General features: G+C 42.7%; 3 protein-coding genes across 3 annotated transcripts; 1 reads left to right on the top strand and 2 right to left on the bottom strand.

Annotated features, from left to right (window-relative positions):
* Positions 1 to 4,737: 4,737 nt before the first annotated feature.
* Positions 4,738 to 24,546, bottom strand: LOC137914968 (low density lipoprotein receptor adapter protein 1-like). Its single transcript, XM_068758449.1, has 9 exons — positions 24,462 to 24,546; positions 14,298 to 14,440; positions 12,884 to 12,996; positions 8,148 to 8,262; positions 7,753 to 7,825; positions 7,367 to 7,444; positions 6,770 to 6,897; positions 5,539 to 5,573; positions 4,738 to 4,828 (listed from the first exon to the last, which is right to left on the bottom strand). The coding sequence occupies exons 1-9, from the start codon at positions 24,544 to 24,546 to the stop codon at positions 4,738 to 4,740; spliced, it is 861 nt and encodes a 286-aa protein (XP_068614550.1).
* A 2,346-nt stretch (positions 24,547 to 26,892) lies between these two features.
* LOC137914966 (E3 ubiquitin-protein ligase RNF19B-like) lies at positions 26,893 to 37,277 on the bottom strand. The gene is made up of 10 exons (XM_068758448.1): positions 37,112 to 37,277; positions 35,989 to 36,463; positions 32,122 to 32,327; positions 31,854 to 32,001; positions 30,300 to 30,462; positions 29,800 to 29,914; positions 28,211 to 28,342; positions 27,370 to 27,640; positions 27,155 to 27,173; positions 26,893 to 27,018 (listed from the first exon to the last, which is right to left on the bottom strand). Exons 1-10 carry the CDS (start codon positions 37,275 to 37,277, stop codon positions 26,893 to 26,895), a joined length of 1,821 nt encoding a protein of 606 aa, XP_068614549.1.
* Positions 37,278 to 45,526: 8,249 nt separating this feature from the next.
* On the top strand, positions 45,527 to 51,738 carry LOC137914971 (zinc finger protein 513-like). The gene is made up of 4 exons (XM_068758453.1): positions 45,527 to 45,566; positions 47,359 to 47,493; positions 49,908 to 50,678; positions 50,789 to 51,738. The coding sequence occupies exons 1-4, from the start codon at positions 45,527 to 45,529 to the stop codon at positions 51,736 to 51,738; spliced, it is 1,896 nt and encodes a 631-aa protein (XP_068614554.1).
* Positions 51,739 to 53,733: the final 1,995 nt, after the last annotated feature.

Genomic DNA, 53,733 nt, shown 5'->3' with positions numbered 1-53,733 from the left:
TCATATGCCTGTAAGAATTGTATTTTGATGTGCATTCTAACAGATGCCAAAAATGAAGAAATAAACACGAGTGCAGAACGTGAAGCGACCGTTTCCTCCTGTCGCCTCTTTTCAGTAGCGAATGCCATCTTTTATCATCCAGTAGACGTTGCACAAGTTTATTTCCTGGCGATAGGGCAGTAGAATACTGCATGCATACACAGGAGCAATATGTGTGGAAGTTGTTTAAAGAGCAATGCGGTAAAGCAACGCTGAAAGGTGTTCAAATGTTTAAAAAAAATGCCAAACTGAATCAAAAGTAATGAGACAAACATGACTGACAAAAATATTACACAAATGTTTTTAAGACTATAGCTCATCTTAAATGGAGATTAACAACACCTATCTATGTTTCCGTCCTTATACTGTGGAGCTCCGATCGCTATTTCATTAATTGATTTATGGGCTGTGTGTCTGAGATAAACAATGGTTAGATCTCAGACGTGATTCAGAGATAAATAATTTAGCAACACCCAGTCTGGATCCATTACTGCAGCACTGGTTTCCCATGTGCAATGACATTAGCATCATATTCCTGCCAGGTTTATTTGAGCAGGTCTCTGTGGAGCGCCCTCACAATGCCGAAATTGCTGCAACAGAATGTAATAAAATACACTTTTTACAAATTCAGTGCGTAAGGGCCAATGTGCGCGCGCACACACCCAGCGCGCACACACGCCCAGCGCGCGCACACCCAGCGTGCGCACATTGGCCCTTACACAGTGTATTTATCCTGTGGCGATTGTATTCAAAAAATATATATAATGGAATGGATAAAAATATCCATTCCAAATATGCAACACAAGTCAGACGTTTCACAGCTATGTGCTCGATGGTCTTCAAGTGGAAATATTCACTGTCTTTGAAGGTTATTCTCCTTGATACGAGTATCTGACTTTCACAAGTCCGTCTCAATATCAAACAGTACAGCCGTTACCAACACAGCGTTAAGCCACCAGGGCTGCATGGAGCCCCTTATCAGAAACTAACCAACCATTTCAGATTGCATCCAACAGCCAGTTAGCAATTCATTATGAAATCAGGAACGCTGTAAGATCCCCAGACAGCATTAACAATTCAGATATCTGTGATGATCAATTAGGCCTGGGATCAAAAGGAAGACATTAGATTTAGCCCGGTGAATTGTCAGCCATGTAAATGTATTCTAAACACCGCTAGGAGAGGAATTGTTTCCCCTTGAAGAACTGTGCCATCCACCTTATACTTCACTAGAGCAGTGTTTCAGCCTACTCATTAGTCTAGTATGCTGCATGTACTCAATGCTGCATGTGATCAAAAACAACTACGAGTAAATATTATTAAAACCTTAAACTGTGAATTTGTGTTTCCTACAACAATGTGAAAACAGCGGTGGTTGCAGAAAGTAACAGCCCCTCTTTACATCACTTTTTGTCATCACCCACTTCTGGTTGTTAGTGTTTCTGCAAAATTGGAGGCGGATGCAGGCACTGATGCAGACATATCGCTTTTTCACTTCAACATTCTGAGTTCTCGCTTTTAAAATGTTTCCAAAATGAAATAGAAATACCCAGGCAGAAATGACACATAATGTTCCACCACTGTGCACAGATGGATCCAGATCCAGACCATAATCTGGATGATAATTCAGATCTGGAAGATTGAAAATCTGCATGTTGATAGGATTATAATTATGTATTAGGTTGCTGTGCTGTAACAACGAAGAGGACTTTTACATTCAGAGAGGTATTTGTGCAAGGTAATAAGTTACATCCAGGTTTCCCGGGGCAACCGGCAGCATGCTGGGATAAATATAGCAGCTCAGGATCATTATATTCACCATCTGGTGCGTAGATATGAAAATGTCTGGTATCAGAGGTTTTATTTTTTACATTTATTTCATACTGAGAAAACAGAGACATTGCTGCCTGAACCTGGTCGGCGTTCACTTAGATTCTCAATCAGAGAATATATCAATCAATGTCCTGTCAGACAGACAGAGAATGGCTTTGGATCAATCAGTCAGAAAGCAAACATTATGGATTCATATTTATTTTTTTACAGAAAAAATGTCCTGAAAAGACCACGATAATAAACCTTTCACTCAGGAATTTGTACATTTTTTTTGTCCATTTATTGCACAAGAACGCAAATATCAGGCTCAAACTGCTGTAAACTTTGATCAAAGATGCCTGAAAAAAATCCCAGGACTCCGCTAACCTTATAGAAAGTATTTTATTGTACATAAATATGAAACAAATTACAACAGTTCAATTCTATACATATTTGACAGTTCAGGACAATTGCTTGTGCTTTATACACAAATTGCTATGACGACATCACGACACTGTTGCAAATCCTCTAATTGCATAGATATAAAATAAGCACCTTCACTGTAAATCAGTTCTGTCAACTCAGTGGTTTCACAGCTTCAAATGTTTTCTGGCCTCACAGCCTGATTTGTATTGAGTGTGGCCCAGACTTATACACGGTACGCCCATAACATAGAAATACACCCCTTACCTTCATTTCATTTATACAGGGGTCGATCAAACAAAATTCCAGAGGGGTTCGGCTGCAAAATCAATCAATATCTAACTGCTGTTAGGACCAGTCTAACTAGGAAATGTACAGCTTTTGAGCGACAACTCCAAAGACGAATCTTTAGTTTAAAAAAAATATTTGACCAGTTCTTAGTGTGAGAGCTGCTGGACAATAGCCAACCTGCAAATATCAGTGGATCAGTGGAACTGAAGCATCCATACATGGATAAATCATGTGTGGATGATCAGTCAGTCGATTGCAGAGCGGAAAAGAATGTGAAAAAGTAGTAGAAATCATTTCTAAATGTCGACACTGCGCCGACTTTGATCGGCACTAAAATACAAACAGACACGCCGCAGGGTTTCCGTTTAGAGCTGTCATTTGACATGCAGGGGAGCTGGCATTTTCAGTCGGTCAGGAACCAAGCAATGCAATTAAACTTTGTGGCGTAACCCGACAAGCTATCCAATTATTCTGCACCGGTTGTCATGACAATGAGCCAGAGCCAGCCACCGTTTCCCTAACGTCACAGTGGTGATGAATGGGATGAGAGAAAGACCACTTCAGCAAAAACACAACATCCTTCTGCCAGTGAGCATCATCCAACGGGAAGGACGAGGACAGTCAGAGTCTGAGCGCAGACATATAACTGTGAACCAGTGCAACTGGTGAACAAACGCGGGCTACTGATGGATAGTTGTCAAAAATGTGATCACATGTGTACAAATCATCTCACCTAATGCAAAGCAAGCAGCCAGAGGAATTATCAAACAAAAGACACAAGCCTTGCACAAGCCTCACTGCTCATCCAACTTCATTTCTAATGCGAGAAAAGACAAATTACACAGCTTTGGAAACAGGTAGATTTACTAGATTTAGTTTGGCCTTGATACACACAGCCATCAATGCAACCTAACCAGCAGTAGCATGTTAAATGAGGAAGTAAAAGACTGCTAAGCCAACATAAAGAACATTGCATGGTTGTGTAACAGCATAAAGAACAATGGGAAGGCCGGTCTGTTCGCTGTTGTGTTTTTGCATTACAAAACCTGGATGGACTATTGATGTTACAGTTGCACGAAACAAGGCTCATTCATTTTATTGACTGATTCATTCCCATGTTTCTGACAACTGTAAGCTTGTCTTTTCATGGATACAAAAACGGAGATATAGATTTTTATTAGGAACTACTCGACCTATTTTACAGCTGGTGCAGTTAAGCTTTGATGAGAGGTGCTGCTGAGCCTGCGGAAACAGGTCAGAGAGATTCCAACGGCGCGTCACACCGGAAAACAGAACAAAAATCTCAGTTTTATTCTGGACTCTTACGGCCTCTCCAGCAGATTGAGTTGATCACAATGGATTATTTTGTTGTAGCACGATTTCCGCGTGAATTTTGATCCTGTGATAACAGAAAATAGGTCTTTAAAAACAATGAATTTCTGCTATTTCTTTAATAGCTCCATCTATTACATGACAAACGAGCCCTGAGCTACTCCATCCGCTGGGCAACAGAGATTGGATGACAGTTGTACACTGTAAAACGTTACGTCTGATTCTCACTTTTTCTCATCCAATTTATGTTTCAGTCAATAAAAACCGAACATGGATTCAGTGTTAGTCTGTTTACTGTATGCTGCATCATTGAAAAGAAACAGAATGACAAATTCATCTTTGCTTTTTTTAATGTAATATGTCATCCAGTATTGGAATGAAGACTGCTTTTCCACTTTCAGAGAGAGAGAGACAGCCTTCTACCGCTCATGATCTCTTCACCAGAATGTACACGAGGAAATCCAGATTTGATAGAATGTCCCTCTAATCTAGACTTTAAAAGCAGACGGTGTCCACCGTGTAATGCTGGAGCGTATTTTACAGAAGCGTGTTCAGTAGTTCTAGTTTGTCTTGGAGTGCAGCTTGCGCCGTGTCCCTGGCAGTTTTTAGGGATTTCAATACGGCAGGCGATCGCCGTTTACAGTGAGTGAAGTGTGTTGGGGCTGGCAGGCGTTAACACCTAATGGATATCAACCAGAGCCTCTCTGATTGGACTCGGCACCGATAGGCCTGCTTTCCTCCGCCCCCTCCGGTTAAAGTGATCTGGGCCTGTGGTTCGGTATCCGTCTTACATCTGTGGCGCTGCAAGGCTGAGCAGTTATTATCTGGGTGGACTTTTACTCAAAGTGAAAGTAGCAACAGGCTCCCCGTGACCTCCTGGGCACTCAGAGCTGCATTGCCACAGACGGATTCGAAGCTGGACTTGTCCAGTCTGAAAGACGGAGAGTAAAAGGAAATGTAAAACTGCAGAGGTCAGAGGCAGTAAATATTTATCATCAGGTTCCCTGGATGTGCAACTGCCTAAAGGTGAGAGGATAACAGGGGATCAGAGGGCAAACATGCAAAAACACAATTTAATGACAAAAAGAAAAACGAGCAAGCCATGAGGCAAACAAACAAGATTTTTTTTTAAAACTGCATATAAGTAAGTACTTACCGGTAAGTATTTCTCAAAGGAGTACAGAAGACTGTATCATTGTCTTTAAATCCATTGATGTCTGTTTCTATGTAAGAGCGAACCTTCTGATTGGAAGGCCTCGAGCGACCAGGAAGGACCAAACCGTGAACGACTCACCTGTTTTCCTCTCCTCTGCTTCCATGTTGCTGCATTCCAGGTAGAGGACAGAAGAAACCACAATATTACTTAACAATAAAGGGTAAGAGCTCAGAAAAAGGCACAGGGACTCTAACAAGTGGGCATCGCACATCGCATGTGCTTCATTATGCACAATGTAAAGACACACATTGAAAGGAAAAGAGCAACTCAAGCGCCTCAGGGGCGGGACAGCAGTCACATGGTCGTCATTCATTTACAAATGGTAAATTAAAGAAAACGTTTAGCTGCATCCTTTTTAAACGCAGCTGATGTTAGCTGCACGCACCTTCACTTTACTACTTGAGGCTGTCAGATGCAAAGGTTACCTTGAGAAGGTGTCATCGAGTCCATCTTCCACGTCCTGTTGGAACATAAACGATATGAATCAATAACACAAAATTACAATCCTGCTGCTCGTGTGCTTTCAAGCCCTGCTGTGTATCCACAGAGTCAGCCGTCACCATTTATTTTAAAGTCCGTCCTCATCACCTCCATCGCCGTGTGGTACGCTGGCGCCACCACCAGGGACAGACACAGCCTGCAGCACATCGTACGTGCTGCGGAGAAGCTGATCGGCTGTAAGATGACATCCCTCCAGGACCCGGAGGCGTGCAGGTCGGATCACAGCCGACCCTTCTCACCCTGGACACGGACTGTTTGACCCTCCCCTCTCAGTCGGGGGGCTCCGGTCCATCCGTGCCAGAACCTCCCGCCACAAAAACAGCTTCTTCCCCTCGGCTGTAAGACTAATGAACACTTAATAATTCTATCTCAGACTCATGGACACTTTACAGCCGGTAACTTGCACTGTTCTGTTTGCACTGCGTGATTATGTTAGTTTTTATTGCTGCTGCTGTTACACATCTGTGGATCCACTCGTGATGCTGCTGTTTTCGTGGTGGGTTCTGTATCCATACGGTTTTTTTTTTTTTTTTACTTAGTGTATTTTTTGGCATATCCTATAGCATTAGCTCTGTAGTTTGCATTTTATTATTGCCATTACCTTTAAAGTTTGTGGGTCACAGGAGTTGCTCCAGCCTATCCCAGCTTGATATGGGCGAGGGGTGGGGTACACCCCGAATGCCTCGCCAGTGCATCGCCGGGCCACACAGAGACAAACAACCATTCACGCACACACACACTATGGACAATTTGGAGTAATCAATTCACCAAATTTGCTTCTTTTTTTTGGGGGGGGGGGCAAAAACCCACACAAACAACATAGCACAGCACAGATAGGATTCGAATCCAGTACCTTCTTGCTGTGAGGCAACAGCACTAACCACTACACCACCGATCCACCCCTGGTAACATCCCAGGACTTAAATAAAGGAATTAACATACCATGCAGCCCTAATCTTCCTGCACTGGTGGGAAAGCAAGTCATCAAATGACGTTGCATTGTTTAAATTATGGGAAACTAAAAACTGTTTCCATTCATACGATGCTGATTAGCTCAACTTATACACGTGTCTCTACAAGAGCGTCGGTATTGTATATTTTCTCAAATGAAACCCATCCCTAATTAGCAGGTTGGAGGCGGATGACATGACCTACCCACGAGTCATGTTTGATCGGTCGCCGTCGAGTAGGGTTGCTCCGCGGTGACGGCAGCCTGAGTGAGGTGGAGAAGAAGGTCCTCTGGAGCTTCGATTCCATCCCAGCGGGCCTCTGAGCCGCTGGATCTGAGGGAGATGGTGGGCATGTTCGGGAGGTCAGCAGGAGGAGAGCAGAGAGGCAAAGATGGAAAAGGAAGAGGAAACCTTCATACTGTACTGTACTGTGAGTTCCCCCAGAGTCCCCGGAGGAACTCACATCACATTCTCACTCTGTCCAGGAGAGACAAGTCGGCTCTTACATAACACCAAACCGAATGTTTAAGTCTCATTTTGCAGACCTGAGCCGTCAAAAACATTTTGACCTATAAATGTTAAAACTTAAAGCCTACTTGTCTTCTCTGTACGCGATAGCAGTGGTCTGGGTCTGAAGACGTATTTTTTTCAACTGTGTAAAATATAATAATCGAGGGGACTTTAGCGCTTCTCAGAAAAGAAGGGCGCACCGGAGCAAAGTACAAGTGTGAATTCACTAATAAAGTGGCGTGCAAAAAGTGTGCAGGTGCTGAGGGATGAAGACAACATCAAAATGACTCACCCACGGGCGTGTCGGTTGTCTCCGTCTGGGCTTTGCTTGCAGCACAAGAGCAGCAGGTCCTGGCCTTCCTGCTTTTGTCTTCAGACAGAAAAAAAAAGAACTAAACTATAGATCCCATTGTTGTATGTATAACTATGTTAACATTTAGATGTGAATAATTCAGTTTAAGTCGCAACTTTACATGCGTTTCCAGTTGCAGTGTGTCATTCATGCTCGGGCAGTACAGGTTGTGAAAGTCCGAATGTGCACGTGCAGCGTCAAACTTAATTATTCAAACTCCTTAACTGTCCTACCAGGCTGATTTGAAAGGTAGAACTTTTCCCTACGTAGAAGAAGGAGAAAACTTTCCACTATTCTGCCTCCTCCCCTCGGTTCAGGAAGCTCACCTTCCTGAGCGACCTCCCAGAGATCGAGGGCTATTTTAAAGGCCTGGGCCACCGTTAACGTCACAGCCTCAGCCTGCAGGGAGAAGAAGACAGGAAGAATAACACCGGAATGAAATGAAGAGTGAAACCATAATGAGTAAAGTATACGGCTCTACCATATAGTGCCCGATCATTTATCATCTGTGATAAATATATTAATTCACAGTGAACCTCATTTAAGGCACTAGATCATTTCCATATTTACTTGATTTTTTCACCTCATGGGTTGGATTAACGTTAACAGATAAGAATGGCACATTTTAACTTCCACAAGATGGCGCCACGCACCATCTGTGTTCACATCCTGCAGCATAAATTCCATTCCAAGAGATATAACTGTACCGCTGCACACTCACAATCTTCTTCTTTTGACAGAGGAACGCGTGGCACTCCAGGGTCTCGTTGAACCGACTCTGGGAGACATAAGCGAACACCTTGTCCTGAGTTTTATCGGCTGTGCAGTAGGAAATTCTGCAAGGGAAGAAACAGATTTCTAATATGCATTTAACTTCAGTGCTTATGATGACAAATAAGCAATTGCAAAGACAGGGTTTCAATTTGGGACATGAATACTTCAAGCCTAACAGACGCAGGACAACATGAACCAACAGCTGTTGACTTGCAGAATGTCATAGTAAGCCTCATTGAGTACAACCCATATTATTTAAGATCAGTCTGGTTTCATAAATAGAATAACCACTACTGAAATATCTAAATATCTCTACTGTCTACGGGAAATAAAACTCCTAGGATTAGGAAATAATCTCCACTGTGACAATATTGCACTTGAGACCTTATCTCCAGCAGTCATGCTGAATCTCTTCTGGCTCTCATGTCGAGGTCTGGAGATGATGAGATCTGGCGCCGGGATTTTCAATGGTTATCTGAAGCCAATCTAGACAAAACCCAACAATCTATTTTCCTTCCCACAAAAGGTTGCATGGGTTCACCAGAGTGAAGCAAAGCAAAGCTAAAGTTTTAGTTTTTTTTGGCAGCATTTCTTGCAGGCTGTTAGAGGCTGCATTGACCTTGTACTTCTCTCTGAGGCTGTTACTGAACCGGCCATGCTCATCATGTTTGTTGCTCTGAACATGACGTGCAAATGAGCCTCAGTGAGCGATGCACTTTGATGTTAATTTAGACAACCTTTGATATAAGACATGGGAGGACAAGATTAGCTTTACTCTCATGTCAGGCACAGAACTCAAGAAGCCGAAGTTGTTGTTATCTCTTACTAGAACAGCATCTCATCCCAATTAGACTGCATGCAGCTCATCATCATAAATGAGAGCGCACACCATAAGACTCCAGACAGTGATGAGTGGGTCTCCACTTATTCTGCTGTTATTTCAGAGTGGCAGTTACTCGTCCATTTCCCACTTCATGAAAGTCATTAAAAATGAAGTTATTTTCCATATTAACCACGCAGCCTTCAGATTCTCCTCTTAGATTGCTTTCACTGCCGATGTCTGACCCACATTGCAATGCCCAGGACACCCAGCTCTGTACCCCCCCCCCCTCCCAAACTTATATTTGCATTTCATGTGCATAAAAATAAGGAATCAAAAAGTTGAACGCACCGACCTATTTACATTTAGAAAACAAGAGTGATGTAACTCCTCAATACAAACTTCAGTTTTCACCTTCTAAACATAATTTTATACACAACCTGTGCTTTGCTGAATTTCTGACTTTTAATTTATTTTTCAGTAATATTAATTATACTATTAACTATTGATAATTTAATTAATATCACCATGGATGCACAGATCTGATAAACACCATCATATTTGTGGATCCACAGACAGATCCATCAATTATTTAGTCTTCCTTTAACATTGCATTGCTATTCCATTGTTTTTTTTAGCAAAATAAACTCCTGGACAACTTTTCATTAAGTTAATTAGGTAAGTCAAAATGGGGATGATGTGAATCACTAACCAAAAACATATACAGGTAACATTTAATATTTTCGACAAGAATCCGGTCTTAAGTGTGATGAATATGTCGACGAAGGCCCATTAAAAACTCCTTGGTACAAAAGAACCGTGTGAATCGCTGCCACTGATGCACCACACAATGGATCATATTCACGAAATAGGCTTTCATCTTGTTACAACAGCAAAAAAATAATGAGATGACAGCATCAGAGAGTTTTCTGTTAGCTTGAGAACAGCAGCCGAGCCGTCACTCTGCATGACCACATCCTTTCATCTCCGCGCTGCGGAGTGCCGGCGCTTGTGAGACGGAATATCAATGGGAATATTGAAATATTTACAGCGTGAACTTCACACATCAAAGCTTCACCAGTTAGCAGGTTTGCTCTTTAACAAAACAATCAAGTGTATTTGTGCCACTTTTTAACTCGACATTTATGCGAGACTGAAAAACAGAATTTTACGGTTGAAGAGGGTTTGTTGGCTTGTATTTCCAGTGTTTTTACAGAAGATGCATCTCTGAGAACAATTGTCAAAAATAGAAATCAGTACCAGAGAGAAGCCGAACACCTCACAGTGAATGTTGCTGGCATTATTACAGTAGCTATACCTGGATGCATTTTTACATAACCTTACTGTTCCCGTAAAAGATGTGTTGAAACAAATAACGTAAAATGCACTTTATTTTGCATTTACATTGATTTCCTGTCAGTCAATTGACACATTTCTCTCGTTACTAACATACAAACATACTGAATGTCTGGGTTCCATTGGCCGCCTTACCACGGTTGCATTTTGACATACGATTTGATTAAAATAATAATTACATCCTTCTTTCTCTTCTTCTTGAATTCTTGACATGATCCCTGCTACTAGTTTGACCTCCAGCAGCAGCACAAGGCAGACGAAGCTCGTAACAATATGATTTGCTTCACTCTGCGGTTTTACTGTTGATAGAGGGCGAATGCATTGTTTCTTGTGTGGGTTTGAGTTTGTCTGTGGGTGGACAGGATGGGACGGTTACAGCTACAAGCACCCACTTCCACAGTGATGGAAAAATGTCTTCCCCTCTATTTCCTGCAACCGCAAGATTCTGCCTTCAGGGAAAATGCCTCACTTTGAGCCGATCTGAATGCACATTGAAGTCTACAACACATTAACACTGGACGGGGTGATTATTTAAATGCCCAACCATGTGTGTGCATACAGTATGTGCAGACACACACACACCATGTGCAATTATTTTCGCCTCCGTTTCTTTTGAATAATGCATTGACTGATTTGCTCCATTCTCTTACAGTCAATTTTTTTTCATATATAAATTAATGATCCGCAAATAAAAAAAAAGTCACATGAAGGGAGGAGCAAAAGATGAAGAGGCTGTAATAAGGGGGAGATGGGGGGTGGGTTCTCATAAAGGAGCGCATGCCTTCCTCAATCGACCTGAGCTCAGCGTGCGTCTCTCCTCCGTCATTAGGGAGTATCTGGGAAGACAGGATGGGTTTCAAAGTGGCCAATTATTGGTGGGAGATCTGTTCATGTTAATATGAGCAGCAAAGAAAGAAAGTTCTCCAGCCAGTCAGAAGGAAAGGGGGAAGGCAGAGAAGGAGAGAAGAGGAGGAGATCAAAGCTGAGGATGCGTCTCCTGGTCTGTTGCTGCTGATACAATTGATCAGGACACACACACACAAGGCATTTATATTTATAAAAACAGTTCCACTGTCCAACACGGTTTTCCTGTTGGCGTGTTGCAACAGAAATCATTTTAAGCAAGAAGGTCACAGGTTTGAATCAGACTTCTGGCCCTTCTGTGAAGAGTATGCATGTTCTCCCCATGTCTGTATGGGTTCTCTCTGGGTTCTCCGGCTTCCTCCCACCACCAAAAACATGCAAATTAGGTGCATGTTTACACTAAATTGAACTGGCGGCTTGTCCGGGATGTACTCCACCTCTCGCCCGTTGACTGCTGGGATAGTAACTAGGAATGTGAGGACAAATTGTAAAGCGGTTTGGGCACCGCGAAGGTGGAAAAGCTCGATATAAGTGCAGTCCATTTACCATTTACCTCTCAGGACCACGCGCTGACGGAGCGTTCTGGGTAGCTGCTCCCCTCCCTGTGGAGCACTTTAACCCCCCCCCCCACACACACACATACACACACTTGATTTGGAAGAATGAAACCTTCCATGCTGCTGAAAAAGCTCAGAGAGACAGGGACAGACACCCCCCCCCCGCCCAAGGCGACATACTGTAGCTCATGCCCTCCATTATTGGTTTCTTAGAGAACTGATTAAACATGAGACTCGACAGCTCTGAGCTGAAAACTGCTTGGTTTAATGCTGAAAAAAAAGAGGACAGAGTAAAGTGACCTACATAAAGCAAATCAGTTCTTCACCAATCAGATGAGGCCACCAGCATCGGATTGGTGATGAACCAATCATTATAGAGAAAGAAAAGGAATGGCAATTCAATATAATATTCCTCACTCCTTCAGAAAGTCAGACATTCATTTCTGGATTAACTATGAATATTTCAAACCTACAGTCCATACTGTTTTGCATGATGCTTTCAACAGATCACTGCTTCTTATGTGTTAATAATATGTCGTTAATAATATATCGTTATTATTTAAAATCATATAAGAATACATCCTGTTACTTCACTAAGAGACTTCCAATTGTCTAACTTACTGTACGGTTTTATTTAATCTTATTTTATTGCTGTTATGTAATTTTTCCTCTGAGTATCGTGTGTTTTTATATATATTTTTTAATATCAGAAATGTGTGCCTATGCATCTTATCTGTTTCACCGTAGGAGAGCGGGAAACGTCCTCTCGAATCCTTGTATGCTTTTGACATGTGAAGGAATTGACAAATAAATCTACTTTGACTTTGACGAAGAAAGCAGTTTTAATAAACAGTCACAAAAATGATTGGAGACCAAAAAAAATATTTTTACAATATTATCCAACAATCCAGCCAGCAGTTGTCCAAACTACAAATATCAACCTCCTGGTGGCGCGAGAGTAAACATCATGGGACAAATAAAATCAGTTTATTCCACCCACCGGGATGCATGAATGTCTGCACAGGTCTCAATCACCTGACATACAGCAAAGGTGTTAGAACCATTAATCCAGTACTTTTGAGTTACCTGTATATGGAGACATTTTCTATGAGGTCAGCAGTCTCTGTGTCCGTGATGATGATTCCTTTTGGCGACACAGTCAATGTGACTTTACGAAACTTCTTGGCACTTGCTCTGGCCTGCGGGCGTGAAAATGAAAGATACAAACTTTCACAAATATGTAAATATGGGACAATCTCACTTTTGATTTAAAGACAAAATAACACAAATGTGAGGCGAGTTAGGAAACTTAAAGACGGAAGTAATGTGGGCCATTTATGCAAGGTGACATTGCTCAGAACCAAAGGACTCATAAGCGACATTGTGCGCCGCTGCGTCCTACTGCAGCTGCTCATTTGTACAGGAAGCGCTAACATCTACATTTTCTTCCACCATGTTACTCTTATTATGCCACAAGGCGAAATCATTCTGTCAGCTCGAGATACGCCATGTTCAAGACATTCTCTACACAGGCAGTCCACTGTCTGGTCTTATCACGTCTGACTGAAAGCATGTGGAAAATGAAAATGTCGCAAATGTATTCAATAATCTCATTCCGGTTGATTGGTTTCCAAGGGAACAGATAGAGACAACCGAGTACGAATCAATTGAATTTTAATCGTGTCATTAGTTTTGGTTCGGTCTCTAATTGAGAAGTCGGGGGGGCTTTACGATAAGGCCGCCAGCGCCAGCCCAGCGTCTTCTTTTCCTGCAAGAGAAAACCCTTGCAAATGATTGCATATTCTAGTTGGTGAAAAGGCCTGCATGCAGACGCTGCATAAACATGAGAGGAGGAAATGTGAAAAAGATGTACAAGGTGAGTGCATTCAAAAGAGATCACTGGAGGTTTCGTCCCGGGGCTCACTGCAATCATTCAGCAATTCTGCTCGCAGTCTTTCATACCGACCAAACTCAGTATTGATGATGAAACCCCCTGCATGAGTCGCTGTTTAGCAACACGCAACACTGTTTGGCTGCTGCACATGTGGAGTCTTGATGATCCCTGATTGGCAGTTGTGTTTGAATGCTGCCATCCTACTGGCTATAAGCATGACCCAACCATATCAACACACCAGATACTTAAAGGAAGCACGTTTGATTTCAATGGGCTGTTGGTCCTGCGTGCTAACTTGAATATTGATTGATATTGAACACTGGATTTGGTAATTCGACAGAGTCCACACTGGGGTCTCTACATTTGCTGATCTGTGATGGATTAAATCATGGGCATGAAACACACTCATTTCAGCTTCTGTTGCCATCCTGAAGGTGTCCACCTTGTCTTGAGACACGTATGAAACATTTTTGCTTTTATTAGCACGATTGCATACGGAATGTACTGAATTTTACATTAGTTGCACAGTAAACAAGCTTCACAAAGCCGTGGTTGTAAAAACGTAAAGGACACACACACACACACACACACACACACGAGACTCACCATGGCAACAATTCTGCGTATTGCAGCCGAGGCCATGTCCTCTCCTTTGGGCTGGCCAACCAGAGTCATGCCCAGGAACTTCACGTTGAACACCATCCCCTCCAAAAGGGTCTCCTTGGTGTCAGTCCAGTTCTCTGGCAGCTCTGTTGTGACAAAGACAGGACAAAAAAAAAGAAACCTTCAAAATACATTTAAAAAGTTGAAAAAGACAGGGTATATAAAATCAGACTGTAATCATCAACACAGATATCTACAACCAACAACTCTTACTCCATGTATGGCATCAATCTAGAAAGAGTTTGAAATCACCTTGAAAGAAATGGATCATTACGAAGTGGAATATAAATGTAGAAGTCTGTCAGTGTTTCTTTTCAGAATTCAGATTTTGTACGTATGACAAAATTATCACGTAGAATTTTTAGTCTGAATGTTGCTGGGGTTTCCAACAAGAAGCACCAACCTGTCCTCCGACCTGGGACGGGAAGTAACGCATCACCCAGGAAGAGAAAATAGGAACGGTCAAGAGCAGCCATTTAAACTGAATCACGTTGACTGATCTGATTCCATACTTTAACTCGTGTTGCGACGCTCAACTCACATCTTTACATTAGTTTGCATTCAATCAGAACCGACGTACAAGCAAAGCAATAAATGTGATCTGTGCAAACATCAAACCAATGAGAGAATGTTGATTTCAGTAAACAAACAAATAAACAAAGTTAAATTGTCACCACCAACTTATCTGAAACGTGATCACATTTCTAAATAAAGGACACAAAACTGAGGATGAAGTTTGAAATGATTGTGACTTTAATTACCTCCAACAAGGAGGTTATGTTTTTGACGGTGTTTGTCTGTCAGTCTGTTTGTATGTTAGCAGGATTACGGAACAAACTGCTTGATGGATCTTGATGAAAAATAAATCTGAAGATTGAGATCCCATTAAATTTTGAGAGTGATCCGGATACCTGTCTGGATACAAAAGAATCCAGATTTTCCCATTTACTTATAATGGAGGCTTTTTCCAAAATGGTGAATGAGCTGCTTGGTGGAGGTCTGCGCTCTCCAGGTGCTTTTCACGTTCAAAGCCGTATCCTCAAGCCACATCCTCGACAGCCCTTGTTAAACATCGGGGATACAAATAACTTATACAACCAACTTACCATATTCTGTGTTACACCGTTAGAATGAAGCATGATCCACTTTTAAACAAAATGTCAATGCATTCTGTGAGCAAGGAACTTGTTCTAATAAAGACAACCACAAAGATAAGCACATGCAGAACTGACTAAACTGATAGAAATGAATTTGAAAGCGTGTGAACAGAAGAAGCGGACAGGGAGAGACACACACTGTCCCTGTCTGAGCTGTCTACTGGGCTACACTGGCACCAGATCCCCACATGGGCCGAGCCATCTGTCACTGGCAGCCCCGCATGCAGCTGTGAAGGCGAACAGACCACTGCCACTTACGCTGCTTCCATCAGCTCTGAATTATTAACTAATCTTCAGTCACACTATAGGGGCTGGCTAAAAAATTACAATAATAAAAAAAAGACAGCACATTTGACGTTATTAAATGAGACTGGGTTTTTTTTATTTTCATCCGGGACTGAAGTCAATTCTTATCTTGAAGACAGGTTTGTTCCGTTTTGCAAGCAAGTTGGGGAAGCGGAGGAAACCTTTCTCCGCCTTGAGAAGCTGCAGCATTTATTAAATGACACGCTGCAGTCTGTGCTTCATACGTACCGTAAACATGATCATTCCACTTTTTCTACATGGTGCACAGCGAGCAGAAAACACTCTGAGCTGGAGAATCATTTTCCGATCCAGCCTGCTGCTAAATTAAATATCCTGGAAAGGCATTTTACTATAGAGTACTATTAAAGTAATAAAAACCAAACTACTTGCACTGATAGGTGAAAATTGTCCAGGCCCATCCCTCAAAACAGTAAGGTTGGAAAACTGAAGGATTTTAATCTTCCCATAAGTATAAGGGATAGATTTCAAAAGGGGTTTGAACTAATTATCAAAGAAAATATAGCTAACAAGCCTTCAATCCACAGTTTACATACGAGTTCTGGTGGGATGTCTGCTATGTCCGACCACAATGTGGGTAGCTTGATTGTGCACTGCGGTCCATATTGTGCCTTCACCAGGCTACACACATGAATTATTAAAGAGCTGCATGTTGATGCTGCAGGGTTTCCAATATACTATCCCCTTAAAGGGAGGAGAGCTTAAATCTTTGATAAATCCTGTGAGTCTTCAGAGAAGAGTGACAAGAACATATGGAGTCTCATTGTATGAAAGAAAACACCGGGTTCAAATTTTGATTCTTACTTTTTAATGAATTGTGGGTTTGCCATCTGTGCCAGTGTGCGTGCGTGTTAAGGTGATGTGATTTAAAGGCACACAAAACATGATTAGGGATGGTGCGGCGTGATGCTGATGATGTTAGCACCTTGAAACTGAAACACCCGGGACTCTGCACCAAATGCTGTGACTGCATTAAATTCACACGAAAGCCACACAATAAAAATCGATGCGTTACTATCCAGGTGTGGCATAATGACGTTCTGCTGCACCGGGACTTTGCATTAGAAGTAACAAAAGCGTTGCCCTGAGATACCGAGCACAGCAAAATATTTGACACTGTTGAAGGAACTCGTGATAAGCGTAGCACTTCACAGTAGCTGATCTGATTGTTGTATAATGGCCGCCATGTGCGCCGCACGCCTTCGGCTACACGCAGCGTTCACCATCTGTCGCCTGTAGCTCTCTCTGCTCACAGTAATTTAATTTGCAGCGACGAGCCGTAATCGTACCCGGGTAAACGCCGCAACTGATCCCCAATTACAAACGCAAACAGGAGGGCAGACGGTATGCAAACAAGAAACATATAGGACATAAGGGAACGTGCAAAGGCATCCGGGGGGGTACCCACAAAATTTCCCCAAGATGCCATCATCAAAGTTAACGACTGGAATAAGTATGTGCTCCGGGATCAAATTAATGAGGCATTAATAAACAGGATATCTGTCTTCAGAGGCATCACATATTATCTTGGTCCAAAACCATAAGTGGAACAACAATACAGTATATGCATAAACATTCAGCCAGCTCTGTAGACCCAACTGGCAGCCCCCCCCCCCCACCCACCACCATCCTCCATCCTCCAAAGCCTTCTTGATCTAATCTATTTCCCTGTCTGTCTTACTCATCCAAGGAGAACTTTGAATCTAGGACACCACCTTGAAGGGAAAATAGGGCGCGTATTAAAGGAATATGGCAGGTTGGGACTGTGCGTGTGCGTGTGCGTGTGTCGGGGGGGGGGGGGGGGTTAACTGGAACCAAGAGATGCAAAGTCCTTCACTTTAAGCCATTTCTCTCCCGTCTTCTTAATTCAATTCTTCCGCTCACCTTCTCACCCCGTGGATCACCTGGCGGACGTCTGGCTCCGAGTCCACTCGAATGAAAGTAAAGCCCCCCCCCCCCCCCCTCACATATATTGATCAGAATCGCTTTTTAAAAGGGGCGAGGGTATAAGAAATTCCTCCCATTGACGGCAGTAGTACAAGCTGCTCCTCAAACGCTGACTGAAACAAAGTCACAGGATGAGGCATCCGTTGCCGGGCAACCATTGATTTACAAACAGCACAAAACTGCAACAAGGAGGTGACACATGCAATGTTTACGCAACTGAACACCTGGGCTAGGCACCTGAAGAAGGTGCACCGACTGGATCAAGTGCTCAGCTGTTATTACTCAAACACTGAAGCGCATGTCAAAACATTTCACAGATTTCATCATCTCTCTGTCCTCTCATCGACGCGCTGATGAATGAAGAGGAACGCTTCAGCCGGCAGATCAAGCATCACGTTCAAGCATCAAGGCGTGAACCGAGGCGAATGAAATAGAACGCAAAGCTCCCTTGGAGAAAAATGCAAGTGTGATTTGCCCTATTAATATCATTATCATGAACTCAAGTGCAGCTTCAGAACTAATATTTATACATATAATAGAGAATATATTCCACCACAGTGAAGGTATCTACCGAGACCCTCAAAAGGATGGCTCAACATCATTTCCTTTTCATCACAAGCCCTCATTAACGGCTTTCTTTCTTCGAGCAGCGTCTCTGCTGTAAATCATGATGATGTGAGCGATCTGCAGGCGCGATTGCGCAAACGGTTCAATCAAATGGGAGCCGCTGCAATGCTGCGATCATGTCGTTTTATATTCTTGCAGCAGAAATAGAGGAATAAGAGAATATTCGAACTGTGACCAAGCATGAAATAAATCTGCAGGTGCAACAAAATTCTAAGATGAAATAAAAATGTTTTATAAAATGGATTTTAACAATCTAACCCATTTCCAGTTTTGCTAACTGAATCTATACAGATGCAGGCTATGGGATGTTATTAAATGTGCATGGGGGATGAAGTAATTTAACACTCAGCAAACTGCCACAGTATTTCTCACAATGTCAGCAAAATGTGAAGGTAAAATGAAGTGGAAAGAAATGTGTCCATTTCAAAGGAAAAAAAGAGCATTAAAGCATCAGTGATTGGGAACAAGAAAAACAATGTATGTCTGAAACGCCAATCACAACTTCCTCCAAAGCCCTGATTGATCGTTTCCACAAACTGCAGCTATGATGCAACCGCTGAGCCTCCCATTAAAAGCCATCTCCCACTGCTTCAAATGATATTTGAAGAAGAGATGGATATCACCTCACCAGAACTTCTGCATGGAAGCAGGCTGAAAAGGAAGGTTTAATACCACATACACACACACACACATATATATATTCCAGCGCAGACAGGATGTTATCATTTTCAGAATAAGAGAAAAGATAAATAAGATCAATAATATTATGTTAGGAATATTTAATAAAAATAAATAAATCTCTAATTGATCAGTCAGCTTGTGAATGTATGCCAGCAGAATGACATAAATAATAAAAGCATGACCTGCGGCATTCTTTGATTAGAAGCGTCCTTACAGCAGTCGACTGTTGTCTGATATTAATCCTCAACAGTTCCTAATTCGGGTTCTAAAGGCCACTGTGGACAGGCAGGTCTGAAAGCGCTGACTGCGTAGCTGTTGGAGGAAATAAATTAAGTAAAGAATTAAATAATCATCAATCTACTTTTTTTATGTGCTAATACAACAAACGCAACACAGTGGGAGGAGAGGCGGTGCTTTACGCAGACTGTTTACAACCTCCTGACAGTTATGACTAAAGGCCATTAAATATGGAGGTGGCAATAAATAAATGTCTTTCAAAAGGGCCTTAAATCATCTTCATGAAGTGCTTCAGCGGCGACTGCTCGTCTTCGCCCCCACGTGTGTAGACAGCTGTCATCTGACAGATTAAGATTTATGTTCACAAAGGGTGAAATAATACAGATTATTCAAAACAATGGCCTGTTTGCATACCTCCTACTATCCTTACTTACACCCGTTAATCAAACACAGAAAAAGGAATTAAAGACAATGTAAACAGACTACAGAAAAAACCATATCCAAAACCAAACCAAAACCATATCCTTCCAGCTATTTATTCCTAAATTAAAATGGCTGAGCTCCGTGGAGGGATTTTTCTCTTTGTTGATACGCATCTTTTCTGCCTCGAGTATTCTAGCTTCCATTTCAACTTCTTCATTAACTATAAATACCTTTATATTATTATTATCATCATAGCTTTATATTTGCTTACCCCACATTATGGGAGAGAACGCAGTGGTTATGTAAAGGTTCCATGATAAAAGTATTCAGCTATAAATTCATTAAATACTTCAGACAAAGAGGTAACACAAATCACTAAATTTGCTGTACATGCTATAAATTCGCTCATTTTGCTGACTGACACAAAGCTTTTTTGCAGGGCTGTGATAAACAGACAAGTGGTTCCTAAATTCCCAGTGTTTCCCATCCCACATCTCAACATGAGTGTTGGGGAAAAATAACGCTTTGCTTGAGCCGCCGTTGGCATCCCCCATCCATTACCACGCCAAAGCAAACAAGTCACCTTTGAGAGCTGTTGATCTCATTTGAGGCAGCGCGGCTCTGCGTCCCCGGATGAGGGCTTCCCATAGGGAATCCCCTCTAATGGGAAAGGAGAGACCCTTCCGGCTCACTGATGGATGGCAGACGCAGCCGGGTACCTCAAGGTCTCTGGAGTATCTATCGGTGGGTATTAAAGGAGCAATCGCCGTGAAAGCCTGAGCCGTGCTCATTGAAAGTAGATTAACCTCAGCACGTCTCTGTCTGAGCTAAAAGGCTCTGAACTGAATGTAGGAATAAATCTTTACACGAGTGCAGGGGTTCTGGTTTGAACCTCAAAAGCTCTTCTCAATTTGTTTGACAACTGTCTGCTCCTGCTCTCTGTCTCTCTATCACTCTCTCTCCATCTCTTTGTTTTTGACTCTCCTCCTACCTGTCCCTGTCTCTGTCTCTCCCTCTCTATCATTGTCTCTCTGTCTTTCTACCTTTGTCTCTCTCTTTCTCAACCCAACCGGTCAAGACAGGCCGCCCACGATGAGTCTCAGGTTCTGTCCAAGGTGTCTGCCTGATAAAAGGACATTTTTCCTTGCCTCCGTCGCCAAAGTGCTTGAGTTGGGTTCTGTCTTCCCCTGCTACATCGTTAAAGTGCCTTGAGATCATTTTCTGTTATGATCTGGTGCTATAGAAATAAAATTGAATTGAATTGAAAAACCATTCTGGGCTGGTTTGAAAACCTAAAAGCATGATTACTGCGTTTCTGAACAGCACCGAGCTGCAGCAGTTTCCCATTTCCTGTTTTTCCAGGACAAATGTATTTTAAGGAGCGAGTTCCTCGGCTGCTGCTGCTGAGCTCAGATAGGAACACGATGTTTCAGAAAGCGTGCATGGAGTTTGAATTTGTCAAAGAAACAGAAGACAGAGATGGGATTTTGGTCTCTGATGGAGGAGCAGGCACAACTGCTATGCATGCACACGCACACGCACACACTGAACTAACTATACAGACAAATGAAAACATCCTCTCAAAGGTTTGTCACACTGGAGTGACAGCATATCCTATTTCACAGGAAGCCATCACTGACACCAAATACTAAAAACGATGTTGAATCTTCAACGTAGAAAAAGGAAGCTCAGCTGCGTGTGTTTCTGTTTCTGAGGCAGAATAAACGGGCGACTTTCCAAAGACGCAAAAATCCCTGTTTCCCGTGTTGCATAATTCACCTTACCTCAGGCCGGGGAACCTCGCTGGTGCCGCAACCCTCCAGAGATACTGAACACAACAGCCCCACAATGAGCTGTGAGTAAATGTGGATCCATTGGAACGCCAACTCCAACGCAAACAATGAGACAAAAAAAAAAAAAAAAAAAGAATATATATATATATATTCTATTCATTCAATAGATATGCTAAATATCTCACAGTAAGCAACAGCTATAAAAATAAAGATTGTTCTTGTGTTGTAAATGCAAGTCTCATCACTGTTTTCAATTTCAGTAGCCGAGATATTCTGGCATGTATTTAGTCTGTGCTTGGCTGTAGGAGTAAAATATGATTTTCTTTAGAATTGTCAGCAATTTTTAAGAAATAAAATCCAGTTTCGATAACCTCAAAGGCTTTAAAAGAACATATGAGATACCAAGCACATCCTTTTTATGTACTGTGTATATACTGTGAGCTTTACAGCCAAAACACACGTCCCAAAGGTCTCACAAAGAAAATCAATGTAGAATATGAGGTGGAACAGTTTTCCAAGAGATGAAGCAATGGCGAAGAAAATATGACTCCAGCTTCAAATGCAGCAGAAAGACGAAGGTACTTGAAGGAGAGAAAACCAATCTCCATTGATTCAGCATCTAAATATCGAGTTGAAATTGAGTCCTCAGAGGATCATTTTCACAGCACGGGACAAAATCAAGATTAAAAATAACGGTTGTTCCTGAAGGGACATCTCAGCAACGTTTATAGGATGCGTGTCAGCAAGCACCTTCGTCATGGTTGCTTTGAGGATTGTGGGGGCATTAATGGAAAAACAATAGCTGTGGGAATAAAAGGACAAAAATACTCCCACTCATCTTTGACTAACGACAGACCTACGACAGAGGGAGAACGAGATGGGATGTTTGAGTTGAGGACATTCATTGGCTGATTGTGATGTCATTCATGCACGTCTTCAAACAGCTATTGGCTAAACAGCTACACAATTCTACCAGCTGACAATGACCTTCAGACAGTGTAGCCGACTACCCATGGAGCTGTCCGGTGCTGATCCTGAGCGCCGTATGTAGCCGGGATCAACATTTCAGCACATGCTGGAAAAAACAAAAAAGTTCAAATAACTTTCAATAGTCACTGCCAGCAGATTATTAATTTCCTGACTGCAGCGTGTTGCGATTGTTATTTCCATGTTTCTGTTTGATCAGTTCACTACTTAAGTTAAAAAATATTGTGCACTACGATGTGGCTGAGAGGTCAAGTTTGAGCCAAAGTAATCTTGCTTGTTCGGCCCTAGAAACACAAAACCAAGTCACGATGCAGTGACGCAGTTCTGTCCCCTCCCAGTCTTATTTAAAATGCTGCAGCAGCACCGATATTTAACACACAATCAATACATTCTCACATACTGAACAATTATTTGCGTGCCGACAGCCAGCTAGGCTCTTCTGGACATCAAGCAGTCACCATCACTGTCTGCACAGCTTCCTCGTGCTATATGCTCACAGTTCTCCAGCCTCATTCCTCTGCCGGATCCCAGACACAAACCGCTTCTGTCATCAGGTGCTGAAATCCATCATGCATTCTCTCTTCTGGCGACATCATCAAATCCCACGACAGCAAGAGATGACAAGTACAACGAGGAAGCGCCCGCTTCCAATGTGAGACAGACCAGGTGGATGATTTGTTTCTCAGCTTCTGTCAGCATATAGAGTCGCCATGGTGATAATAGCGGATGTGATCATGTTAGTGATGGCCAATTGAGGGAAATGAATAAAGAGCCTCTTCAATCAAGTCAATGTCAGAAGCATCAGCCCACCAGCGATTTACAGACTAAAGTGTAGCCAATCAGAGACTCATTAAAGGATTAGTCCAATGATGAAAAACTTTGACACAGAGTTGGTACTCAATAATCAATAAAGTTACAGAACATTTCCTGAGAGAATTAAGAAACTAAGCGCACCTTCCTGGCTGCGAAATGATTCAGTCGTTAATGGAAGTTCACTATTCACTCGGCAGGAACCCATGAGGCAGTGAACTATGGCATTCATGTCAGTGGGGAGGCTGCAGGCAACACAACAGCCCGACGCAGATGGTGCGAAGGGTCGTTCACTCAACAGTCACAACCTCCTTGCCTCCTCCTTCTGCAGAAACGCCAAGAAAACCCCTTCACAATCAAACGAATGGCCCACTAAGAAATTAAAAGCAGATAATGCAGTATATTAACTTACTGCAAAAGGATGACTTGGGTTTTGCACAGCATCTATTTCAAGTCGTTCCAAGATGATCCTCTAACAAATGAACTTAAGAAAACCCTCACAGTTTTCATCCTTCACAATTGACCAACGTCAGAAGGCTGATGGAACATAATTGATTGATAAGTCCAGTTTGACAAAACTTAATTGTTTTTAATTCTCCCATTTGTCTCATTTCCAAGTGAAATAAAGGATTTTTTTTTAAATTCCTCATAGTTATTCATGCTATGTGGAGAAAACACCACGTGTATCAAACTTGAAATATGAATTGCACAAATAAAATACTGAAATATTCAGATGTCAATGTTTGTCCAATTCCATGAAGTCCTAATTCATATTAATCAAAAAGAGAAATGCGAATCACAATCACAGTCTTGATCTAAATGATCGCAAAAAAAAAGGCATTCAGATATATACATATTTGAGAAGCTGATCGATTAATCAAATAATCGTCGGTATCGGTAGATCGAGCTGGGTTTAGCTGAAGCGATACGTGTGTCTCAGTTAAACCGGTGAGAACAGCCAAGTTACTCAGAGGTAAAGAAGCGATCACAGCTGAAGCCGCAGCTTCTAATTTACGCGTTTTCACGCCTCAGCGCCCGAAACTCGGGTCCATTCGGCACCGGAACCGACAGAAGCTCCGTCCGAAAGGTGCGCATGCCACAGTCAGCATGATCAGACTCACTTTCGTGCTTAGAAGTTCCCCATGTGTGCCGCGGAACTCCGGGGCTCTTGATAATGGCTCTGCCGGCGGATTTGAGGGCGTCCATCCCGGGGCGAGGCGCGTCTGCTCCTACCGGCAGGTGGAGTTCCCCCCCCCCCCCGGTCACCGGAACCACAGGGTCGGAGAAGCGACAAGGCTCTGCTCTGACTCTCGTCTGCTTCCCCCCACCCGCAGAGACTGAGGACCAGCACGGGAACCGCCGCCGCCGTGGAGGGGCGTGTCCGTCCACCTGAAGCAGCCTCCGGCGTCCTGCACCGACGCGCCGGTTCGGTCACTGGAGATGACTCGAGTCGGACTCACGAGTCATCTTAAATCCGACGAGTCTGTCTGACTGACAAAAAGAGTCGAGGGCTCGTGCCTGTATTTGGACAGCAATTACTACATGATGTTATTGGTTCTAATACCTGTGCTGTATGTCAGGCGATTGAGACCTGAGCAGACATTCATGCGTCCCGGTGGCTGGAAATGAATCACTGAATTTATATTCAACTCAAATTCTAACTGAATTCAGATTCGCCTCTGCCCAAACACTAGTCCACCAGGACTTATTGCTATGGAGACGAGCTGGATAATGATGGATGGGGTTGAACTGGGCGGGCCCTCCTGGCAGATCGAGTCTCCGGTCCGGAGAGACTGGGACCCGGATTTTTCACTGGATTAATGCCATTCACATTTTTGTGTATTTTATTCTCAGCTTCTCTTACTGCTGACATATTTTGCGGGTGATAGTAAAATGCACTTCTTCGTTGTACAGAAATATAATAAAGCACTGTCCACTGGAAATAAAGAACTATTGGAGCATCTTCAATAAACTCTCTGCACATTTCTGAGCCACCGAAAGTAATATCTCCTGCTAAAAGTACGTGTAAATAAGTAATGCACCCATTAATCATCTCAGCCGATCATATTAAGAAAAACTCTTTACTTTCTTAAAGAAAACCAAGTGTATTTTAAAGGAATTTTTTTGTGTACCGTTAATAAATGCAGTAAATGTCTGCACTCTAAAGAGGGGAATTCAGATTGAGATTTTTGTGATGAATAACAGAATGATTTCATGCTTTATTTTAGGGTTTTATGGAAAGCGGGTCGCAGCAAGTGGAGCGAAGAGAACGTTCAGACTGCTCCAGAGTTCAGCGCGTCTCAGTACTTGTTTTACTGTTTTGTGTGTTGGCGCCATCTATCGAGAGCAACCAGTAATTACAGCGTTGCTGTTTCCACATTCACAGAATGATGCCGGTTTCAGACAGTGATTCCCAGCCTGAAAATTTCGGCACACAGTAAATAACAAAATAAATAAATAAATGAAAACATTTTAGTCTGTCAGACTTTTCTTAAATCATTGATTCTTTATGGATTATTTAGCCTCAGCATAATATTTAAACAGGGTGAATGTGTTGACGAGACATTTAGTCAGCATGAATACATTTTAAAAGGACACGAAGCAAGAAGGTCAGGAAGTTTCATGCCTGCATGTTTCCTGCTAAGCTATATATATATAAAAAAAAAACAGAAAGCCCAATTTGCTCACAATTAGTAAATCTCCACTTAATTTTATTTTCTGTTAAAAAAGTCCATTTGTTACAGAAACATAATATACGGTGTCCTTCATGGTGAAATCTTTATTTTCCTCCAAAATGCAGCACAGGATCTCCTGTCACATCTGAGTTCATATCACACAAATATTTCACACTCAGGATGATAAGCAGAGCATGTATAGAATGTATTTCTCATAAATCGCCTAGTAGGGGTAATTAGAGGTGAGCCTGAGGTGGCATGCTGATGTTGTAATTCCAATGCTCTGTGATCATATGAGAAGGTCTTTAGATTATATTTAATCGGCGGCACAGCAGTTAGATTCTTTCTCCTCCCAATAAACAAATCATGCTCGCAATCTCTTTATTTGGAAAGAGAGGGAGGCGAGGGTTTGCTAAAAATAAGAATGAGCGGACAGACGAAGAGCAGACTTCATGGAATAGATTCATCATCGAGGGGAGAACGTTTGTCTCCTTCAGGAAAGACAAGATCAAAAAAAAAAGACTGAACTAATCAGCTAACATGCTCTAATTGTCACTTCTGTTTGAGATTAACTGATGGATGCTATCTTGTCTGCATTGCAGTTTCACCCCCTCCTATTTTAGTAGTCGCATGCCGTTTGTCTCGAGCAAACGCTCTCACACAATTTTTTAATTTGCTCTCTCTGAACCTGCGTCTTTTTTCGAGGCTGTAGCAACAAGGCAACTGGTGGGAGGGCCAGGAGGTGGCCTTGGGCAACAGTTTTCAGGTCAGTCTGACGATGCGTCAACTCACGGGTTTCTCTATTCCATAAAACCTCACTACTCTTGAAGCAAGTAAAAAAAAAAGACAGCTTTACTTGAATGACTTCATACACTGTCTATTTCAAAGACTGGCCAAACTGTCTCTTCATATTCTTCTGTAACTCCTCCTGGTTTCTCTCTTCCTTCTTGCTCCTCTTCTTCTCTTTCTCCTTCTCCTCCCCCCTCTTGACTTTCTTCCAGTTCTGAGGCACACAGGTAGTCTTGGAATGGGAACTTGGAGTGTCCCACGGACTCCACTGACAAGCTTCGGCTTGAGCGGATGCTACTTAGGCTGGACTGTCGGGCATCTCTGGGATGGGTTTCAATTTCCACACGTACCTCAATATTGGTTCCTTCCCTGTGGTGACGGCAGAAAAGCAAAGATAAATCCACCGACGTTGTACATATTATGTGTCTTTTTAATTTATTGTTATTTTGCTGTAATGGTGCTGCTAGGTGAAAGGCTCATTAAAGTTAATACAAATCAGCCTGGGGGGGGGGTCACCTAAAAACCTGCAGGGTTATAAACAAGAAAGAGGACAAGTTGCATTCACCTCAAAGGAAGCGCTTGTGTGCCATCGAGCTTGAATTTAGGCACAATAAACACCTCACAGTCTGTTTGGCCGTCCTGCTGGGTGTAGACGTGCTGCTTTGTGGCTTCATCCAATTCCTCATAGCTATCTGGCTCCGGGGGTGTGGCATTCCCAGTGGGGGGGGTGCCCACTTCCTGTACGCTAACTCTAACTTCCTGGACGCTGGCGTCGCTGAGAGGTGGATTGGTCTGACCCGTCCAGTGGTCGCTGACTACATGAGAGAATAGAAGATCTATAAGAGAAGTTGAAATGCCATCAGAACAGCCGCGTCCTGAAGCAAAGATTACAACGCTCAAAGTACTTAATGACACTTACATCAGAGTCCTTAGCCTGATTTAAGCACGGGGTAAAATGATTAGCTTTGCATTTTAGCATATGTGCCTCATTCAATGAGCGGTGGCTGTTTGTTTTTTTTGCAAGATTTTGACCAAATTTTTTCTTAGGCTTGTATCTTGAGCCAGGGAATAGCTGATTTAAATTTGTTGCAAATGTGGGCTGCATCGCTTTTTTCACTTTGTTCAAAATTTGTGAGATTGAGAGCATTTTATTTTTTTTATTGATCAAATATCATGATAAAAAATAAGGAGGCAATTCAAAATAAAAGCACCGAAACAACTGAATAGAAATCCATAATCTGGATCTGGATGATTCGACTCGTGATTGAAAGGGAGGGGTGAAGTACGGTAAGGGACAGAAACATGGAATGGCATTCATGGATAATGAGCTATTGTAGTCTGGCGTTCACTTCTAAAACTTGGCAAGAAAGAAAATGAGTGACAATTTCTTTATATGTTCTACTCACAGCTCGCTAAATCCTCGAGTTGGATTTTGTGAGTTTCAGGGGGCTCGCTCTGCGGTCGACACCAGCCATTCCTACAGAGTGACATGGGGACCACCCCATACACATAAGTGAGCATCAACGGCACACCCACACCTGCGGGGAAACAGAAAAGTATGAGAAACAATTCCTCATTTATTCATTAGCCCTCATCTAGACCCAGATCCAAAGTATCATTTAAACATGTAATGCTTTAAAAGGAGCCAAACTAGTCTGACTTTCCACCCCATCTACAAGTTAGCCTCCAACATTACTGGATTCCACGTTTCCCATAATGCAACAGCGTAACATGTTTTTGGAAAGCTTGATCATTTTTGGCCTATTTCAAACTCCCAGTAGTAATATAGTCCACTAAAAAAACATCTATACGAATGTGAATAATTCACATTGTAAACACTTTATGTGTTTGATGATTTAATCTTTATGATCCGACACAGACATGAACTGTACACAGTATGCAAATACTTTCTAATGTTATACTATTGTGGATCTCTCTCTCTCTCTCGTTAGACCTTCTTTTAGGAACCTGTTTTACTTATCTTCATTTTAAACCAAGCTACCAATGAAACAGTAGGAATCCAGAAGCTTGATTTCTTCCCACTCTCCTCCTCCATGAGCACGCTGAATAAGTCCCTGAACTGGATGAGCAGCATTGTGTGTCCCGTGATTACGCAACCCGTGATTGCAATAGGAATTTGGGAAAAACAAAGCCGAGTGCCATCCAAACTCATTAGCAGAGTGGGAACACTGGGGCACTATTAGCTTGGCAACAGAGTGAAAGCAGGGCATGGGGATGAGCCTGCCAGCCAAAGGCTTGACAGAGAAAGAGGAGGATGCACAAGAGGCCGTGTGTGAGTGAAACACAGAGACATGGCAGGGAGTTATGGCTGACAAATAAGAAAGTAGGTGAGGAGAATATGAGCTGTTTGAATGCGATGACGGCACAAAACGGAAGAATTTAAATGAAGCAAAGACTGAAGGCAGTGTGGTTCAAATGAAACTCCATGCCACTGAGCTCAGCTGAGCTTTCATGGTTTTGCAAGCTAATGAGGACAGTCTGAGTCAATCTGACCCACATGGATCATCTTTATGAGGTGTCCCTAACCTAAGCTTAATTTAACACTTAATTAAAAAAACAAACTGTAAATACAGTAAAACCTCGACATACGAGGGCTTTAACATACGAGCGTTCTGAGACACGAGCGAGAACGCTTCCAGATTCTGACGCTAGATAGCCGAGCGATCCGAGAGCCCCGAGCACGCTACACTAGTTCAGTGATTGTCGCTGTATTTGTGTATTCTTTATAAGTGATGGATCCAAAGACAGTGAGTGGTAAGGATGGCAGGGAGAAGGGAAGAAAATGCATGATGATGGATTTTATATTACAGCAATATTGTATTTCACTTATTATATCATTACGTGTGTGTGTAGTGTGATTGTCTATTTAGCAATTTAAAATGTTTTTTTTTCCTATGAGAAATGGGAAAAACATATAAAAGTATTACTGTATTCACAGGGCCAGAAGGCAGCCACGTTGTTGCTTGTTCCTTACCCACAGCGACAGCTGCTATGACTGGCGACACAAACACTGACATCATCACCCCACTTGCAACAGTCAAGTAGTGCTTACTTCCTGAGATACTATTTTTCTTACAGCGGCCATGGACCTGGAACATAATACATAGAACATAAATGAGATGAATACAAAATTGTATTTGTTCCATGGATTTGTTGTCATTATTTGCAACAGTTGATTCCTGTCACTTATTCATGTGTCCCAGTCTCAGATGTCCAACACAAGATGGAAAGACATAATATAAGGATAATGAATGTTTAAAATACCATTGGGTGTATTCGTTTCCAATTAACCATGCATTTCACATCAGTTTATTATTACATGTAAAATTAAGGACATTTTTGATACCAACTTTAAAAAAATAAAAAAGCATTTTACGTATCTTGGGCTGCTTACTTTGCTGACAAATACACAACCAAACACCTAGAAAGAAAGTACATGCTTCCAAATCAAATGGTTTAATGTTTGTTCCATACCTTGCGGCCCATGTAGATTGGTATGCCGACAATAATTACTGGGATGGCAATGCCTGCTATAAGGGAAATGACCACCGGTGCTCCGAGCAACATGCCCACCTGCCACAGGACCTTACGCGTTTGAGACCATGGCTTCTTCCCCCAGAATGTGCATCCTGAGGGACTGAGACACAGGAGAAGATTTCTAATGGTTCATATTACAGCAATGAACATTTTAACCAGTTCAATCCCGACTTAAATGCCTTGCGTTGTGTTTACCTCCAACACTCTTATCCTGATCATCGGGTGACATTATGATTAAATACCCCAAAAAAATGCAATTCAATTCTCACGATCTAAAGATATGTTGGCCAGCTAAGAGCCTAAATTAAAATGATGTACCCGGAAAATGCCCTGTTTGAAAAGATTAAGGGAAGGCTTAGATCACATTGCAAATTGATGAACAATCTATTCGAGTTGAAAGCATTTACTGATGCACGTTGTATCATTTATTGAGAACAAAATGGCATAACAAGGATCAATGAAATCCAAAACCATTAAATTCACAATCACATCAAATATTAAAGTAAAGTGTCTGTGGCCACAAACTGCCAAACCATTCTCTTCTCGGATGTCGTCTTGCTTTTGCCTCTGCATTGCACCTGTTGTCACTTTCATTGGTCCCAAAAGCAGGAAAAATGGCTTGACAATCACCTGCGCTTCCTAAATGGACAGATTGATATCTCTGAAGATTAACTGCCTTGTTGTCCACCTGCAAGGCATTTAGCTCAGAGCACGGTACTATGACTACAGCTGGTTTCATTGCATCAGTGCAGATTTTGAGTCGATCGTTCATAGACACACTTCTGGTCACAGCAGTATCATTGTAATTCAGATGACGACCTCTCATGCATCTGACATAGACACATTCATAGAAGCCTTTTGCATAATTTTTCTGAATAAACATGATTTGACAACGTGGTAACATTAACGAGCGCTCGAACAACACAAGCAGTCATTTTAAGATGCAGCCGGGAGCATTTCTTTGTTTTTTCCAGCATGTGCTAACATGTTGATCCCGGCGACATATGGCGCTCAGGATCAGCACTGGACAGCTCCATAGGTAGTCGGCTACATATGGAGCTGTCCAGTGCTGATTCTGAAAGTGACGTCTTTTCCGCGGCATTGACTCGGGGAATGTTCTTTATCTTGCCCACTTCCATGGTTTGCGCACGTCCATGACAAGACAAGGTGGTGGCTTTTTGGTTTTGCTTTGAGTGTAGTGATTAGTGCATTTGAATGGAACTTTTCCACATTATTAGATGTGTTAATTTATTCCCATCACAAACTTCGGTTCATACTTATGATTTTTCTCATTTACAGTATGGCTTTATCTCTAACAATTTTTAAGTTACAACCTTTTAAAAAAGTGATATCAAAACTGAATATTTTATTGTACACATTTTTTACTGTGTAAACTGTTACTGTTACATTTGGCCTGTAGAGGGCAAACATAATGCTAATGTGACCCTTGGAGAACACGAGTTTGACACCCCTGCTTTACAGTACGAGTACCTGAGGTAGTGCACGTCGGTGATCTCTTGCATACACAGCCAGCAGAACTGGCAGGCACACACAGTGCAGTTCATACGGTTACAGCTGCCGTCATTGGTCTTCATGATGTAGGCGCCACAGCGAGGGCACGCTTTGATCTCCTCTGCATCTCCAGCAAGGGGAGTCAATGTGTTAGGCGCTTACCACATGTTTCGTAACATTCATTTAACACGTGTGATATAGGGATCCTAGCCTAGCACAGTGGAGTAACTGCAGCCGTCCGGCTCACCTCCTCCAGGTTCTTCATTGAAGACGTACAGGCCAGAGGCCTCGTTGCCGCCCGATGTGTGGCGGGCTCGCTGGCGCCGGGCCTGGTCACAGGTCTGGTTGGGGTGCCACAGCTGCCGACAGTGGTAGCAGAATTCTGTGTCACAACCCTCTCGGCCACAGCTCAGCTTGGGACACTCTGCGCAGCCATAAGCGATCACAGCATAGCTGAGGAGAAAAAGAAACTGCCGCTAAAACATGCCAAAGTGACACCATGAGCATGTCACATGATGTCTAAAGGGAAAGCCAGGAGAGTCCCCTATCAAATACTTCCTCTGGCTGATTGGCTGGAATGGCTGGAAAAAGCTACAGTAAAGATATCACCAATTGCCGGCTCTCCTTGTATCGATGATCTGATCGGCCTGGTTAATCACAGTGAATCACAAGTTGTGGGACGGCGTTCCAGGGTTCAACACCAAGCCATCAGCTCTTTGGCAGCCATTATAGTAACACGAAGCCTGATGCCTCTGGACCTCATGTCACTCCTTAGAGAGGGACATTACCATCAATTTCAATATTTAAATGGTCCTGTGATTATTGATCAAGATAACCATGCAGTGCTCTGCTGTTAAGTACTTGACAAGCTCCTGCAGGCTCTTCCTTTGGCAGCTTCCGCTTCGTGTGGCTCATATAGCTTTGTTAGAATGGCAGACGAATCAGATGACCCAGAGGACAGTACCACACACAGGTGGACAAAAAGACCGCTGCCTAGATTCAGCTTCGGCCTAAGATTTAAACTGATTTTGTCTGATGCTCAAATCAAACACTCTTGGCTGGGATCAGCTTATAGTTGGACACATTTCGAGATATCAGTGAATGTCTTATTAGCAAATCAACTATTTCCACTTCACCCTGTCTTTTGCATCGTCCTCCCCAACACCAGCCACTCTCATGTCCTCCCTCACTACGTCCATGTATCTTCTCCTGGGTCGACCTCTAGTCCTGCTCCCTGGCAGGTCCATCCTCAGCATCCTTCTACAGATATAGTCCCCGTCTCTCCTCTGGACATGTCCAAACCATCGAAGTCTGGTCTCTCTGATCTTATCTCCAAAACGTCTGACCTTCACTGTCCCTCTTACTGCCTCATTTCTAATCCTATCCAACCTGGTCACTCCCAAGGAGAACCTCAGCATCTTCATCTCCTCCACTTCTAGCTCCGCCTCCTGTCTTTTCCTCAGAGCCACTGTCTCTAAACCGTCCATCATGGCTGGCCTCATCACTGTCTTGTAGACCTTTCTCTTCATCCTCGCTGACACGTCCTGATACTTTCCTCCTCCCGTTCCAGCCTGCCTGCACACGATTCTTCACTTCCTTTCCACATTCTCTCCATCACTCTGCACTGTTGACCCGAGGTACTTGAAGTCCTCGACCTTCTTTACGTCTGTTCCCTGTAACTTCATTGTCCCCCCTGTGTCCTTCTCATTTACATACATTTACAACTTAGATTCAAAGTAAGCGCACATAAACTTTGGCTGTGTGGCAGAACCAAGAGCAGTCTAATGGTTAAATTCTGAAAAAGGTTTTGGCCTGAACTCGTCCCTTTTTTGATGTTGCAAATCTTATACACGCGATAGCCAAAATAATAATGATAATAATAATCCAGTCAGTCAGGTCCCACAAACACAGCAGTTGATCAGAAAAAGGAGAAAGTGGTGGTGGTTAGTGGTTTTAAATAGTCACAAAACAATGAAAATCTGTGCAGCCCTTTTGTAGAAATAGAGAGGAAAGGAGAGAAAAGATGATAAATAGGCCTAAAGGATACACACAATTAAGCAATTAAACACACAATCTTCTAGCAGAGAAATGTAATCTTATTTCACAAGGTACCTTCGGATTGGCAATTTTCAGAAATAGCAAAGACTGTGTGGTATCATTAGAAGAAGTTCAAATACAATATGCTCAGAGTCAGCACTTTTCCAGCACAGATTCTTCGGTGTGGAAACTAAGTTTGCATCATTGTTCAATAAGGCTGTGCTGGAAAGCATCACCAGCATCAGCTGATTCAGGATGCAGCAGCTCAAATCTCCTCTAATACCAGGAGGGTGGATTACATCACTGCTCTGCTCAGATCTTTAAACTGACTTCCTGTCTGTCCAAGGATCCAGCTGTTTTATGCCTCTGACCTGCTCTGCTATCAACCACACAGGCCCCTACGGATGTCTGCTGTCTGTTACTTAACGACGTAGAGAAGTTTTTAATGCTCCACACATATTTGGAGAAAACGCCAGAGCTTTCCTTTGTTGTGCAATCCATAAAGCAGAATGTACTAGGTACGTGTACTTCTGTTGCTTCATTTTTGCACAAGTCTTTATATATTTATGGCGGCAGCTGGGAAGCTGTGGCTCAGGACGCAGGGCAATTGTCCACTTATCTGTGGCTTGAGTCCAACGACCATCGGTTGCAAATTGCATCCCGTCGCGTCCATTTACCATTTATTTCCCAAGGCATACAGTATGCACACATATGAATCCGGTCGCCAGCAAGTGAGCATCATGTTAGGTGACGCTTCTTTTATGAGTGAATAGAAAAATCATTTCTCAAAAATCTATTGTCAAAAAGAATTTTGCGTAGAAGCGCACTGCTATTTCACCTCAACAGACACAGAAATATTTTCACATGAAACATCTTCTGCTGGGGAAGAATTGCCGGCAGCTTCTAATCTGAAACCACCTACTTGCAGAGTCATGATGAGCACGAGAAAACAGAACAAGATGTGCACACAGACACAAATGTGTGGACACATGCAGAGCCAACACGATCTCCAGTTAAGCCTCCGCCACTAAGACCTTGAGGATTTTGGGAATGTGTGCAAGTTCTTCCAGTTTCAAGGAGGCATTAAATCCAGTGTTTTGTTTGCAAGAGCTTCTTGGTTTCTTTTTCTCCAGCATTGCTCCTGTGCCGTCTGTACACACAGCGATGCGCTTATTCCATGACGTTTAGTGAAAATGTCCTCACCTGTGCACGCTGCCCTTCAGCGGGGCGCAAAACAGCATCTCTTCATTACGTTTTCCTTCAAAACCGTATCTGAGCAGAGTTTGATGCATCAGTGGATTCATTCAGATTTTTTCAGGCTTTTTTTTTTGCCTGCGCAATTAAACACGCCACCTCATACGAAGCCTTCTGAGGGATTGCTGTTTGTTTACTTAAGAGTGCCTTTTGTCCTCTTAACTCTCTCTCCGTTCTGCGGGAAATAAATCAACGAGTTTAGCCGCGAGGCTTGGTGTTCAGGTGTCTTAGTATTTTCACAGGCTGGTGCATGTGAATCCATGCTGGATAAATTCCTCTCTATAGCTGATGGCTATTCTGCTTTGGAAATTGGCGGGCTCCTGCCTTACCAGCGATGGATGGCTTTTCTAGCGGCTGTGCTTCTACGCTGTCCTCCGCTGGCCTGTCTGCCGGCTTCTCCGCTGGTTTCTCTGGTGTTCTGTCCTGATGAAAATGTGTTTTGCTACCTACACCTGAAGCTGTTGTTGGCTCGTTGCAAAAAAAATGTTCCTGTTGGTATGTGGTGCTCTTAAGTGATTGACCCGTCGCTCATCTCATCAGGGGTAACTTTCTAAATGCCTGTGTAATATTTTTTTATTTGCATGCTTTATTTTGAAATAACAGTTATGATGAAGATATAATATATATATATATTTAAAATTATCACAAAAAATATATATATATTTTAAACAACCCCCCTCCCTCAGGGTCTCGCGACCCCCACTTTGGGAACCCCTGGTGTATACAATTATTTATTAACAGGTTTTTCATATTCATGTTTTTGAAACTTTTTGTAAAATGAATATGTTTGGAAACAACGAAGATGTGCTGATCTGATTCTCACCTGCAGTCAGGTGCAGGGCACCAACGAGTGTCTGGGTCAGCAGCCAAGAACCGCCTCAGCTGGTACTCCTCAAACCGCTCCAGCAGCGCCCTGTCATCCAGGATGGCACGCACATCCAGCGGCGCCAGCGTCTCGGAGCACTGCGGGCAGGCGATGCTCACCCGGCTCTCCGATATCTCGATGCGTAGGTACTGGCGGAGACAGTCGGTGCACGTCCGGTGCGAACAGGAAGTGAGCCGGGGGAAGTGGCATCGCGGCTGACTGAGCAGGCACAGTGGGCACTCCTCCAGGTGTTCCTCCAAAAGCTGCTCCTGGCTGGAGGAGGAGAGGGACAAGACACAGGTGGAGCCGCTACTGACCCCGCCCACGCATTCAGCAGCGGCAGCGCCATCCGCCACCCCCTCAGCTACTCCTGGCGCTCCTCCTTTTTCTCCTCTTTCTCCTCCAAAAGCTCTTGATTCTCCAGCCTCTTCTGCTGCTAGGCTGAGGTCCTGTGAATAATTACACAAGCGGTGATTTAGCAAATCTAGTCCTGTGCCTTTACAATGTTCTCATACAGTCAAAAACCTTTTGTCGTTTCATTTTACAATCAAATGAAAGCAGTTCAGATCAGTTCAGGACAGGACAGCGTGCATGTAGGTGTTTACTGCTTATATTTAGTGTAGCTGGTTTCTTGGCAACCCAGTTTCTCTACAATCCCAATTAATTAAATAAACACTCTAATGGATTTGGGCTGTAACAGAATGGGAGAGGGAGGAAGCAACCAGAAGTGAATACAAGTTATTGATTTACAGACTCTCCTCAGACCGAACAGCTGGAATACTCTAATAAGCTCTCTAATGTTGATAACAAATACAACAGAAATATATATTTTATTATGTGTAGGGAAACTGATCTAGAATTCATCAGAAATCATACCAGCTCTTTAAAACTTCAACATAGTTATTTAAAAAAAAGAAATTATAGCAAATACGGAAAACCCTGACACATCCTTACATTTAAAGACTTTCATTTAATGAGTGAAATATATAAAAGCATATTCATGTTTTATGAAATGTCCTAAAATAAAGCAAGAAGCCAAAGGAGGAGAAACAAGACGATGCGGGAGTAATTCAGCAGCGACGTCTTCGTCTCACCTGCTCTGGGTTCTCGTTTGGGGTCAGGGTGATGGCCACCTCCTCTTTGGGCCGGGCTTCCAGGGGCCTCTCGGACTTCGGCTCCGATTTGGGTTTTCTGGTGAAGAAATTCAGGAAGCTCAGCGGCCCCGTCTGCTGCTTGGGTCTCTTCATGGTCTGGGACTGGAGCAGGAGCAGCAGCTGAGGAGGGCAGGCCAACGACCATGAGCAGTGTGTGTGTGGGTGGGGGGGGTGGGCAGTGAGCTCTCACAGCTCAGAGTCTGGGAGGAGCCTGGCGGCTGCTCTGCTGTATGTGGGAGGAAGAGCGGGAGTGATGGAGCGGTAGAAGATGGGGAGGAGGTAATCCCTGCTGCAGGGGAGCATCAGCAGTTAGGAGCTTTTCTGTGGCTTGGTCATGTGATTTGCTCCTTCTCTCCAGTCGTGTTTGGCTCCTCCTCTTCCTCCTCCACCTCAGCTGCTTCAGCCTGACCTAGACCTGAACTGGCCGGCTGTCCTTCATCGTGTCAGCCCTCCTCATCGGCCTGGAAACAAATGACGGATGTGTTCTGTAACCCTGGTCACAAAATACAAAGCAGCTGCTGCTGAATGCCTCAGATCAGTCATCAACCTAGATATATATCAAATATATATTATATTTGATTACGTGTTATGCTTGCACATATTTCTTATGTCCAAATAAAGAAAGAATTTACTTGAGAGTGAAAAATATTTTTGTCATAATCATGGCATTGCAGTTGAACACAATTTATTGTATTCAGCCACTTAGAAAACCTAATTTCATTACTAGTACTAATGTACTAATGCACTAGTACTAATGTAATCTTTACACAGTGATTATAAATCATTTTTGATCTCAATAAGAATATATTTGTAATTATTTGGGATTGTGTATCCACTAAATCTTGCGTAAGAATGACACAAGGCGTGTTTGTTCTTATCTTAAGTTAAACGTGATTTATTTGAACCATATTTTCCATCATTACATCCATGCAATATTCAGAATCGCATTGTATTAATTGAAAATAAAAAAAAATATGAATATACTGTTTTTTTCTAAAATCAAAATAATTTGCCTTTCCTACAGGTTCAGCAGCAGTTTGGTTCAATTCCTAATTTTCTGCAGTGTTCCCGTTTGAGCTTTCAGTCTCTTCCTGATATAGACGAACCTCTGTGTGAACCCGTGAGCATGAATATAATATGAGCTCCTTCTCCCCGGCTGCAGATTCAAAGTTCTGTTATACAAACCAACAGAAGCAAACAGAGGTATTTCAATCTGTTCTATGCTTTGTCTCATTTTCTTTTTAACCGCCACCATTAGAAACCTTTTAGAAATGAACAAAACTGCTCCACATTACCACAAGCTATAAAGTGTATTTAATAGTCTACCTTTTCTCCATATGCAGACATCAATATCAGTTACAAACATTTGGCACACAGTTAAACTTCACAGAATGGAAAATCTTATCCACTGCAGCGTTGATTAAAATTTCAGATTAAATCTCTCATGGAAACCTTTGAAATGAAAAAATAAAGCCGATTTCACCAAATGTGCACCTACTTCCTGGTAGCTGCATTGTGCACTGGATCTTCCCATCTCAACAGTTCTTAGGGACAGAAATCTCAGCCCAAGCAAAGGATCCAAAGCGCCGACCTCCGCAACAAACGTATCGCTGCGCTGCTGCTTATTTATAGAACCGATTCCCACGTTGAAAACATCAAAAGACGGCATCGCAGAAATCCCACAAACACGCTCAAATGCACGGACGCTTGTGCAAACCGGCACACAGAGGTTTTACATGGCAGTCCAGTGAGACTCCAGCCAGGCTTTAACCTCGCTGCCCTGACAGGACAGCAAAGCTGCACAATTAGGCTGCACAATTCACCGCCTCACAATGCAGAGCAGGTGTTGCAGTTCTTATTCTTTCTGTCCATTTTTTTAATGTTTCATGAGAAATAAAAGCTCAAACATTCCAAAAACATTGTCGCAGCATTATATGTTATATTTCATTAGCCATTTGTTGTGCTTTGGCTCCAACATCCGGCTCTGGTCCATACATGGGCTGCCAGATTGGATGGGGATTTATGCGATCGGACTGACTAAGAATCAGCTCCATTTAGCTGGAGCATCCTGGTTTTGGCTCCGGCGTGGTCCTCGGACTCATCCCATCGCAGACCTACTTATACCTAGAGATAGTTGCTATTGCGTAGGTTTATTCTCACTGTTTTGTGTTCAACATTCCCTGTTATTCCTTGCAAAAATGAGCTTTCCTTTTGTTTGTACTTCACTTGCTCTGTCTTCGTTTCTTCTCTCCTTTGAGACTGTCTGATTGTTATTGCCTCCACCTGTTGCCCGGCTCCTCTCCTTACCCCTGTGTATACTGCATGTACCCTGTGTTGTACTGCACCCAGTATTTGAGCTGTAACAAAACATTACTGCTGCTGCACCAAGGAGATGATGCTGTCATTCTTATATGATGGAGGATCTTTAAAGGGAAAATCGGAGCTCATTTGGTTAACTGTTATCTGTTGATTAACATATTGAAATGATTGTGCTACACAGACTTTATACCTTTAACTATACTAAACAACGATACAGTGGATAGAAAGATAAAGACGAGTTCCATTAAAAGGTTGTGGGGACGGCGCAGGTAACGGCATGAAGGATGGACACAGATGCTGCTCAGAGAGGGAGGGGGAGAGAGAGACCCTCAGTTTACAACTTAATGGTTTTATCGGTGTGTTTGTGTGCACGGGACACGGTACGATGCTCCTGTGGCCAAAGACAAGAAGATTTTTCCTGGCACTCTTTAGTCTCACTTGCTTTCCAGACAACTCAGCATAGATTGTATGTAAGAGAATTCGCATTCTAAAAGCATCTCAAGTGTCACAGAGAAATAAAGGAGAAACACTAAATATGTCTCAGAAAGTTCTATTCTGACACCAGATTCCTTCTCGACTTGTGCAGATGTAGCAGATGCAGAAACACAGACATATAGCAGCTTTATAGAAATAAAAATACAAATCTGTGTAGTAGTGGTTTGGAAAACAAATTTAAAAGCCTGTGGGAGAAATCGGAAAAATTGCAAAAAATAAAAACAAAAAAGAATTTGCAAAAATCTAGCGCTCCATCCTTTTCTAAACAAATCTGTAATGGATCTCACCTTCAAGGGAGCCTGGTGCCCTCTCCTGGTAGGTGTTCTGCAGGTGTTCTACTGTCATCTCTCTGTTGAACACCTTTAACAGGCAGCAAATCATGAACGGTGCAATGAAGGCCAGTAATGAGCCAAATCACCACCAAAATGTAATTTATTGTTGCGTTGCGCGACACACTATTTCTCTAAATCCAATAAAATCCAATGATAATCTTTTGAGTAATCCTGCTCAAAATAAAATAGACAGACAGACCAAATAATGATAGTTCAACAATGTAAATACCCTCAGAACATGTTTTTACTGCAGTCTCTCTTGAGTCTTATTTTACCTTCCTGCTTTCACAAAACCCACCTCTTTATGTTAAAAATCATGCCTTTGCTAGAACCTGCCTGGAGCATTCCTTCGATACAAGGAGGGGGGATGGGGGGGCAGCACTGTTATTTTTTGATGGGTTTTGGTACTCTGGATGAACTATTTGATCTAAATCGTACTATCTCCAGAAAACAAGTAGAGCAATGAGGCTCAGGCTGATGTTGAGTTCTGCCTTAGCCCGGGGAAACCTGATGATGTACGCTATTAAATATCTGTTCACTCGACACAACCCACATCAGCAATGCGGGTTTCAGAGGCATGAGAGTGACCTCAGCCTGCACCCAATACACACACAATGTATCCTCGCCTACACACCGGTATCCCTGACAAAAGCCTCCTGTGTCTGCACCATGTGCTGCTCAATACCGTAACCTGTGGCAGCCCGTAGGCTACTGATGGTATTAAATAACCACAACATGCGCTTGAAGGATTAGGTTTTTGCTTTATATCATGCTGTAGTAAAGTGTATTGTTGTGGAACGTCTGCAGCAGTGGCAATTGTCTTTTTTTGTGTAACAAAAGTCACTATTTTGACTCAAGGTATGCTAAATATGAGAAGTGTTATTAATAAACAGAACATCAAAATAAACCACAGCATATATATATATATGATGTGTGTCAGCAGGCATAAATGCTTTAAACTACAGATGTAATTAAAGTGACTTAATAATAAGCTGCACTGCATAATCTTCACGTCTATATAATAAAACATATTGTCATACTTCCATTTCTATCAGTTACATTTATCAGGGGCATCAATATGCTATTTCAGGGAGTGGCATGTTATATTGGCTCAGTAAACGCATTCACGTCCATATATCCTCCACAGACGCGAGGCACCGACACTACAAGCCGCGCAATTAAACGCGCGTTTGAAAGCCCGCAAATAAAACGCACAATAAATGAAATTACGTAAACCGTCTCTCTACCTCTGCACGGTAGAGGAGATTCAACAACTGGCTCCTCCCCTTGTGGACCAAAAAGGAATACATAAGTCACAAACACACACACACACACTTATGCTCAGAAAAAGAAAATAAAAACATCTGACCGTCAACGCTTGCAGACAGGGCGGGTCGGACAGCCACGTTCGGTCCGGCGCAGGAGGAGGGATGCGCGGCGAGGAGGAGATGCAGCATGAAGACTGACGGCTGGCCGTGCGGCGGCCTGAGGGGAGGCACACTGCGGTGACGTCATGAAGCATGACGCACGAACACAGAATCTCCTGCTCGTGCATGCGCGATCCCATTTCTCAAATATTATCAGTATTAAAAACAAGTAAATGATAATAATAATAATAATAATAATAATATATTCGATTTATAATGCACGTTATACTTGGCAACCAAGTCTCAAGGTGCAATACAAAAAAACAAGAAAGAGCAAAACATAAAATCCTAAGAATAACATGGTAGAATCAATAAAAAAAGGGGCACCAAACCATAATAAGTAATTTACTAAGAAAGAAAAGAAATCAGATAAAATCAGCCTGTAAACGCTTTTCTAAAAAGGAAGGTCTTCTACTGTCTGTGGAGCCCTGAGATGGTCAAATACAATGTCATTTTTGTGTAGATTTCTTTTCTTACCAAAAAGCTGTGTTTTACAACTCACATTTTGGAAACAATACAGATATTTTCCAATCTGTAGTTAATAAAGTAAAAATTGAGCACTCAAAAATACAGTACAAAAAAAAAAGCTACGGCACATCCTGACATGGTTAGATCTTTAAATATAATCTGTGGAATTTCTAAAGAGCACAACCCATGGATGCACCTTCTGCGAGTCGATCTGTGAAAAGCAAATCTATGCTGCATTATGTTGTCCAGAGAAAAGAAACTCAACAAAACAAATGTATTTTCTACATGTAATGTCCAGCTGTCATTATATAGAAAATGTTCTCATGATCATTAATTGGACTGTATTGTATTGTATTTGTGCAATCTGTGGAGAAAGTCTTCATGGAAAACTGCTCTCGTAATATTTGATATATTTCTGAAATAAAGATAATGAGCCACAGTGTCCGGAATCATGTGGAAAATGAATATTCAACATTTACATCTTGGTTATCAATGTTTACAGTGTCTAATTATGATTTTTCTAAATTCGATACTGTAAAATGCTGCGCAATATGAATCATCAGCTATTTGGATTCTCTTGTTCACCTTGTAGTTCAAGCTTTAAATTACGTTATGGCAAAGGGCTTTGTTTGTTTTTTACTTATTGCCATATAAATACTGTAACCCATAAAACTGTGACTGGACTAAGCACTCTCTCTTCCACTAGAATAGAGTGGGCTGAACTTTGTACAACTGAAAATTATATATTTAAAAAAGACGCACAGTTACAGAGCTGTGAAAGAAAAATCATAAAACATTGTAGGGTTTTACCAAACCCTCTTCCGGTTCTTGTTCTCCATAGTGGGTGCGTAATCAATGAGGAGAATGTGGGTTAAGATTAAGACATTTATATAATTAACAGATTCCCTACAAACATCTTCGAGGACGAGAATATTTCAACTATAATACGTACAAACTACAAATGCGATAATCCCGTGAGATAAAGAATCAGGAAATCGTTTTCGGAAAAGGAAATACGTCACAACGGAAGCGACGAGCATACAACGAAGTCAAGGTGCATCCCGTCAGCGTCATTAATATGTCCCGTCTCATCCCTCAGCTTTCAAAATAAAAACTAATGAAATAAATTAAAACAGGTTCAATTAAATTAAATTAAATTTGAATTGCTGAGAGAAAATTTATATATATATATATTATTGCCTCATTTTATAAAACTGTCCTTGGGTAAGACACTTCAACCACCTTGGATCCACTGTCTCACATTGGTGTAAGCATGTGAGTGAGTGAGTGAGTGAGTGAATGAATGAATGACTGAATGTCAGTTTGTCATTGTAAATATGAACTGGTTCTCAATTGGCCTACCTGGATAAATAAAAACAAAAGTTTGTTTTTGCTAATGCTAATATGTGGTTTTCGCCGAAGTGCGTCATTTTGCAGGATATAAGAGGTATTTTGCAGTTCGGGTGTGTGGTTTTGTGAATTGTGTGTGTTTTTTTATATATATATAAAACCAACCTGGTTTATAAAATTGTACTTTAGCAATTTCAAAAAAAACCTGTATCTGTAGCAATTGCCCACCTACACACGCACACACACGCACACATACACACACATACACACATACACCTAATCCTAACACCAACGCAAACCATCAGTCTTTAAAACTCAACTAACGATTGAAATCTAATTTCTGTGTTCGCTGTCTTGCCACTCGACGGAGTTTAGTAAGGATGTTACCATTATTCTGAAAGATGATGACCGGAAGTCGTATCGTTGTTGATGTTGTCATTTCACAGACGAGTCAAAAAATCAATTAAGTTATGAAAAATACCATTAATTGCCTTTCTTTGTCGCCGCAGCTCATGAAGAAATGGCGGATCTTCAGGCGTAGTACATTTGAGGAGGAGCATTTCACACCCGATGGCGATGAAAAGCATCCTAATCGACAGACATCGGTTCGTTTTGTAGGTATGTTAGCTTGATAGCTACTAGGCTAAATTAGCTTCTGGTTAACATGTTTAGGCACGGCTAATCTTTACTGAAGATGACACTTGTCAATCATTACTATTTGCTGATGGGGACGAATTCGATTGAGCGTTTTGTTACGTGGTGTAATTATCGATTGAACAAATCATGGCTAATATTTCTTCTTGTACACTGACAACATTAGCTAGCTGTATAAGGCTATGTAAGGACATTACTTACTATATACTGCTAACTAGCTGACCCGCTTGTCTGCTCTCTGTTTAATGCAGTAACGAAGCTAATGATTTAGCCGTTTAGCTAGTACTACCATCAAGGTACTGTGATGGAAGTACTAGCTAGACAAGAGATTACTTTGTATACGTTTATTATCGTTTTACGTCCTTGTATTGTTATAAATTGAACATTTAATTTAAATTTGTTTTAAATTGAGATTATTTCAGTATCTGTGGAGCTAAATCGTCAAGCGTATTACTCTTGTTTAATAGTCTCAATACGTTTCATTATCGTCGACCATACTTTTAGTTACATTTATTTACACAGCGCCTTCAGAAAAGAAATGCAGCTGTAAGTACTTTACAGCAAAGACATGTAAATGCATATCATGCTGAAAAAACAAGATATAAAGCAAAATTGCTAATTAATAGAGAATGCCAATAGGAATAAAAATCAGGATTCAAATAGAATACAGAATTGTTTCATTAAATTAGAAATAGCATACGTGTGTAATGTATGTCATCTACAACATTCTAAAAGTTGTTGATGATTTCGTTTCATATGTAGTTCAATGCTCAAGTGAAGAGATCGGCCACAAATGACAAATAACTGCCCTGAATTTCTCTTGACTCTTTCTGGGACCCTCAAATAAATCAGGGGCAGATGATCTTGTTTTTGAAGACAAATGGTTTAAGCGAGAGTAAACAGTTTAGCCTTATCCAACCCAGCCAACACTTTCTATGCAAAGAGGATCGAACGCAACTGCAGGGCAGCTAAAACTGCACTGATGCGTTCTGCTGCAAATGTAGTGATCTGAACGTCACATGTACTGTGTATTTATAATTATTTTCATAATTTTGAAGTTGATCAGTTTGGGTTCTCAGTGTTTGTGAGTCAAAACGCAATTTGACGATCACCTTGGCCTTTGGGAAATTGTGATGTGATAATAAAATTTGTAAAAAATATTCCCTCTTTAATTTTAATTGTTCTATCTTGCATTTCCAGAAATACTGAAGAATATCTTCCGAACAGATGAGAATGAGCTGATGGTTGTCAAAGTCTGCAAGAAGACGTTGCTAAAAACAGAGGCGCTGACTGGAAGATGCCAAGAAAAAAACAGCAGAATCCACAGGCAGTTAAGTGTAAGTATTCATCAGCCTTTTTTCATGTTGGGAACGTCTGACATGGTTGAGTGCAGCATCTGTGCACTGAATGTTAGTTCAAGTGACATTCATGAGTATTGGACTGGGTTCTTTGTTGTTGTCCTGTTTTATATGCTCACATCTGGGCACCAGGTGTTTTACGCTATTATCAGTCATGCAGGGAAAGAATTTGCGTTTCTGTAATTTGTTTTAAGTATTTCAATAGGGAATGTCATCACTGCTAGAAAAAAGGGAAAAAAAGTCATCACCGTAAAGGCATGTGTTGTGATGTTATGTAGTAATAATACATTAAGTGGTTTGACTTCCTGCTTTTTCAGTATTATAGGAGCATGTCACCAGCATACTTTAGCAGGACTTTTCTGTGCACCCATTTAACAGATGTCTGAAAAAGTAATAAGAAATGTAGATCTAACTGTGTATATATGAGAAAAAAATGTATGTCGAGTGAAAAAAGAGATTCCCCATGTGGAATAATAAAGGGAACTTTCTTTCTGTGGATGAAAGACTTCCTACTGTCTGGATGCAAACATAACAACGGCCGGTAGGTGGCAGAATGATGCTGTTTCTTAAACATTTACCAGATGGTGCTGCTGAGCGTGATAAACTTGAACTTCCTGCTAGTATTTTTCTGAGTCTTGCCACCTGCAATTGTTTGTATGCCTTCAAGCTTGAGAGACAAAGTCAGAATGTCAGGCTTCATTACCTGTAACGACCAGAGAAGAGCTCCATCTTCTAAGTAATGATACTAATATGATATAAACTTAATTTATAAGCAAAAGCAGGATGATTTGAACTTCATTACCATGAAGTCAAAATAGGCAAAACACAAGGTATCATAGAATTAGCAATTCAAATACTTCACGAAAAGAGAAAATGAACACAAACTAAAAGCATATACTTTTTTCTACAGCAAACTAATTACGTTTTTGTTCACTTCAGGTGAGGGTGGAGCTCTTTGGTGCGTTGGCTTTCCAGGAAGGCTCCACTGTGCTAAATGAAAATGTTTTCAGTCACGTTATTGCATGTCAGCATGTCATGGCATCACTAAAGGGCAAGTAAAAACAAACAAAAGGAGATCAATAAAAGTCCATAAAAAATAGTTTTCAGAGTGATTCAAAAGAAGTGGCTGAATCTGTGAGCCGCGTGTCCTCAGGCAGTCGTCTTTAGATTTAATCCTTGGTTTTTGCTTTATTTATAGTTAAGATTTATTTTATACTTAAGAAGAATACTTTGCACAAGTATTTCATCAGCCAGATGCGTAGGAGAGAGGCGAGGAGGTCAGGAGTTGCAAGCTAACTCCCACACACGGTCTACTCCAACTCCCAAAGTTGGATAAGCAGCGGGATTCATTGTGTGAAGTCACTTTTGGTAAGTTTTGGGGGGAAATGAACTTGAAACACTCAATGGTCTGAGCGGTTTGTATTTGAATAGGTCAACTATTCCATAAGTTTGGTTCCGCCACTGCAAAGGCTCATTCACCGTCGGATTGAGCGACCTCAGAGCTTTGACCGGTGGATGAATGCGTATTAACCCGCATAAATGGGGAATGGCATATACAAGGGAAACGGTAATTGGCCCAACATGGACCCCTGAGGTATCCCACGGGAGTGGGGCCACATAGAAAGAGCAGAGAAACTCGTGGGTCTGAGATGTTTTGCATTGTTGCAGCGCCTTGGGTGCCGTTTTCATTGAATTATCCACACGACTCCTTTAAATCTGAACAATCAAGTGGGTTTAACCAGCGATCGTTTGCTCCTCTTTATGACCACAGTGGATTCTGAGGATGGTGTAACCATTGAAGCTCCTGGAAACCTCACCTTAGACACAGACTTCCTTTTAGGACAAGACCTCGAGTTCGGTGATCCTGATCATGACGGCAAGCTTCTAGGCCTGGAAAAGTTCTCAGGTTTGCAATCTACTTTACAAGCTATTCTCATTTATGATGCCTGCACATTTGAGGATTTCATGGCGGATTTCTTTTTATTTTATTTTTTTCACAACGATGGTCACCGTGGTAACAGCAGGCCTTAGTATTTTGTATATGCAGCCATTCATAGCAGCTCACTGTAGCTGTTCCTTGTGAAAGAAAAGACCCGAACTAACTCTGTTCGATTTTATTTTTTTTAGATGATCCATTTTTTATTTATTTATTTTTGCACTGTGTACAAAATGAATTAGAAGAGATTAAACAAAAATTCGACATCATAGTGCATTTTATACACAAAACAGTCTTTTTTTCATTAGCCTGCCTGTGTTTGCATGGCTCGGTAACAAACGTTCATTCGATTGGGCTGCAGGTTATTTTCACAATTGTTTCTTTTTCTTTTTAATTGGCTGTTTTTGGCCTTCGGTACTTGGACAGGGACAGTTTGAATCAAGGGACTTCCCAAATACAAACTACGTGTTTGCAACCACAAAAAAGCGTTCCCCTTTTTAGACGTGCTGGAGCAGAAGTTTTAAAGTATTTCCCTTTTAACAGCTCTAGTACAGCGATAGACTAGAACAGTCAGACGGTCAGATGCATTTCGGGCGCGGCGGTAACATGCTTTACGTTTCCCGTGAATCTCTGGATAACGACATGCAGGAATGGCATCCTGTTTCCATCCATACAGATGAAGAAGAGCAAGTGTATCAACCCGCATGTTTCTCTTTCAGCATCTCGCTGTGTCGACATGTTGCAACTTCCCACTCGTCCCACATTGAGCAAATCTGTCTGTCGGATAAACAATAAAGGGAATTAGGTGATCTCACAGCCTGGTCATGAGACATCTCGGTCCGCTTCACGATTTGAGCTGTATTTCCGCAGTGATCGTGTTTTGCATTAAAAATGAATGAATTAATTTGTAATGTGGATGTGGCGGCGGCCTCGCCACAAACTGCTGCTGTAGTTTGTTTTCCGGGCGATGAAATGTTGCCCCTCTGTGCGACAGGAAGACGAATGGAAGCGCCGGCGTCGATTTTATAGCAGGGCTCTTTGTCAGAGAGACTGATCTGAAAAATGGAAAAGTAGGGAAAAGAGCTGAGACACCATTATTATATAATGGTCATAAAAATAGGGCCATTACCATCAAGGACACCATTATAAGAGGACATTTATTTATCATCATCATCATCATCATCATCTGGCTGTGCTTCCACCACCCCACTGCCATTATCGTTTCCCCCTCATCATCATCATCATCTTCTACCCTCATCATCATCATCTACCCTCATCATCATTATCATCATCATCGGCGGCGGCAGCTTCACCAGTATAGTCATCATCATTATCATTAGGCTCAGTAATCACCCATGAGGGGGTTTCACGGGGCAGGATAAAAGGGCAGCCGTCACCCTCGCCTCCCTCTCATCCTGCCTCGGCGTCTGTGGAGGACGGTGGTCTTCGTCTCTCTTACGGCGGCGCACGTCGAAGCCGAGGAGCGCCGAAGTCCTGAGGATTTTCTTTTTCATTATAATACAACCTCAGACGGTCTGAGAGCAGCGGCAACGCAGTCGACCGTGCTGGTAAAACTGAATCTCACCTATTTCTCTGAAATTACCCCCCCCCCCCCGCTTCTTCTGCTGAAGGATGATGAGTTGAAGTTATGTTGGTGTGAAGGGAAGGGAGGGGGGGGGGGATCTGTAACGGCTAGGCAGGGCTGATTATTCTGTCAGTTTTGACTCCTTCAGTACTTTGTGGTTCTGCTGGATTTGTGCCTTCAGATTTCTGTCTCTTTCTGGTGCCATTAGAACGCCGTACCGGTTTATTTGTGACGATCTCAGTGGCTCTTTGTGCAAATACAGCTATTATTTCTCCTCCTCCTGATTTCAGAATGCGTCCCTCTTTTGAAACCTTTGTTTCTGGCTTCTTTTGTTTGATCACACACGATGTCAAAGGAGTGTGTTTCGTTTGATCGCTCTCATGCTTATAAAACATGGGACTCGTTCATCCAAAGTCAAATTTTTTTTCCATCTCCATTAATGCGTGCTCAACATCTGTTGTAGTTTGGTATTTGTTTTGATTGGCTGAACAATACGGTTAGCGATGCGGTATCAATGGCGACGTCTGCGAGTCTTTCTCTTTCTCATGATTTCCTCTGATGGATCCGGGCAAGCCTCGCAGAAGAAAGCTGGATCTGAACGGCGGCACCCGATGAAAGAAAAATGAATGTCTGACTCATGAGTGATTCCGGATAGAGGGACGGCGATGGGATGGTTGATTTAATTCAAACGCTTTGCAGGAATGTGCTCCGACTTTATCGCCGTCTGCGATGGCGTTTGGAATCGGTGAACATGTGCAGCGTTTAGAAACGGCTCTTTCTCTGTGCCTCTCTTTTCCAGAAGTCGCTGCTGAGATCGGTTTCTCTGTATATCCTCTGGGTGATGAGGAAAGCCCTGCCTACAGCCAGCTAAGCATGGAAAGCCAAACGGGCAACTCACACGGCGCAGCTGACAGCGGCCGGGACGATGACAGCAGAGCGGCCCATTCCCAGCCCAGCTTTCCTCCCTACCTGTCCTGTCGGGGCTGCGGACAGCTCCGTGACGGACCTCTGGGACCCGGCGTCGACCTGGTCGGTCCATACTGCCTTCGGTGCTGCAAAGCGTCCAGGGAGGCCAAAAACACAGACTTCTGTTCGCCTTTTGCAAGCATTAGCGGGATTCGTTCGGGTGCACATTTACAGCTCGATGACGAAGAAGTGGGGAACGAGGCGGGTGACAAAGCGCTGACGGACGAGGACAAGCTGCCCAGACTGCACTCGTGTCACGTCTGTGGCTTCTCCTCGCGTTACGCCAACCACGTGAAGCGTCACATGAAGACGCACAACGGGGAGAAGCCTTATAACTGCCCCCTGTGCACCTACGCCTCAGCCCAGCTGGTGAACCTGCAGAGACACCTGCGCATTCACACGGGGGAGAAACCGTACAAATGCGACAGCTGCACGTTCGCCTGCAGTTCCCTCGGCAACCTCAAGAGGCACCAGCGCATGCATCAGCCGTCTGCGGGGGCGGGGCGTGAAGCCTCACCAGGGCCGGGCAGCGGCCAAGTCGGACTGAAGAGGCCTGCGGCCGAGCAAAGACTCGGCGAGGAGGTGCCTGGAGCGTCAACCAAGGGTAAGTATGGCGTTTAGCCGCTACTCCACTGTACACGATCGCTCCCGCTAGCTGGCTTTCACCAGTCTTTGAGTACTAAGTACTACTTTGTGATTGTTGTGACGTTTCAGAAGTCGCGAGGCCGACCTCAAACCTGAGTTTGGGAGCTCAGAACAGTGGCTACCTGTCAGCCTTTGACACCTTAAAGGGAACGTCGACGCCGCCCGTAGCAGCTTCCAACCAAGCTCCCGTCCACCAGCCTCCGCCCCTGCTGGGGACCACAGGGGGCAGTGGCAGCAGGGTGACCCGGGGGGGCGTCGAGGACGGTGCCGCCCTGCCCCCGTCACTTTTCCCTTTCACCTGCCGTTTGTGTGGCATCGTCCTGGAGGACGAGGACGGCACCTCGGCCCAGATCTGTGCCAAGTGTACCCTTGAAATGCTGACTAAGGACTCGTCCTCTCCCAACAGCCCCGGGGAGCGCAGCGACAAGGTGTACACTTGCTCCTCCTGCCCTTTCCTCACGCACTACCCAAACCACTTGGCACGCCACATGAAAACTCACAGTGGAGAGAAACCATACAAGTGCCCACAGTGCGACTACGCGTCGGCGCACTTCGACAACCTCAAGCGCCACCACAGGGTGCACACGGGCGAGAAGCCTTACAAGTGCCATTTGTGCGACTATGCCTGCGGGAACCTGGCCAACCTGAAGCGCCACCAGCGGGTGCACTCGGGCGCCAAGCCCTTCGAGTGCGCCGTGTGCAGCTACAGCTGTAACCAGAGCATGAACCTGAAGCGGCACATGCTGCGGCACACCGGCGAGAAGCCGTACAAGTGTCAGGAGTGCGGCTACACCACCGGCCACTGGGACAACTACAAGAGACACCAGAAGAAGCACGGCCTGGCCACAGACGGCTGGGTCAAGGTTCCAATGACCGGCAACGGTGAAGAGAACGCGGCGAGGAAGGAGATGGGAGTCAGCGGCCAGAGTCACAGAAAAGAGGCGGGCGTTGATATGCAGTACATGTCGAGGGAGGGGGGTCAGGCGATACACTCATGCTACAAACTCGAGATTGTATAAACGATAACTCAGCAAAACTAAGCTACCAGCAACTTTTGGTTTTAACAGAGCCTTCGTATCGTTCAAGTGTGTATGTTCGTCTTCTTGGTGTTTTCGGTCAGTCTTCAAAAGCTGCTAAACGTTTTACTTGCAGAATCTCGCACAACTATGAAACAAAACTGTTCCAAAAACGTTGATCCTGGGTCAGTCTGTTGAGTTCGTCTTCTACTCTGCGACAAATGATTTCCCGTTCTCTGCCGTCGGAGTCTTTGACTCTCATTCCGTTTGTCAGACCACACTCGTTTCCCTCTCACGCATATCTGGTTGTTGTTTTTTTACAGGATGGTGAACGCAGCCAAATACTCCTCAGTACACATGCGCATCTCTTCCTGTGTTGTTTATCTAGTTCTTGAAAGAAGGGACAACTGCTGTATTCATCTGAAGTAATGACTTGAATGTTACTCATTGTTTTCCTTCTCGCTCTCCCTTACTTGCCTTCGTGAGGTTATTTTGACAGAAAGATTTAAAATGCCAAGTTTATATATATATTCTTGTGAGGGCCGTTGTGTTATTTTACTAATGTATATACCCTATTAAAGTCCTCAAATCGATGAACTAGATTTTGATTTTGTTAATCTAATTGAATTATCTCCCATGTGATTCTCTCCCCCCGCCCACCCCCCAAAAAAAGAAATCCCTCAGGATTACTTACATGTGGCCAAGTTGTTTATTCCCTGTCATTTTAAATTGCATGCATAGACATTTGGGAAGCCCGTCTGCAGCCTCGGATGGAATGATTAAGGAAAAGCACAATTATGCACAGTCGGGTTCAAAAAGAGGGAGTGGGGGGGTCGAGGTTTGCGTCTCAACTGTGATCCCGAGTAACACAAAGAACAACCGAGCTCGTCATTCGAATGACTTCGGCCCCGTAGATTTTTACGACGCATCATTAAGTTACATTTTTAGAGCTTCCATTTGTTCATTTTGTGTCCTGTTTGATGGAAACTGTTTGTTTTTGATCACTGTTTACTGTGAAAGTAGCCCATTGTGTCTTTTACTTGAAAACAAATCACACTATTAGCAAGCATGTGAGTGTGTAATGATTTTTATTTTTCTAATGTGAGTGTAACACATTACTAGAAGTGCGTACTTTAATATATATATATACAGTATATATATATATATATAGAGCGAGAGAGAGAGAATTGTTTTTTACTTTGAATGTGTGATGTGTCTTTTATTGCCACTAAAGATGCCACAGACTAATAGGGACTGTGACTTAAATTTACTCTTTGAATTCCTGTAATATGCAAGTGAGCGATTTTTCAGGTTTCTGTCTTGCCATGATCCGGCGGAGCGTCGAATCTGTTGGCCCGTTCTTGTCTTCATGCAGTCTCATAAATGCCTTAAGTGAGGATTTTGAAATAAACAAATTGGAAGTCATTTCATTGAATGTCCGAAAACCGAGTGGACTTTCCTTTCCATCCGATGTCCGAGGTGCGTTTTTAGGCATGCAAGTTGGGAGATTCATCACTTCTGCCTAGCATTTGGAAATTGGGGGGGGGGGTCTGTGAAAGCTTTTACATTATGACTTTGTGGTCTAACTCAGATGTTCACCACTTTCTGGCCCAAAAGTATGAGTCAAAATCTGTTTGTTCTGTTCATCTGGATGAACCACAGAAGTGGAGTGATGATTATCTTGGGCTGCTTTGCTTTCAAAGGTCAGAGACCTGCAGTGTAGAGAGGGTACGATGGATTCCATCAAGTATAAGGAAACCCTGGGGGGGGAACGAACCTTGGACCACATTGGACAATAATCACAAGCAGACCTCACCGCCCCCTGAGACTTGCTTCTAAAAGAAATCCTGGCTACTGCACGTTGATCCGGAACAGAGTAAATTTACGCATTTCATGCCACCAAAAACTTAGTCTACGAAATAATAAGAATGAATTCTTACCGTGCTTTACAAGAACAGAGTCCATAGATTTCAGTGGTGCCGACAGTCAGTTGAAATT

The sequence above is a fragment of the Brachionichthys hirsutus genome, unplaced genomic scaffold, assembly GCF_040956055.1.
Source record: "Brachionichthys hirsutus isolate HB-005 unplaced genomic scaffold, CSIRO-AGI_Bhir_v1 contig_328, whole genome shotgun sequence".
Taxonomy (NCBI): Eukaryota; Metazoa; Chordata; class Actinopteri; order Lophiiformes; family Brachionichthyidae; genus Brachionichthys; species Brachionichthys hirsutus.
Note: the sequence above shows the minus strand (reverse complement) of the source record. Positions and strands in the feature narration are given on the sequence as shown.

Coding starts and splice junctions, on each gene's coding strand:
- LOC137914971 (XM_068758453.1), top strand. CDS start 45,527: ATGCCAAGAAAAAAACAGCAGAATCCACAGGCAGTTAAGT. Junction 45,567..47,358: donor GAATCCACAGGCAGTTAAGT/GTAAGTATTCAT, acceptor TTATGACCACAG/TGGATTCTGAGGATGGTGTA. Junction 47,494..49,907: donor AGGCCTGGAAAAGTTCTCAG/GTTTGCAATCTA, acceptor TCTCTTTTCCAG/AAGTCGCTGCTGAGATCGGT.
- LOC137914968 (XM_068758449.1), bottom strand. CDS start 24,546: ATGGACGCCCTCAAATCCGCCGGCAGAGCCATTATCAAGAGCCCCGGA. Junction 12,997..14,297: donor TACGCAGAATTGTTGCCATG/GTGAGTCTCGTG, acceptor TCACGCCCGCAG/GCCAGAGCAAGTGCCAAGAA. Junction 7,826..8,147: donor TCTGTCAAAAGAAGAAGATT/GTGAGTGTGCAG, acceptor TTCTCCCTGCAG/GCTGAGGCTGTGACGTTAAC.
- LOC137914966 (XM_068758448.1), bottom strand. CDS start 37,277: ATGAAGAGACCCAAGCAGCAGACGGGGCCGCTGAGCTTCCTGAATTTC. Junction 36,464..37,111: donor AGAGCAGGTGAGACGAAGAC/GTCGCTGCTGAA, acceptor TCAGCCTAGCAG/CAGAAGAGGCTGGAGAATCA. Junction 27,641..28,210: donor ACTCGAGGATTTAGCGAGCT/GTGAGTAGAACA, acceptor CTTCTCTTATAG/ATCTTCTATTCTCTCATGTA.